General features: G+C 38.2%; 1 protein-coding gene across 1 annotated transcript; it reads left to right on the forward strand.

Moving 5' to 3' along the window:
- Window positions 1–12,944: 12,944 nt before the first annotated feature.
- On the forward strand, window positions 12,945–36,041 carry LOC139725324 (GDP-L-fucose synthase-like). The gene is made up of 8 exons (XM_071636411.1): window positions 12,945–13,073; window positions 15,371–15,530; window positions 22,146–22,260; window positions 24,498–24,700; window positions 25,277–25,410; window positions 31,770–31,981; window positions 33,731–33,830; window positions 35,831–36,041. The coding sequence occupies exons 2-8, from the start codon at window positions 15,379–15,381 to the stop codon at window positions 35,884–35,886; spliced, it is 972 nt and encodes a 323-aa protein (XP_071492512.1). The 5' UTR covers window positions 12,945–13,073; window positions 15,371–15,378; the 3' UTR covers window positions 35,887–36,041.
- The last annotated feature ends 16,543 nt before the right edge of the window (window positions 36,042–52,584 follow it).

The raw sequence follows: 52,584 nt of genomic DNA on the forward strand, positions 1-52,584 counted from the left end.
TTCTTCTTCCTGTACTGTGCAGAACATCTCGAGAAGATATACTCACTCACACTGTTAGCCTCAATCAGAAAGATAAGGGAAAGAAATTAAGATGTTACCCTGGATGCATTCTAAACCAAGTTAGAATTAGAGCAAATTCTATAGACTTGCTCCGGGACTAACAAACATTGAATTACCATAATATATTTTTAAGATACACATATTTCACTTATACCTGTATTCATGCATTGTATCTCTGTGGTTACTCTGATTAAAATGTTCTCCTTATAAAGTCTACCCCCTTCTGGTTGACTGTGTCATGCTTGTCATTACTTGTGTATACAGTTTGTCAATTCTTTTCGGATGTTTCTTAAGACACCAAGACACTAATGGTCCTAACGATTTAATCACCCGAAAACCCAATGGAAATGACTCACACACTGAATTAATTATACTCACTTAAAAAACTGTAATTTAGCACAATAATAGCTCCCCTTCTGTATATATATATATATATATATATATGATATATATATATAATGGATTACAGTATATCTGCATATACCTCTTTATATCGATAAAATATCCAATAATTGTGATGGTCACAGAAATATGGCAAAATCTTTCGAGAGGAAATTGCATTAGTATGCAGTAGCATACTATATAATGTCATAACAAACGATTATCATTATTTTCCTCTTTTCACAAGATTTTTATTTCGTTCTGATCGAAGTCCTGGTAGACTCTTTGATTTGAATTTAGACCTTGATATTGTGAAGTAATGAAAGTCGACGAGATGAATGACTTTAGTATCAACAAAATATGCCTAGGTACTGTTCCGAGATATTTTGCAAAGAACGGGCACCAGCCAACTGCTATATCATTGCATAAATAATTACAGAGTCCTCGGGACCGGCACTTTTTCTTTCGTTACATCGAAGTTGTACAGTGACGGGGCGATAGTTAACGGGCGATAATTAACGATCTTCCCGTCATTGTACAGGCTTGCTAACCTGGAAACATTAAACTGTACATTACTTGAATAGGAGACCATTCTGAAGCAAATAATTTTCACACACCAATAGATATATAATGTACTCTTAAATGAATCCCCACAAGGATTGGAACAGTCATCCCCCAGCATTCCCACTCATTCCCATGATCAGTTACTAGCCATCCCCTTTAATGTTATGCGATATAACTTCAAACTAATGATATGTCAGATCGTAACTGACGTTTCAACAAAAACAAAGGACATTTCAAGATATGTATGCAACTACACAACGGGCATCAGCCAACTGCTATCATTATCGTCTGAAAAAAAAAAATAATAATTACAGTGGACTCCCGCTATGGCGGAGACCTCGGGAACGGCAATGTTCTTTCGTTGTTTCGTTATAACCGAACAATTAAACATAAAAAATAGCAGATAATGTTACAGCCTGAATTTTTACATCGTTGTAACCGAAATTTCGTTATAACCGTGTTCGTTATAACGGGAGTGCACTGTATTTTGGGTTTCTTCCCTGAGAATGTGCTCTCTACGTTTTCGTTAAAGCTGTTATGAAATCGAATTCACAATCACTATACACCGTTACCCAAAACATGTTTGACAGTTTAGTTTGTGATTATTTGAGTTTGTATTTATCGTTCTCCTCACGTGAAAGGAATTAAAAATCCCGAGTGATTACTTTAATTAACAGCAAAATATTAAGATTAAGATTATTATGACGAAATGCAACACAGTCTGTTCTAACAGCAGCAATCCCGATCCATCATAATATGCATAAAAACTTTTGGTAAATTATGTTCTGCTGAAGGTAACTTTACAAGATAAGCAAAAACGAAAATTCATTATGAATACTACACTTTCTTTAAGGTCTAATCAAACAAATAGTAGAGACATTTTAGAATCAATGATATTAATGATATCAATGGCATCAATGATAGTACATGTAATAACACTAATTAATGTTTCAATTACATTATAACATCAATTACACTATATTAGTTTGCTTATTCGCAGCATTGTCATTTATAAGAGCCATTTCATGGAAAGAGTATAGTTTTATGACAGCTCCTATATGATCTGTATGTATCATTTTTATTTCAAATAAGTGGAAGCCGTGTTAGGTCAATTACGTCATCAGCTCAAAATAATTTACACAATGCAGCTGAGACCCACAAACTCCGTTTCCATGAGAAACTAGATTTACATATATTTTTCACTTTGTGCTTTCCCGATTCTCGTTAAACTCTCTTTTCTTTCCTTTTGTCTGAGTTGGAGTCTTCATCATTTGGACACTGCGTTTCATTGCAATCATAAGCAGAGAGAGAAGCACAGAATTGATGAAGATGATAATTATGATACACTTTTACACCACACCAAGATGTATTCAAATATTAATTTCCATAAGCAATTTTTAAGGGATTTTTTCTATTCTTTTAATCCCTTTGTCTATTTCTACACAAGAGAAAAATGAATGTCTTAATTTGTTTGTTTGTTTGTTTGTTACATTCAATTGGCATCGAATGGTTTTCTTTCAAAATACTTCTCTACTGTGTTTAGTAGAAATGGTATCCTTTAATTCAATGTCTTGCGTAGTCTAGTCATTTGGTGTAATTGTCCTCGTACCATTAGCAGAATTGAATGTATACCTCCATTTCAATTTCTACTGCCACAAAGCAGCAATTGGATTCATTCAACGACAGATCTTAGAACGTTGTGTCGCTTTTCATGGCAGAGAAGCGCCTATATGAAAATGGCCTTCTAAGGATGATGACCTTACAATAGGCAAGAAATTATGAAAGGAGAAAAATTACCAAGGATGTGAAAAAGAGGCACCTCCCTGGAATTACCCTCCACTTTGCAACTATATATTCCATGGATCTGACCTTACTTTATTCTAATTTTCTTTTGAAAGCAGGCATTTTGAGCAGGTCTTTTCTTTTTCGTTTTACACTATGTGAGGTGAAATTTCTGTTTTAAGTCATCGAGTCTCTTTGTTTGTTTGTTTGTTTGTTTTTGTGCTTGCGTGTGTGCTTGTGAGTATGTCCGCATTAAGCACAGACGTATTTAATTTGTCGTAGAAATTCTCTCTTCTATATTTCATCATCCGATAGCTGTGAAGCATAGGTCAGCAGCTGCAGTGGCGAATCCAGAAGGGGCGCACCGGGCACCCCCGTTTAGTTTTTTTTGTTGAAACAAAAGGAATAAAAAGAAAAGAAATGGAGATGGACGCGTGCGCTCCCACTTAATTTTGTAAAGCCCCCTCCCCCCCCCCCCCCCCCTTTACGGAATTCCTGGATCTGCCCCTGAGCGGATTTTGTATTTTTTTTCCAAATGTGACCAAATGTTCAGAAGTTGCCATGGGAAAGATTTCACCAACATTTAGCTTTTTCGTGTCACTATATGCACGGTCGTATTTCTGAAAAATGCGTCAGTTTTTCTTTTCATTGGTGAGATTGAAGAGAAAAGATAAATCTATTCAGTTGTTGTGAAACTTTCATTTCTATCTTTCATTACACTCTTTGAGTAGCGGATTTTCCAAGTAAGGCAAAGAAATTTCTAGCAAAGTGAATAATCTGACCAGCACCTTCACCAGCATTCTCTTTCATTGTTTGAAAATATCTTTAAAACCTTTTGAAAATATCTTCAGTTTTCATGTTAAATTAACTCACATAGCAGTAGACTCCACTTTTTGTTTCCACCAGCTATAAAATTAATGTTCTGAATCTTAAAGAAAACTGAGACTGTTATACGACGAGCTACATTAATTGACCATGGTAACGCAGAATTTCGGAGAGGGAGAGATACACAAGAAAAGAGATTTAAGACGGAGAAACATAACGAAATAACATTCACTGAATGCAATAAGGCTAGATGAAATAAAAACTTAATTAAAAACGACTTTTTATTTTCTGGAGACTAGTCTAGATTGCAGTACTTACTAGAAGCTAAACGTGTCTTGGACGTAAACAAAATATATCATATATATCACATTACTTTGATTTGCATTTGCTTAGTCCTCGTAACTGAAAGATGAAATAACATACCTATCGTCGTACACATTGCCTTTGACAAGAATTGATTTGGCAGAGATTACCGTGTTAATGCACTATATTATGTCTTGCCTTTATTTCGTCACATATCACCAGAAATCTATTCATCCCCTGTTATTATGGATAATTATGTAATCAGAATTTGTTGGTGCATACGAATAAAATGTTAGGAGGGAGGGACTTTTAGGGGGAATTTCCCGAACAAGTCTTCATTGGGCTTTCACTTTTTTTAAAAACTGTGTGTGTCTTGAATAATACTGAGTCGAAAAGAAAGAACGACACTTTCAAGGACCTTAAAGCTATAAATGTGCAACATCTAATGTGTCACAGTGGATGGTTCCGTCGACGGGGACAGACCGGAATCACTGATGCTACAAGGTGAGCGGATCTGCAGGAATTTTACAGGCATCGGTGTCTTTTAAACAATTCTCTCTCGTTTTACAGATCACGTTGCTATGCGACTAGAGAGAAGAAGGATGTTGATTCCATGTTTACACTCTGATATCCTTAATTTTTAAGTAAAACGCTGTTTTTAGATGTACCGAGCTCATCCATAACAGGAGTCATCACCTTACGCTGTAAGAGTCCAGCAATGTTTTTGTCCGAAACGAAGGGTTTGAATAGGTCCCTTCACCCTTTGGAAGCTTGTCAGTGTACAATATCAAAAACACTATGAGATGATGATTGGGTGGCATCCGAGAAAATAGCATCATTATGCTTATAGGCAGCATGTGGAAGTCAGATTCGTTGTATCATATCGGTCACACCGGCAAAAGATCGATATTTTAACTTTGCGATCTTTTGGTAGTGTGACCGCGGCTGATCATTTGATCAGTTATTATTCCATGAGGTGCAAAATGAAAACTGTTGAAAATGTGTTTGGTCAGGGTTTTTTTTTTAATCTATAAAAGGCAAACTCCAGTCGTCATTAATCATGCTAATGAAGACAGTTGTGTGCAGCTACTGATGTCGAGGATACATCCAATATGCCTTCCAGACGTGAAGAGCGTAAATATCAACCAAAGAAACAACAAAGTTACCGTCCCGGCACTTTGCGCCTGGCAGTCAAACCTTGACATGTTAGAACCGCACAGTATACTGGGATAGTTTTTAAAGATTCTTTGAACCGCAAATTTCCTATGTACACACGTCAATTATTGTTACAGTGAAGACTAATTTCATCTCCTCTCCCCATCAAAATTGCAAAGTTAGACTAAAGGATCTGAGCAACATTATGCCCGTGCTGCTCTTTTCACTATATAGACATTGAAAGAGATGATTTCAGGAATTTTATGACCGATATCTGAACGTGCACTCAACATAACTGAATGCGTTAACGCATGTAACATAGTATATATCACATTTGAAACGTGAGCAGCATAATAAGACACAGAAAATTATTGCCTTTAGTGAAGTTAAAATCTTGAGCGGAATATCAGGCTGGTGACTCTCTTCTGTATGAATTATTTGCTTTAACATACCTTTTATTCACTGGACGAACGCAAAGAAAAACGTATTCATTAGTACCATGACACAATCTGACTGTAATATAGGGAGTGTCGAGTCATGTGAAACCTATGCTCCATTGGTAGCAGAGGATTTTTCCATTTTCTTTTCAACAACCAATCAGCTGCTCTTATTGATGCATATTCAGTATTTTATTTTACGTATAGAACCCCATTAATGTATAGATTCTGCGAGTCCACAGTGCTTCTAACAAAATTACTGAAACCACGCCGGTGTCGTCGCATACTATATAATTCTTCAATTTTTACTATGGATCGTGGAAGGTAAAACACAGCGGGTGGAAGTTGTATCTTGAAACTAATTTGCCTATTAAGACGTCCTTCTCAGTGAGAATATTCTTCGACATGCCAATTTATATGTAATTGCTCAAGTCCAATTTTTACTGTTTGTCAGGTATCAAGACAGTATAATGCATCGATACGTTCGTCTCGTGGTCGGAATCGCATCACCACTCATCGGCGTCCTAGGAAATATTCTGATTTGCCTTGTGTTCGCTCGTCGTCGACCCAAAAATGCCGGAGACATCGCCATCATAGCTCTCGCGATCGTCGATCTTATCTCGTCATCATTTAACGTCCTGAAGGTGGTCGTCTTCTTTTCGGGAGTCAGCGATGTCCACTGCGTCATCGAGATGGTTAGCCTTCGCTCCGGCGTACTGGCCGCGGCGTTGCTGACTGTTACCATAGCTGTCTACCGCTTTAGGGCCATCGTAACACCATTCTCTCGTCCCATCTCTCCCCAGACAGCAACATGGGTGTCCCTGGGGTGTTTTGTGTTGGCTTTTGCATACAGCTTGCCCTTCATCTACGTTACTCGAGCTCACGAGGAGGGAGGAAAAGTCATATGTTTGATGTTCGGCGACGTAGTCTGGGTCGGCACCATCTACTCGTGGTCGCAGACGGCCATTTTCTCTCTCTCATCTCTTTTATCGTCAGTCCTGTACTTCAAGATCTTCCGAGTCCTACGGGTACAGCAAGCGGTTCGGCTTGAGCTCACCGGCCAGCACGTGACGAGAAACACACAGCCTGCCGCCTACGTGGTGTCGGCCAACGTATCCCCTGATGACAACTGCGTCCGGGGAAACTTCGATTTACCATCTCACGACACCAATGAAGAGACCATCGGCCAGTTGGGAACTTTTATCAAAGCACAAGACAGTATGAAGGGTGCATATGTTAAAGTCCTCTACAGAACCAGCGATCCAAAGGGCACGACCACGAACACAAAGAAAACTCCTGGTGTAGCTGCGGGGCAGTCAACTACTCCTGTTCATCCGTCATCGTTGCCGACAGATACTGCAAAGATGACCAGTACAAAGAAGGAGAACAACGACCATCGAACAACTGTCATGCTGTTCATCGTCAGCATCATTTTCTTCGTATCCTGGCTGCCGAGTGTGGCAAATGACGTCATTGCATCAAGAGAGGTGAGACGTCACAGCACGTTTCTAGTTTTGATTTCATACTAAAGAAAGCGTGTCAAATCCATATATCTACCGCTCCTAACATGCACGGTAATGAACCCACTTCTACTTCATTTTCAAGTAGACTTTGAAAAAGAGAATAAAGAGGCAAATACTGAAGTAGTAGAGCAGATGCTTTATCATAATTGTATAGAAAGTGTGGGCACTGCATGTCGCATATGTTGATACCAAGGCAAGACTCATGACTTTAAATCGGAGGACCCGAGTTCGAATTGCCGTCCGGTGCTTACGTCCTTGGACAAGAGGTTCAAGAACTCACCATGTTCCTCTCGACACATGTGTAGAAATTGGTACCTGGCAACGCTATAGGGTGATTTTAATGACAAGGCCCTCTGGTAGAGTAGTGGCAATACTGAAGAGCTATACTCTGGATGGAGGAGACCGTATCACTATTATTATCATTATTATTATTATGAACATTATCATTATCATCATTTGATTGATTTGATTTATTGGTTCCTGCATTATATCATTGCACATGCAGATACATATACACATGATACATTGTTGGTGCCATACATATACATAAACATTAGTTGTTTACGAGATTAGCTTATTCATTGCCTTTACAATGTACAGCAATACAGTTTCTTCATTGTTTTCACAATGTACACCAAAACATAATTATCAGCGATGCAATGAATAATACAGAAGGGCTACAGCTTGATAAGCATTGCTTGATTTGCATGCAGCCCTCGTACATAATACATATCATATAGGAAAATAGGGGATGGGGTGACTTGCACAGAGATAGGACAGGAGAAAGGAGGGGAGAGGTGTGTCTGCTTTCTCTAAAGGTTTACACAGAGTTAGATCATTACTGTTATTATTGTTATTATAAAGTAACAAAGTTATAGGACTTTGACGCATCATGGGTTCAAGAATGATATTATCACTCGCAACCACATAGTAATAATATATAAGGTGACAGAGATAATACCATCACTAAACAAGCCTCCCACTGACCATGTTGACCTCGACACAAACCTTCGCGAAATTGCCTGAAATTCAAGATAACACACTGGTATTCTTTGCATATACTTCACATCGCTTCTCGGCCTTTTGGCTTAGAGCATGTGTAGCATCGTATAAGGACACTGTTACGTTTGGTAAGCGAGCAATTTATTTAAGTACAATACAAGGAAATATTATGTAGATGATTAGTATCAATCAAATTTATAGATCAAAAAAGCATAACGGTATATCATACTATTTTGTATTATAAACTATGAGGAGAGTGGTACGGTGATGATATCATGGCCCTCATACAACTTTTTAAAGTATATAGGTAATAGCTGCTACTGCTACCAGTGGCGAAACTTTACAATTTTCAAGCTATCATATTTTAAAGTTGGTAGGCCATACGTTCTTATGCCATTTATTGCTGCATTCCGTTAGTTTGATTTTACGATATTTATTATATGTTGATTTGAACGTAGAGTGGATTTGCACATTAATGGATTCCATCTGTGCATCACAAACATTGTGGTATATACACAGATTTGTTGTTTTCTTTGGTGACAGCTGCACCACCATTACACTGTATTCTCTTGGGATTTTCCCTTTTTCAATTTATTTGGTCTAAGGTTGAATACACGGCTGAAATGTCGTATTGATATTGCTGGACATATTGACGTAATTTTCTCTTTTGTTCCGTGTTTGATGGATTAATATGAGATTATAGCAAGCGATTAAGATCTATTATATTTTAAGGTACACCGAATGATGTAGACCGATTCTTTCATTCATTCGTGAATATACCATGTAACGGTATATAAATGTACAATAATAAAGCATCCATGATAACTGCTGACGGAAATGTCTATCTCTTTTCATTCATGGAGAATACATCCATAACGTAAATTGAAAGTCTATATATGGGGGTGTTGCAATTAATCGCAAATATCTATTGCATACTTTGCAATACGTCAGTAGATATTTCAATTTCAACTTGCATTCAAACGCAAGTTTCCGTTGCAAGAAGGGAGCTTGCAATAAAATTGAAACTTTTTTTGGGCAAAACCTCATAATGTCTGATATCATTTACCATTTTTAACATAGGAATTGCAAATTGAAGGATAAAACTTCATTTTTCCCTGCAAAGAATTCTGAATGTTTTTGTTCTTAATTGATTTCTGACAAAATAAAATGTAAGAATATTTCCTTATTCATTTTGTGTGTTTCTGCAATTATTCGCGTCTCAAAAGTTGGGTACGTTTATCTGTCATGATTGTGCTCCCCGTTATTTTTTTTCCTGATTTGTCTCCTTCATAACGTCCAGGGAAGAGGCGTCATATTCTTGCACGATGAAAAGCCCCTTCTGACCTTGTTGGTGTATGCGGTCACTCAGCTCAAGTACATCAACCACATCATCAACGTGTTCGTCTACGCTGCCGTCAACCGACGATTCCGACAGGACTGTGTACAAGTATTGTCGTGGCAGTGATATCGTGATTTCTACAAGTCACAAAATCAAATGAGGGCATTCCGTCAAGCACGTTCTGACTTTCGTATGATGATAGCAGTAATAATGTAATATGTATTTACATAATAAATACTTACATGTTATCTACAAATGATAATAATAATAGTAATAGTAAAAATAATGATGATAAAAATCAATGATATTACAGGGTACTTGCACCAATTTAGAATGGCTATAATGCGCTAAAGGCGCATTGGAAAATAATGAATTAAGAAGTACAAAAATCATTACAAACACATGCATATAAGTAAAAGAATGGATCCACATAATTATGTCCAGATATAGTTCATAGCAAATTGCCGTCGTCTTAATACTCGATTGCTTACGGGACAGTTGTCATTCTATAAAGGTGTTCGTGTTTCACAAAGTTCAGTTGAACTTATTCGGTCATTGAAAATTTTACCTGAATTTGTTCCCTCTATTCTGGTGCTAAATGAAGGTAATATTGTTCGAAATCAACCGCAAAATTAATGTATATTGTGATCTACCATTTAACTTCCCTCTAAAATCCGTATCAATTTCTGTGTCACCGTCCGGTGGGTCACTTAATTGGTTCTTTGAGAACATAATTTTTATGTCCTGCATGCAGGAAAGAACAGTGTCCCACAGTGTGCAGCACTGTGTGAACACAGTGTGAATACAGTGTGAAATATCCTAACACTGTTCCATTCGAGTGTTTTGTGAACACATTGTGACTCATCCAATACACAGTGTGAACGGAATGATTGTGCCTATGTGACATCGCAGTGTGAAATCTTCACATACTATAATGTAGCTGAATATGCAATTATGAACACATTGTGAACACACTGTGGGACACTGTATTCTTTCTAGTGAGGATGGGCCTTTAGGCCTAACTGATATGAATTATATGCATATACGTGTACTTGTATACATATATAATGTTATCAACAAAAACGAAACTGAACCAAAGTTTATGCTGTATTCACCGACAGGTTATTTCTGCACACAAACTTTCGAGCCATTCGCTCTTTCTCAAGACAGTGTTGATACTGAGAGAACAATAACAAATTTGTGTACAGCATGAACTTTGTTTCAGTTTTGTTTTTGATGATAATATCACGCCAACACGTGGACAACTCTCTCTCTCTCTTTCTCTCCCTCTCTCTCTCTACATATATATATATATATATATATATATATATATATATATATATATATATATATATATATATATATACTCCTTTGATGATACTTAATCTTTCTCATCAGCTGGACGGGATAATCCAGGTCAGTACAATATCTGCAAGAAGATGTGAGAAATTCTTCATGCCCATATTCCTATATAGTGCGATAATGAGAAGCAAGTAAACGTGTGTAATATAATGAGTGGATGAATCTCTGGATGTTGTTTAGAGACGAGTTTGCTCCTATAAACTTTCAACTGCATGGCAATAAAACATAAAAAGTGAGAGAGAAAAAAAAAAGAAAGTCTTGTATTATGCCTATGGGAATATTGATTTGACATTGCCATTTATAACCCTATAGCATTGCCCGTCAAAATGAACCGTAGATAAAGTTCAATCATGATACATTGTTCATGTCGGAGTCCTCGTAAAAACTCGCTATCCAATCTAAATACCGTTAAATGTCTGCTTACCAAACACTTTGCTGAAATATACCAACTTATGGAAAACAGGTGCATTGATGGACATATATTCCTATTATATTCATACAAATAGGCCTATATTTGTATGAATATCAATATGCAAATATATCGTTGATATACGAATATTGATTTCAAACAAATCTAGTATGTACATCTATAAGTATGCGGTTTGGTTCTTGCCGTCGTCGTCGTTGTTAATTTTGTTGTTTTATTTTGTTTTATTTTGTTTGAACAAACAGAATAAATGTCTGAGCTATTCATTTCGATATCGATTACACAAGCGTACCTACATCACATCACGACGCTAGCCAGTTCACCTTACAGTAGAGCAGTTTGCATAGCTATATACTTTCTTATTGAGGTTAATTGAATCTACGAAGTTACGTGTCGGTAATATTCAATTCAGTTCAAATAAAATATATCCAATAAGACATGTTTGCCGTCGATAACGATTTAAAGAGAATAAAGTGTACAATGTATTACAACAAAACTATGCATATATATTTTCAGAAATTATTGCATTAATGGAAAAGAGGTAAACACGTAAAAGAATGATGAACCACGACTGCCAGGGTACATAGTGCCTGTGACTCGGACGGGGGCGGGGGGGGGGGGGGGGGAGAAGGGGCAACATTGCTATACTCTATTGTACAGTTTTCAGTTGGTTGAAATATAGGGTTCAGCTGGTTTCCAACTTTTTTTGTGAGATGATGAGACACCTCAAATGGCATATTATGAAAGAGCATAATTTCAAGAGGGATTTAAAATTCACTTGATGAGAATGGGTTTTGAAATGGTTGAGTTTTAAGCTAGCTCCTTATAAAAGGTGGGACTCACATTTTATTAGGATCGTTTTGTTTTACTTTATCTCAGCCATTTCAAAGCCGGTATCATCATAAATTTGTATGCTCTCTGCATTTAGAGTGGTTTTAAGTTTGTTTTAAGTACATTGTATCTTGCAAAAAGTTAGAAGCTGAATCCTATCAGCAATAGGCCTACGAAACCAAACATGTCTCTGTTCACGACATGCGAGGATCATACGCGACATAATCATGAGGCGTTTTCACATCAGCCCGATAAAAATCCAAGCTCGAGATATTTTTCGCAGAAAATACTAGTAGTCAGCAAAATAGCGCGCTATTTCGAAACATCGGGCTGATGTGAAAACGCCTATTGATTCAATTACCTCGGAATTTGATCGTCTTTGGCGAAATTAAATGACTTAAAACAGTAAGAGAATGGCAAAAAGGTGATGAAAACAATTTGATTTAACAAAACAAACAAACAAAAAAACAAGAGAGAGAGAAAAAAATGACCCCTGCGTGGTCATGGCATGCATTATAATTATGAAAGGGGTTTTCTTGTGATGAGGATCAGAGAAGAAAACTGCCATCCTGAAGGTAGAAACCGCAAACGCGATTGTCGGGCAATGCCTTTCAGAGTCAGTACAAAGGGTGTGGTCATTTCACCGGTCGAGAACCAACGCCCACCTATAGCAAGATTGCATAATCCTGTGTTGAATGAAATTAGGCCCAAAGAGAGCTCGATGAACCGTATCGCTGACAAGGGTTCCGTGCTTCTCATTTCGCTTTTGAAAGACGCCGTACCTGTTTCGTCGACGAGATCTCGCCGGTCGGGTAGAGTTCTGTGGGTTCAACACATCAACGGTCGCACATGGTCTTTGTAATCGCCGCTATTATATACCGCACGGGCTTGTATTCTCTAGACGACGCGACGGTGTACAACAAGTCACTGACTGTGCCGTAACATTGTCAACTTGTGTGCATGTGATTTATCGTTGAAGCCGCAGACTTAGCTTCCCAAGCACTCAGTCTCGCCTCTCCCGTCCGGAAGACTTCTGGTTGAATCTGCATTCGTTATCTTGATTCAGGACAGCAACAGCAATTGTAAGTTAGCCAAAAACTTAATGATATTACCTCCACTGCCTCTCTGTTGACTGTAAATCATGCAAATGGGTTCCATAACTAGCCACAACGAGCACCTCACACCACTCTCTGCGCGAGGCCTAACCGCAGCAGCGACCCCATACGGACAAATACGCTGTTACTGTGTTACAGCGCCCCGCGACGGGGTTACGCGAGGCCGAGCTGCTGGCTGGCAGCCGGTCAGCCTTAGCTCCGCTTCGCTCCTCCGTATGTGTATGTAAATTATGGACTGTTATCAAGCTTGGCTAGATTTTCTAACGTTAACTGTTAACGTTAGATCTACCACTGCTGACAGCACTGACTGCATCTAAAATTCAGCTTTTTCAGCTGTGGTAATGTTAAGCTAAGAATATCGACATTGCTATTGACACAATGGCATCGGATTCAAATTTAGTTATAGACGGTTCTACTTGTGTGGTGTACTACTACTTTTACTAGTAGTTCCCACTATGTTTCATGAAGATCATCATAAATAAACGACACGTGTGCAGTGAGCCGTTTGCGTTACTTGCTACGACACCAATGCCCAGAAGGGTTATCGGGGATATGTCCTCCTTTATTGTTTTTGACTCTGTATCTACACCCTGTAGATTGACAGCTCATTCAAATTGACATTGGCAGAACTATGCCAGTTATGTAATTGCCAGTATTGCTTTCCATGATTCGTGTTGATATTAAGGATTAAGGTTTGCATTGATTGAATAACCAGTTGAAGCATTGCATTGGCATGTCTAAAGTAACTTTTGCTGCTAATCAGTGCTATTTGGATAGTATGGTAACTGCGACCAGCGCAAATGCGAAAGCATTCGTATTTCGCACTGTAGGATTTGGGATCTTGTAGTTGTAGAATTGTAACGTTGTACAGCCAATACAGGGTAGTATCGCAGCAATATTTCTACTTGAATACTAAAAGATGCCTCAATTTGAATACGTACCGATGTAGTTCAAGAATTATTGACAACAGGATAGCTCTTTAGTATACAAATGATGCACAGGATAGAGTGCGTTAGTTTGAGTGAGCTGCATCTCCACTAATGCCGCGAAATAATCCTGTGCATCATTTGTTTTATAAAATGGGTCAAAAACTTTATGAACAGCATTTTTCACGTACCTTTGTGGGTCAATACCAGTCAGCTACATGTAGCACTCGCTCAAGAGTCGAGATGTCCGAAGATGTTTGTCCTAAACATTTACGCACGTCGCACTCGGAAATCCCGCACATACGTACGCCACACATGTTATGCACACAAGAAAGGCCGGCCGGCAGCGCGAACTAGAAGTTGTTTACAGGATTGACAGCGCGTATAGTAGCGAGCGATGCACTTGTAACGCGCGACGCACTTGTAACAACTGATTGAGTGCACACTGCTAGTGTAAACATCGTGACGTCAGGCCGTACATGTTAGTGAGAAATTAATGCACGCACACATGACTCATTTCAGCGCTTCCAATAGGCTACATTCTTGAACCCATTTTATAAATTATCAATAGTCAATTTACAAAACGCTGGTATGAACCATGATCGGATACATTTTTAGATTGCAATACTGTTGCCATATCTCCTTGGCTAATATAATATTTCACATTTTAGTCAAATTCCAAACTGAACTGTGATATTGCAGTGCCATTTCGCACGTTTCATTTGACCAAAAGATCGGTTTGTATCTTGTTGGGGATATGTTTAATTCTGCGGAGACTGCATCTGGCTTCACAGAATCCCATCTATGGAGGAGGGCCATGAAAGCCAAAAACTCCTTCATACATATAGATTTTTCTGTGTAAATTTACATGAGCATGTGTCCATTTTAAAAGCAAATACCGGTACTGACATTTTTTGCGGGCGAATGGAAACCAGTTTTACTTGTAGACTTCAGTCAATCAGGCGTAACTTCAGTAGCACACGTAACTTTTAATCCTGTTTCACAAAGCTCCTATTGTAGTTGAGCAAAGTCCTGCATAAGTGTAAGCCTCATTCTTCATAGGTTACTTGATGCTCGTAAAACCACATGTGTTAAGTTTTTTAGTTACGCTTAAGCTACTTTAGTGCAAGTCCACTAGAAGTGTAGAGACTATAGTTCAACTGCCAAGGCAAAATTGCCTTGTCATTTGCAGAAAGGGCAGATCAGCACGTTTGATGTTGATCTATATGTGACTATATAGCGCACAAACTGTAGGTGTCAGATTGACAGTTTTACACATTTTTAGCTGTGATTTGATACCCTAAATTTTTTTAACAGTATGTTTCTCGCTCTGTTCAGAAAGCACCATGTCTGAAGAAAAGAAAGCTCGTGCAGAGAAGGTCATCCTCGTCACAGGAGGCTCAGGACTGGTAGGAAAAGCGATTGAGAGAGTGGCAAACGAGCAGAAAATGCCAGATGAGGAGTGGATCTTTGTATCATCAAAGGATGCTGACCTTAGGTAAATGTTTTATTATTACATGTTTTTGAAGAGTGGATCAAGAAAATTCTGCTATCATATATTGGCAGGGCTGCACACTAACCCATTTTTTCTACTGGTCCGACCTGTCTGACGGACCAGTAGGTACCCAGTTTTTCCATCTTTTAATTGGTCCATTCCTGAAAAAGTTACTGGTCCAACAGTGATTTTTACTGGTCGGGGACAGTCAGACCGGTGCCAGTGTGCAAAGTTGAATATGGCGATCAGGAACTGTGTTGAAATTGTCTGAAATAATGCTGAGTTGTTCCCTATTCCAAGTTAGCCTGGATCCCTCCATGGAATAAAAATTGCTACCAGTATACCAACTTTTATTATTCTATGCTTTTTTATCTCAATATACTCCAAAACTTCTCATCGTCAGTGTCATCAGACACAAATTGGGTGCAAGACAGGTTCTCAAACCATTACCGGAACTATGTGTTACAGTACCTTATACAGTACTCTCCGCGTAATCGGGTATCGCTTAAACGGGTACTCTGTTTAATTGGGTAGTAATGTCAGAGTCATTTCCAATGCACATTAAAATTACCTGATATTCGGGTTGCCTCTCCGCATAAGCGGGTAAATAATATTCTTCTAATCTAATTTCTACCCACATTTTATCGCATATAAAACTTTAAGAAATCATGCATGTCAAATTTTCCACGGCTAATCGCCTTCTCTACTTAATTTACACAGAAAACCAATCATTTGGGGAGTGATTAGACATGAAAACACATGTACACGTACCGACTTGCCACCCGTAAACGAACATTACACATGTAGCTGGCACTCACAATTGCATAGACAGACAGGAGTCGAACACACTTGCGCTCCTCCCTTGCTCCGCAACAACATTGACAATACGAAAAGTCTGCAACAAAAATCAGGCCATGCACCAGCTCCATAATTTTGCTTTTCCCCAGTCAATTCTCAAAAAGTAACCCAACATTCTATGTTACTAGTGCACGCAAAGAGACGTGTTCATTTCGGGAAACCCCTGCGTGTTAGCGAGGAGTCTATAGTCAAACGACAAAGTTTTCTGAAGACATATTTGTCCATAAAAAGAGTGTAAATTATTACTCGTGACTGAGCAAGTGTAAGGTATGTATAATGTGCAATGTAAGCACGCGTGTTGAGCATACGGTGTAGGTGTTTGGTGCAGTGTACAATGCACATTTACACATTGTTTGTGTCCATTGTGAATGAGACGCATGTTCTTCTGTTAATCGGGTACTCCGCTTAATCTGGTAAGAAACGCTCTGCCCGAGCCTACCCGATTATGCGGAGAGTATTGTATTTTGACTACCATCTTCTACCCATTGCTTCAACCGAACCAGAGCTACTAGCGGGAGTTCAGCTGCAAGACACCATTTCTATCCAGATTTCAGTGACATTTGACTGCTCTTAAGAGGGGTTTTGTTTGTTTTGTTTTTTTGCCCCCCCCCCCTCAATCTACCGGTAATCAGCTTATTTACACCTCATTTCACACCCCTTGGCCATGTACTGAGAAATTTCTGCTAACGATGTTAAAAATTGTCAAAACAAAACATGGGGAAGAAAGACAGACAGAAAACCCCATATTTCAATTCCTATAGCACCCTTCTGGACCAAATTTATTAATAAAGACTGCATTTGGAATCCAAGGAATGCCTAGTCCCATCTATTACCTTACTTGAGGAATTGCCTGTTGCACACAGCAGTTTGAATGCATACATTGTATACACACAAATTAATGATAAAACTGTATTATAGAATGGGTAGCGAGAATCCTGCGATCTGATTGGTCGAGAGCTATGTGTTGATTTTTACTGGCCGCACGCTACGTACGCTGAGTCACAGTGGTAAACATGTTATCGCGCACTTGTAGCAAGAGTACGCGTACTTGTAACAAAGGTTTGCGCACTAAGCAAGCGTTCGCGCACTCAGGTTGGCCATGCGTCCAGTAAATACTGATGCATGGCTGGCCGTGCGTCCAGTAAAAACTGATGCATGCTCGTTTACGGCAAGCCAAAAGGAAATGCATCCAGTAATTTTGTCATCGGGTAACACGATAGAAAAATGGGTTTTTGACAAGAAAATTACCCATTCTATAAATCAGATGACGCACATGTCTTTTCGTGCGTCAGTCGGAATATAGTGTGCATGCGGTAACTATGGAGTTTAGCCTACACCCACTCGGCTTCGCCTCGTGGGTTAAGCATTCCATAGTTACCTTATGCACACAATTCCGACTGACGCACTCAGACCTGTGCGTCATTTGTATATCATCCTCTCCCTCTGCAGTTCACATTTTATGACAGATCTGTCACTACCCGTACACTATTCAAGTTAACAATGGGCCTAATCACTCTCCAAGGTTGGAAGGTGCAGCTCTTAAATTCCTATGGTCTTACCAGCCAAAATTTTCCTCCCTGCTTAGTTTTCTTCCCTCATTCTATCTGAAGGAACAAGCAGTTTATTGGCTGAATGCTGCAGGACGGCACAAATCTTTTCTGGAAAATTAGCTACCCTGCTGAATTGAAGACCTTGTCAGCAGAATGGAGATCACTAAATTGTCAAGAAAAGGCCACCACCACTGTTATTACTATGTAGAAAGGAGTATTCCTTAGATTTTATGTGTACATGCACAAAAATACCGTAGGCCTACTTCTACTCGTCTTTGAAGTTACTCAGCAGTCTCATCCCCGCGCGGGAAAGGGAAAGCCCCTAAAACTGCGTATGAAGCAAGCAACTAGTAAGATGTTTGTGCGCTGGTGAATTGTATCAAAATTTCACACGCTAGTACACTGTAGCAAGCATTTGTGTGCTTGGCAAGAGCTCATGCAACTGATGAGACAAAATATGGTGTATTATTGAACAGCCAGTAAAAACAACAGTAGCCTATGGAGAATTGATACATTGGCGTAGATGCTTTTGTTTCAATATGCTGTCAATCAAGTGTCATGTTAACGGTAAAAATTAAGAGGATGACAATACACAATTTTAATACGCCGCTATCAACGTCCTATATAGATGATAATTAGAGTGGCTATCATCAGTGTGGCAATGTGCAGCCAGTAAAAATCAGCACACTGTTCTTGACCAATAATTTAGCAAGTATTAAGTTTTTTTTTTCAATTCCTATCTTACATAATGCTGCATCATAAGCTGATTCACAAAATAATCTATACCGGTACGGCATTTTGAGCTGGTATGAATGTACTGCTCTCATCGCACCTAAATTCATAGTTCCCATGATAAGACCTTGTATACATACAACAGACTGCCATGAGGTACATTGTACAATGCCTCTTATTCCCATGTCTGAGGGATATCAACTCCCATTTTATGGCCTTTGGAGCTTGCTCCGAAGGTGGGGTCTACACTCATATTCTAGTGTATCATATTATTGACCAAGCTTTCAGGTAATCTCATCATCTTTATGCATCTAATACAACAAAGTCAGTCTCTTAAAGTATTGTTGGAAGTTTTAGTTATTGCTGCATGCTTTCCCATATTTCCAAATATTTCACATAGTTTTGCCATTTTGTTTTGTTGTTTGCTGTAGATAATTTGTTTTTCGATAGCTCAGAAGTCATTGCTTAGAGGTCATGAGTTGAAGATTCCATATCATATTATTCTATGATACACTTCACTCATGATTAGATACGATAAGAATGAAGTGAAGCCTGGGATATGTATTCATATTTGTTGGCTTTTTCTGTGATTTATCATCAAGTGGAAACTTACAATTGTATAAAGTTGTGCTTGAGGTAAATATTGTTCACCCTTGTGTTCTTTGTTCAATTCAGCTTTGTCATGCACCAACGTTTTCTTCATTGAGGCATCCTCTCTGTACAAAGGGATTGATATATAAATCATCAACTGCGAGGGCAATGGTTACAATCTAACACCACCTAGGTGATCCGTGAGGTGTCTATCAGGCTGAGCTGAAGGCAAGGGCTGATAGACCGTAGACACCTCACGGATCACCGAAGTGATGTTAGATTGTATCCATTGCCAGAGAAATAGGAGATGATTATTTGCTTTATATCCCACATCGATTTACAAACTTTAGATTGATAAAAATGTACTCCATCATCCACACGGATTTTTATTTTATAATCCTTCTGAATGTTTACAACACAGGTGGTTGTACTGTAGAACCACGGTCCGCAGCACAGCGGCATTCAAATGAACGAGAGTAACATTTATATGTAAGACGATAACGGGCGATAATGATGTATTGATAATTGTGCGATGTGTCCCACTAGAACTTGCTAGCTACCCGCATGGCCGATAGATGCGAGCAATACCTTTATCGATTCCAATCGCGGGTACATGTAAAAAGTGCCAACAAAAAAGATTGTCACATTACTACAAGTGATAGTCCCAAGACATGGATGTTGGGAGAAAAACATAGATCTCTTATTTCATACCAACCAGCTCATAAATGTGTGAATTTGAATTTTACATATTACCTCTTTTCATTTCTATGAGGATCCTTTTTTCCTCTTTTTCGGTTCTTTTTTTAAAGGGGGTTTGGATGAGGCTAATACTTGATACATTTATAATACAATTTGGTCCTCTCATCACTGGCCCTCTTTAATTATGTGGAAGAACAAATTTCAGAAGAGATGTTTATAAGTACAAGCCAGTGTGACTGCAGTAAGCAAATTTCCTGGACTCCTGTTGAGAAAGATAAGAGTGAGATTTCTGAACAGATTGTCACCCATTTGTTAAGGGCTGTAGATACTCCTGCTGCATGTGCTAGATCTTGTTCGTTTTTTGAACCCCAGTGTGCATAAAGTCTGTGATGTTTGTCTAATAGCCCATGTCCTTTAGAGATGGCCACCGAATTTTGTTGCAAAAGGATGGTGTGCATTTGCGCAAATCTGTTGTCCACATACGGAAAACAAGGGTGGCATTTGAGCAAGTCTTTCAGCAAACAACCATTGTCTAGAAATTTGTGTGAAACTAAACCCAGGTTGAAGTGGTGCAGAAGCTGACTTTACCTTCTATGGAAGACCCATTTTAAATCTAGAGCAAATACGTCATACAGTCAATAAGGTTTGTCAAGCATCTTATCCATAGGACTGCTTTCAAAGGACATTGTTTGAGAGGCATAGGATGCTCTGTAAGTACAGGGAAAGTGCTGTTGCAGTGTGGTCAACATCTAGAAAACACAGGTTTATTGAGCCATTGTGGCCTACTTTTTGTCTGGCCATGGGACAGCAATGTTGCCTCTGTGGCAGCTTGCATGCAGCTCAAAGACTTTCAGAAAGATTTGAGTAAAAGCCCCACATGTGCAGCTTTAGGAGAGCTTGGAATTTCAAGCTGCATGGTGATTTCCACCCCAGGCCCCCACCCCTTCCCCCCACCCATCCAGGTTTCCATAGTAGCCAGTGCATTGTTGGCTGATAATCGAGTGTTACGGTAGACCAATGGGATTGTGCTGACACTACACACACACTTGTACACCTCACAAACTTACTTTTACAGAGCTCTCTAGAGGAAATATGAGTGATCAAAATTGAGAGATCTATGTTAATATACAGACACTGAAGACAAAGTATGTATTTTTTAAGTAACAAGCAAATTACAGAATATATATAGTTTTTAAAGTAACACACAAGTTCACTGGAAAGTGCCAAACTTGAAATATTATGAAAAAGTATTGTTCTCTGCTAGAGTACTATACCATAGGTGGATACAGTGCTCATCCGTTAATCGGGAACCGCTTTAGCGGGAACCCGCATCGGGAACAAGCTTAAAGGGGATGGCTAGTAACTGATCAGTGGGAATCCCTGGGGATGATTGTTCCAATCCTTGTGGGACTCATTTAAGAGTACATTATATATCTGTTGTTGTGTGAAAATTATTTGCTTCAGAATGGTCTCATATTCAAGTAATGTGCAATTCAATGTTTCCAGGTTAGCATGCCTGTACAGTGACGGGACATTAAGCTGCACATTACTTGAATATGAGATCGTTCTGAAGCAAATGATTTTCACACAACACTAGTATAATATAATGTACTCTTAAATCAATCCCACAAGAATTGGAACAATCATCCCCCAGCATTCCCACTGATTCCCACTGATCAGTCACTAGCCATCCCCTTAAGTGCAACAAAACTTGATGTAACAAATTTTTCACGTGTTATTTCCACCGCTTAATCGGAGCCATGAACTGCGTTATCAGGACAAATCTGGCTGAAACACTTCCATTGTCTGTGTATTAATGTGTAAAACTAAGTAAATCTTTGAAAATAATTGCAGGGATTTCATTTCCTTACCAGAAGGATTATTTTCTAACCAGTTCCTGATAGATTATGCAGATTGCAGTGTGAACATTTGCCGTTAGACAGTGAGATATAGCGCAGAGGCAGTCTTATCGAGCATCACCTTACATCAGCTTCTATTCTAACTTGTTTTGCATTTTTAAAAATGAAACTAGCTCTTCTTGTATTTTTCTTTTCCAGTGATCTACAAACTTTTACACAGTTTAAAACTTCACATCAGACAGAGCTTTCTCTCAAGTTGTTGAGATATATATTTTTCTGTAATTATCTCACCTTGGTTTCTCACTGTTTTTACTGTAATATCTGACCAGGTCAGAAGAGGAAACTGCTGCCCTCTTTGCCAAACACAAGCCCACGCATGTGATCCATCTTGCTGCAATGGTGGGCGGTCTCTTCTACAATCTCAAGCAGAACCTGGACTTCTGGGTAAGTCCTATAATTTGTGGTCATCAAATGCCCGTGTTTTGATTAGGATTGTGAAGTTTGGATACAATGTAGTCAAGGAATAATAGGTGATGCATGATTTTTCTGTCTTTAAAATCATGTCATAGTAAAAAAGGACTGCCCCCTCCCATAGACTACATTTCAAAACATGGCGTATGCAGTGTTCATTTTGGAAATTGCAATTAGGATTGCAAAGCAAATCTGTTACACAAGCAGGAAGTAAAACAAACACATACACTATACCATGTATAGAGTACAAATAGTTGAAAGACAAGCATGGACACAAAAGTGAGCAGGTAAACAGTCTAACTTTGGAACAAATTTTGCAGAAAAAAATTTTGAGACTTCATCCTCAAATAGGCAAGGCACACTTATCTTATTTACAATTGAAATAAAGACTTCATGGAAAATTGTACAATGTTGAATTCAAAGGAATCATTTTGTATTGTGTATCAGTGAGAGCGCACTGTCAGACTGTTTTGTCCTCAGTTTAGCAGTCCACATAAATTAATCTGCCCTAGTGCTGGAAAGTTGCCTACAACATAAACAATGCGAGAGGAATGGGGCCCATGTTATGGGCTTGTAATTGGGAATGAGAAGACTTGAGATTTTGCATAATTCACTCTTATTCAGGTAGTTATACAGGTAGTCTGACACATTGTGTTGTGTGGATATATTGCCCTTCAACTTTAAGCGACGTCATTGTAAGAAGTGGAACGGAAAGAAATGCTTTTGACAAGTAAGACAGCCCAGTCTTCGTAGACTGGTACTGGTGCATGCATGTGGATAAAACCCATAAAGAGGTGTAGAGCTTGAACAAAGATGAATCAAACAAGTGTTCTGTATTTAGATTCCTCAAATGTCCCTCCTAAAATATGTGAGAAAACCGTTGATTGTTATAAAGCCAAAAGTTGTTGTCAAAGCCAAAAAGAAAATCACAAAGCTGGCACTGAAATTATTCTTAGCAAATGTGATGCCAAGACTTGATTTGTTTGTTTTTATATAATATATGTATGCTCTTCGCAAGTCTTCAAGAATCTTGATTTGCTGTTTAGTTAGCAATACATGTAAACTTTGCACAGTATATAACACATTGGAAAGAGTAAATATAGCAGTGCCATTGAGTAAGAAAGCTGCAAATATCAGAGGAGTGTGTAGAGTTAGAAGTAAAGACTGTTTGTTGGAACAATGCCCTTTGAAGGCACAGTGCACACAATGTACCAGTCACCAAATCAAGAACTGCATTTGATACCCCACAATCTGAAAATCCTCAAATAACTATTGGGATTTCCAATAAGAGGAATGTTTGACCAGTTATGCTAAATCTTTCATGACAAAACACCATAAACTGCATACTAAAGAGTATACAGTGTGCACATATACCAGTATGTATTTTTGCTACTGTCCAAAGGCATACTAAATACTAAATAAAAAGCAGAAGAGCATCGTGAACATTTGTCACTTGCTGCAATATCCACATTTTTCAGTGCTGAAATGTCCTTTTCTTTGGGTGTTAAACTGCAGTCTCCAACCAGTTAAAGTCAGTCTGAAAAGATAGAATAAAATTTGTTGAGGACATCAATAAAACTTTAATCAAAATCTGGTAGAAATATCAAAGGGAAGTTTTGACATGCTGGATTTGGCTCATTTTTGCTAAACAGTTCTCTCAAACAGTTGATGCAAGTGAATGAGCTGATGATGTCATCACACAATTTTATATTGATCATGAACAGTACATTGTTTCAAAAACTCAACAACATTTAATTTTTCTCCTATAAAAGTGAAAAGCATAATGTTGCTGAATAACTTCAGAATAATGATCAATGAGTTAAATAGGTATTGGGATTCAAGACCAAAGCATAATTGTGTTTGAACAAAAGACTGGAAATTTGAAGATTTCATGTATGAGCTATGATGGCAATTGTGAGAGGATGACATCATTATCTCACCCATATGTTCGTATTGACCATTCGAGAATTGACGTGTAAATATTATTGAAATTTTACAATAATATAACTTCCATAATTTTATCTACATGTAATTTGTACCAGATTTTCACTGTTGTGCTTACCAAATTTGACTCTTTCTCTTCAGACTAACTTTCATCTGGTCCAAAGTTGGCCTTTAATTATGAACAATATCTGCACACTAGTAGCCTCACACCTTAATGGTATTGTAGCAGACGTAATCATTTGTATTCCCTGCACTTTTGCATACAGAGAGTGAACATCAAGATCAATGACAATGTTCTGCACAGTGCCTACAAGAACGGCGTCAAGAAAGTTGTTTCCTGCCTCTCCACATGCATCTTCCCAGACAAGACGACGTACCCCATCGACGAGACCATGATTCACAACGGACCCCCGCACAACTCCAACTTTGGCTACTCCTACTCGAAGCGGATGATCGATGTCCAGAACAAGTAGGACGTTCGAAGGAGTGCCACAGAGACCAAAATCATGATCCATGAATCATGTTGATAATGATCATAATACACTGTATACACAGTACATTTTCCATGTACACTGAACATATATTCAAATGCAAGTGTTGAATGCCAAGTGTGCAATGAAGTTTGTCATATGTGCATTCATCCTTATCTATCCAAACTGTTCAATTTCAGTTATTTGTACAGTGTATGTTGTGACTGTTTTTGTTTGTTTCTGTTATTATATTATTATTTCATTTTTATGAGTTGTCATGGAGCGGAACATTATTGATGTCATCGTTGATGTTTATTAGATATGTCCCAGGTGATCGAATTTGTTTTTCTATGAAAATATTCAGTTCATTTTTAATAGTAGATAATCAGGAAGACTCAAACAGCACGCATTCTTAGGAAAGTATTACACAGAGCGATCATGCCCTATCAGTCAGATCAAATGAAAGCTGAATGAGCTTATACACTACATATGTACACTGGAAAAAGTGGTGGGTATTTTATTGATGAAGTCTGCTTCATTGTAAAATTTTTTTTCATTTGTCTGTCTTCTTTCAGAGCCTACCACAACCAGCATGGCTGCCGATTTACCGCTGTCATTCCCACCAATGTATTCGGGCAGTGGGACAACTTTAACCTGGAACATGGCCATGTGATCCCGGGACTTATGCATAAAGTCTACGTCGCCAAGCGTAAGCTCACTGAAACAAAGAAGAATTTAATTTTTATTGCCATCTTCAAGGCCTGTGGTTTGGCATTGTTTTGCAGGCCTCGAAATAGGATTTTGGAGGGGCAAGGCCATTTAGAAAAGGGCACTTTTTCCAAGAGGCCAGCCATTAAAGGGCACTTAGGTCAGTCAGAGGAGCACCAAGGCCACATTGGAAAGGGCATGTTGGGTGTTTATACATGATGTGAATGCCCCATAGAGCTGTATGCTATCGACCGTGCTGCTACACTCCAGCAGCGCACGCACGCATAAGATCTCTCCGCAGCAGACGACGTTAGGCAGTAGGCCATACGCAATGCGATGTACGTTCTCAACGCATACCAGGGCTTGCCCTTAACTTTTTTTTAGGTGGCCAGCCGGGCCACTTTACCATGATTTTGAGTGGCCAAATGCAATTTTAAGTGGCCCGGATGCTTTGTCAGTTTTTCATGTTGCAATCGAAGGGCGTGTATTATTGCATAATACAACAAAAATTAGAAGCTTACACTGCAGACATATGCTTTATTGTTATGATTTAAAGATTGCTACATAACTTTTTTTTAATCACTTGCCCGGATTTGCAAATTATTACAAAACATTTGCCTGAACAGGAATTTCATTTGCCCCCCAAAAAAATCAGGAAATATAAATAATGCAAAAAAAAATCAGGAAATATAGATAAAGCAAAAAAAAAAATCATTTGCATGTCAAGGTTTTGATGGAAAAAAAAGAAAGAAAGTGAAGTTGATAAAGAGTTGATAAAAAGAAAGAAATAGGCTATTTAAGGCCAATTACTAGTATCAGGTCTTCATATTTTAGGAGGACTAGTACCGCGGCACTCTTCAGCACTCCTTATCCCCCCCATCAGTAGCCTACATAAACCACCTGCGTAGCGTAGGGCCCAAGACTCCGCCTGCACCTGGAGAAATAATCTAATTAATCACAGAGCCTGTTACTGAGACCAAGATCTTTTTCTTCTTTTTGATATAATGGTAGGGTTAAAATGTTTCTTCTTTTTGATATAATGGTAGGGTTAAAATGCTTCTAATTGGTTATTCCACTTCCCCTCCACCTGACTCCTTTCATTAGTACTCATTTCACTCTGATCTTTCCCCACCCTGGCCTCGATCCTATATGAAAAAAGAAAGAAGAAAAAAAAACAAGAAAAACAAACAAACACACACACACACACACGCACACACAAAGTGCAACACACAACAAAAACCTCTTCCCTACAGCTGTAACACATTCCCGATTTCCGTGTTTCTATCAGGTGAAACGACATTTTTTAAAACAGGAATAAAACAACAGTAAGTATTGATTGAAACTCGACACCCATTTAGGCCAGCCAGGCCAGGCTGCCATGTAACTTCAAAGCACATTCCAACAGCTGGCTGGCAAAACCACATGGCAAAGGAATTTGCGTGCGCGTGTGAATTTCTCGATGGAGGGCCTGGGAGCATGGGTGATTAGTCTGTGAGCTATCAAAAGCAGACCTTTTGAACAACTGCAAACGTCATGATACTATTTTGTCTTCCTTTTGGCCTCAGAGAAAAACATCAAAAAGACGAGTTGAGTATCACGAGTTTGTACATCGCCATGCAAAAAGATTACTACACTCATGTCATGACACGAAATGAATAAATGTTCCAAGACAAAAACAAAGCAGCCTCGGGTATCTATAGACGGTGACATCGAGACGCCATGCATTCACATCATGCACGTTGGGGAGCAACGTGTTGGAGTTGGTGCATTCACATCATGCACATTGGGGAGCAACGTGTTGGAGTTGGCAGGGAGGGGTGATCCAGGATTTTGTGAGAACTTCCCGAGTTACAATCTCAAAGCAAAGCTGAAGCTTCTTGTGGTCTCACGCCCAGCAAATCTGCGTGCTCGTTCTCAATTCGAAGGAAGTTTATCTCTGATATGTTGAGTTATTTTTGCTGAATCTTAGGAGCTTATCATGCCTGAAGTTCAAATGGAAGGTTGCCAAAAATTTCATACTCACAAAGCTTCAGAATTTTCTGACACATTGCCTACTATATTCATTTGAAATGGCAAATTTAGAGGGTACAAATCAATGTGGATGGTGATCATCCACATCCGATGATTATCCACATATTTGCATCCTCAAAATTTGACATTTCAAATGCATTAAAAATCTTCCAGTAATTTATTTTAGGCTGTTGACGCAGCAGTAAAGTCGTCAGAAATTTCATATGAACTTGAATATTAGTCAGGATAAAGACAAAAAAAAAAAAATCTGCACAAAAAAATACAATTCTTTCATTGTCACTGGTAGTCAAATTTGTGTTTTCACGAAAAATTTGACACTCTACTAACACCTCAAAATCGCAGGAGAGTGATCAGAAATAAAGAATCATTACGTTTGTAATCCTGGGTCTTCGCCCTGGGGCTTCGACTTTAGCTATCTTTGATAATTAAACATTTTTTTCCCTGTTCATCTCCAAGACCCCAAACAGTTCATGACCTCCAAGAATGCGCCAGTACGCACGGTTTCTTCTGTTGATTGGTCTCTCTCTCTCTCCACCCCTCCCCATTCCCCAGTAGTCTGGCACCTTGGCATCGTGGGATTTTTCTTTTTTCTGGGTGAACTTGGTGTTCACTCTTTACTACTCTATCTGAATATGTGCTGCCTATGCTAGTAACTCCATGGCCGCTGCGCTGCGGAGGCAGTCGGGACGGTAAAAGCCGGTCAGGCGTACATGTATGTACACGTCGTCTCGTATCTCGGAAAGATACTTTGAGTTTGAATCAGATATATTGGGACACGAGTGAACTGAAGGTATGATATTTGAGATCAGGAAAGTTGTTCAAGCTTATTAAAGTGTAGACTTTGAGAAAGGGCATATTATACGTCATAAATAATAACTTTCATTCTAAAAGGGCACCACGGCCTCAAGAAAAAGGGCACATTTCTTTTTGGCCGTAACTTTGATCAAGGAAAAAAAGGCATTGCGGCCAACGAGAGGGGCACTGACGGCCATGGCCGTCGGTGGCCGTCGGTTAATTCGAGGCCTGGTTTTGTGGCTACACAGAATTGATAAACTGGGTGTTTTTTATTTGCCATCTTCAAGACCTGTGGTTTTGCATTGTTTAGTGTCTATGCAGAATTGATTTGCTGGTTATTTGCTGTTGTAGTATTGTGGGATATATTAATTTTATGTGTGTACTATACCTCGTGCACAGAAGAACTCTGAATAGAATTTAATGCATAGCAACCCTTTTTGTCAAACATTCGGCTCATAACTTGTAATCTTTTGTATGCCCAGGTATTTACCTTAACTTGCCAAGCAACAGCATTCAGTATTGACTGTGTTGTAAATTTAGCAAGCCCACTCAGGTGTGGCAGTTTGCCTGAAGTCCAAAAGAAAGGCCATGGGAGTACCATAGGAGTTTAATAGGTCATCTCTGTTCATTGACAGAAACTTTCCAAACATCTGTGCCAATTGGTGAAGTAAGCACCATAAAAATCAATTGGACAGAGGTGAACCTCTTTCAACTTTGTCAATATGGCAGGATGCTACACAACTTTATTTCACCACTTGTCCAGTCGGGCAAGCAGGTTTTCAAATTTGCTGCAAAACACTTGCCCAAACATTAATTTTACCAGCCTGAAAAGAAAGTAAGAGATACAAGGAAATAATATACAGTGTGTCTCTAAAAAAAGTAAACCCAACTTCAACGGCAAATTTCAGAAAATTATAAAATATTTACACATTATTTTTTCATGGTTACATAGTCCAGTAAGTCCTCTGTCCAATGATACCACGTAGGTTATGTAACTCTCATGCATGACTGAGCATGATTCAACTTAGTGAATGGGTGTGAAATCATCACTGTGGCAAGTTCTGTGATCAGCATACTTTCTCACATTGTACCAGATGGCTCTTTTTGTTGGAGGCTGCCTGTCGGGGGAACTGCACCCGAAAAGCCTCTTGAACTTCCACGAAACTTCTTGTTTCCTGGTATCGAGTTACCAGGAATACTCTCTGCTCAATTGTCAACTGTACCATGTTTGGAAAGCATGTGAAGTGTGCCTGTGTCAGGAACAACCTTTGCTGAAGTTGTTATGTAATCATAGGCCTAACATGTGACAAAAATTTAACTTCAAATATGGCCTGAATGCATGACAATAGCAAGAAATAACTTGCCACAGTGATGATTTCACACCCATTCACTAAGTTGAATCATGCTCGGTCATGCATGAGAATTACATAACCTACGTGGTATCATTGGATAGAGGACTTATTGGACTATCTGACCATGAAAAAATAATGTGCAAATATTTTATAGTTTTCTGAAAATTTGCTGTTGAAGTTGGGTTTACTTTTTTTAGAGACACACTGTATAAGATCGTGTGTAAGTCAAGGGCTTATAGAACACAGTCTTTTGAATAAACAGCACACATTGATTCACAAGCTTGAACACATTCGAGTAACAAACTCAGTTTGATCAAGTGTTGTCGTTGCATTGCATTGCATTGCATTGCATTGCATTGGAGCTTCTTCATGTAAGTGTTTGGAAGTTGCTGAATTGAAAAATAAAGTGCGTTGCATCACTAAACAGTCATTGCCTTTGGGCTCCTGTGTGGTTGACTTCTTTGGGTTCATTGGGGGGAGGGGGATAAAGGGAAAAAAGGAGGCTTCAAGATTGTTTGCTTGCCCAATTTGGGCAAGCAGTTGTTCTCATTGTTCAAAAACACTTGCTCAAATTTGATTTTCACTTGCCCCAGGCAATCAGGCAAGTGCTTATGATGTAGCACCCTGATGGAACATCATTTGATTACTCCCAACTTTTCCTATCAAAGCACTGTCTACGTACTTCCTTTTCACCATATTGACTGATGCGAGACCTTGACAACGTCTTTTCCCTTGCTCATGAGAATATGTACGACACTTTTATGTTTAAATTACCAGTGTCGTGCGATTGCGACGAAATTTGGCACACGACATGTGACACCCATGTTGTAATCTGCAAGATTCTGTCCTAAGATTTTTTGAAATTATCAGTTTCTAATTCTAATTAATTGATTATGTGAATTAAGCCCAAATTCTTATCTTAACTTAATTTGGGGCATTGAAAGTGTGCTTCTTTGTTTGTATCTCTGTTTTAAGATATTCAACAATTCTACATAAAAAACTTCCAAAAGTCATATCAAATTGTATGTATTTTATCATTTTCAGAATTTCTAATGTATTTCCTTTTTTTGGCCATTGTTTTTTCTTTGGTTTTTATTGGAAATTATCATTGATCACTTTTCTACCATAATTAGCATGAAACTAATCAATCAAAATGATACATAGTCAGGTCTTTATGAATTTCATGACAGAGCACTGTTTTCCATAGGAAATGTACACAAAATCAAAAAAAATTGTGCCCGTTTTGGGGTGACATGCAGTTACAAAAGTGGGCGTGGCTTTGTAATAGTACACATGGACATTGCAAATTTGGTCTCAAAAGTTGGGTGAGACTTTAACAAACAGGGTCAAGAAGCCTCATGACAAGGCCTTTTTGCATTGCAGAATTATTGCACGAAACATCAAAGGGGAGGGTGGAGTCCCCCCCCCCCCCCCCCCCCCCCCCCATCCATTTAGGGTTGAAGCACTTTTTGGGCTCTATTAGCTTGTGGGCTATCAGCAATGTCAAGTGGAAAGGCAGTTTCAAAGCTTCTATTGTTAAGACTACAATGAGTTTCCAGGTGACTGGATTATCCATGCACGAGGGATTGTGTCTTCCTTTTCCTCCTTTAGTGAGGTTGAGGGATTACCTGTAATCAGGCTCCTTGACAAATCTCTTTCAAACCAGGGACAGTTTTGTCATGGATGGATGCAATCTCCTTCTTTGAAATAAAATGGACTGATTTTACTTTATAACAATATTTCCCACTTACCCCAGCCCAAGATTACTTGGGATTAGTATTAAACACCATGTTTCCACCTGGCATTGTTGATGGCCTGGCAGTTAGTGGAGCGAGGGAAGAATTTGGATGAGTCCTAACTCTACTCTCAAGAGCAATCTGAACCAGTCCAGTGGGCAAGATTGGGAATTTAGTGATTATCTCCATTCCTGGGTGAATCAAACTTTTCATCACTTTCCAGGTCAGGGTGTATTAGATTTACGCCCTTACCTACATGTTTTGGTATGCTGAGTATCATATAGTTTTTGCAGCTCATGATATTAGTCCTATATCACTGAATGCAACAATGGGAGATACTAAAGTCAGATAGTATTGCAGCCCATTGATACTTGTTGACAGTGTCGCATTTTGAAGTTCTGATAAAATTTGAAGCAGTGACATCTGCTTTACGCTTTTCATTTCAGGTGATGGGACGCCACTCGTTATCTGGGGCACGGGCAAGCCTCTACGTCAGTTTATCTACTCCTATGACCTGGCACGCCTCTTTGTGTGGGTGCTGCGAGACTACAAAGAGGTGGATCCCATCATCCTGTCGGTAGGCGAGGAAGATGAGGTGTCCATCAAGGAGTGCGCAGAACATGTCATCAAGGCTTTCGACTTCAAGGGAGAGGTGGTCGTATCCTTAACATAAAACTCCCAACTTATATCAATAAAGACCTGGTAGCAAGGGGGAGAAATGGGTGGTTCGATTGAATAAATCTTCATTGACCGCCAACTGGGGTACATTAAGAAACCATGATTAGCACCTGTCTGCCACTTGTCAGCGTTTATGTCCACCACATTATATGCATATCTAAGATAACAATCTAATCCAGTAGAGATCAATGATAGAGCTGTACACAATTTGTTAGGAGGATTCATGATTATAGCTGTGCTTGCACACTTATTGTGCTTTATTTACCGAGTGGGCGCATTAACTGTAATGCTCTCCTTACCAATTGGCACAGATGAATGGACATGAAGTGTCAATGGATGAAGATTACCTAATCCCCCCGATCCTTTCTACATTGTAGGTCACTGTGGCCCTTTCTGTTGAATGAAGACATTGTTTCGCCTGAGTGGACTGTCCTGCTGACAATAATAGGAAGTTTGTTGGTATTTAACTACATGTGAATGCAGTTACAGCTAAGGATTAAACTTCTTGTGAGCTGTGAGCTTTGTATACCAAATCTATCATTCTCCATGTCCACCTGCACACTCAGATATCCAATAGGTACTGTCAATTCTCCCTATTGCATATAGCCAATGTCAACGATATCACCTCGTGATACCGATATCTGATCGATCGCTCTTGGGATGTAAACTTCCGGTTTTGCGGTTTACCCCACTATTCACCCATGTCACGTCCTTCATCTAGGACATTTTCCGTAATTTTGTTGTTTTGCATCATCGGCCTGGCATATGGCCACTTTGCAAAAGAATCCCATTCATCAATTGTAGAGTTACAGATTAGAAAATAACCATTAGTCAAGAGATTCTAAGACAGAATTTGATACGATCTGTGAATACTAGTACTTCGGCGTTCAATGTGCGTAAAAGCGTACATTTACACATCGCGTGTTCATAACTGGAAGTTTGTATCCCAAGAACTAAAGGTAAAAAAATTAGAGAGCCACAAGCATTCAGATTCAGAGAGCTATATGCAATAGGGAGAATTGGGATCATGTACTTTAATTGACTTCCAGTAGACCACAATGGTCTCTTCATGTCAGTGTTCCACAGTGCCACACCCAAGTTGGTTTGTCTGATCTACATTTCTGCCGATGAAAAGCTTTGCAAGTCAGGGCTGGGTGCACGGGAAGGTAAAGGGTTTCAGTACATGAATGAGGAGTCACACTCCAGCAGATGCCAATTATAATGCATAGACTAAATTGAGCTTGCTGTGTAAGCAATTAAGTAAATATCATTGTTTGCTTGTTGTTGTTTTTTCTCAGTTTTTATAGGGTTCAGAGAAAGCAGTACTTGTCTTGGTGATTCAGTGTTCAGAAAGAGACTGTTGAATGCCATTGACCAGAATGTGATGCACAGTGTTATTCATGAAAAAAAAAAAGAGTAGGTCAAATTTATGTGTGTCAACAATTATTCTCAAAAGTAATCTCATTCTGTACGTACTTTCACTGAAATAATGTGTCTTATAAATGGGATTAAATGTTATTTAGCAAGTATTATTTGCCCTGAACTGCAGTTCAGTGTCAAGGGCAAGTAGAACTAACTGCAGTTGGATATCAAGAGCAAATAACGTAGACAGTCTGCAAACTAATTTTAAAGATAATACTGTAGTGGTATCAGGTGAAGCAGTTTCAATGGTAACAAGCACCTGTCCAGTGGTTTGCTTGCCTTAACTACAACCGATCACCACTCCCAGTATGACACATCCAAGTCAGATGGCCAATTCAAGAAGACAGCCAGTAATGCCAAGCTGCGGAAATACCTACCAGACTTCAAGTTTACTCCTATAGATGAAGGTGAGCAATGCAAATCCATCCTCGTTTAGACCATGGGTTAAAAAAACAAAAACAAAAAACACACACATAACCAAACCTGATGCCATAGTTACATACTATCTGTGGATTATGGCCAGTCGTCATGACCGCAGAACATTATGTTAGCATATGTCAGTTGGGTCATTCACTTATCAGTTATGTATATTCTACGTAAGAATTTGTGCGATCAATTTATTTGTGTGTGTATGTGTGTATGCATCATCTCAATTGATAGATATTCTCCCAAAACGTTTTAAAAAAGGAATAAAAGGAAAGGAATCTCTGTGCATCTGAAAACTCTTGAGTTTGTGCATGAGCACAGTTAACATGAACCATCAGTAGAGAATGTAGACAGTGTTATTAATACCAGATAAAAGTCTATTTTGCTCTCAGAAGTTTTTGTGACTCATACTTTAAAATGGTTGTACCCCTTTTGCAAACATCACAAAATTTTGCATGGTATAAGAATAGTGTCTCCAGGCATCGTGTGTGAAATATTGTGGTTACGCACCTGAAGAGTTTTTACAAAAGAAATTGATACTGTATATGCTGTTATTTTCACGTACAAATATTTTTGCAAATGCAGAGATCACGCGAGATGATGTTTTCACAATTTTGACACCAAGGCTATCATAAATGCACTAATGCCTGTCAGTTCGAGATATTTTCGCGTGTTGTTACATGTGCAGTCCAACAGTGATTTGCAAAATTCGTGAAAGTCAAACCCTCACGAAAATAACACTTTTTATACAGTAATTAACCCCATGGCACTTGAGTATATGCTCCAGTTTGTACCAAGAATTACGGTGGAATTTAACAAGGTCTGAATATATTCACTGGGTATCTATAGCTATCCATTCCCCCTCCATCCTAAAGAAATTGTTGTTTTATTATTCTGAGCGAAGGTCTAACTTACCTACCTGTACAAGATACCAGCTTATGAAAGGAATGTAATTTTCAGGTTTTGCAAAAGAGACTCAAATTTTAAGACACTGCATTTGTGAGGAACAGATTCAATCGAAATATGTTTTTTTTCTTTCTCCCCCTGCCCCCTTTTCTTCTGAAATATAGACTTTTTAGCACATAATGGCCTGAATTCACAAAAGTGGTGCAATTGAAACCATGGTTTAAACCATGGTTTCGATTGTACCACCTTTGTGGATTCGGGCCAAAATATCGGTTGATTCTATGAGTAGACTTCTGATACTTAGACCCCGTTTACAGTGCGGGGCTGGGCCGAGCCGCGGCCGAGCCGTGGCCGAGCCCAGCCTCAATTGCGAGGCCGGGCCCCGCAATTTTGTCCGTTTACACTGCCGGGCTCGGCCGCGCTTTTGATTCAAACCTTTCAATATTTTGTCGTAGTGGCGCTCTGCTTGTAAATAAACGCAATTTGGTATTGTCTGGTTTTCAGACCCTTTGCCAAATGAATTCCTTGGCGACTTCAGTCGCCGTTCGGGCAAAGGCCTTTACCGAAGGAAAAAATCCTTTGCAGGACAAAACCACCTTAAACTATACTAGTTTTCGACGTTGAGGGGGTTAATATCCTGCACAGCGAAATAGTACAGGCAGAGGGTTTGGAAGCCAGACTAAAATTGGCCGCGCATTTGGCCCAGTTTACGTTTACACTGAGAAAAGGCCGGGCTCAGCCGCGGCTCGGCCACGGCCGAGACCACCTCGAGAGCGAGGCCAAATGTGAGGCCAATTTTGGCCCCGCATTTGGCCTTTTGCGCGTTCACACTGAAGCGGGGCTGGGCACAGCCGCTGCCGAGCCGCGGCTGAGTCTCGCACTGTAAACGGGGTCCAATTGATCTTACTGATGTTATCCAAAGAAATATACTGTTGTGGATATCCATCCTTTGTCTTTTTTATGCTCCTGTGCTCCTTTAACCTAATGTTGTTATCTTAAGTCCAGCTGCCATGCCTAAATCAACATACATTTCACTATGTTCTTTTCTTTCCTTTTCTGTTTTTTTCTTTTCCAGCATTGAAAGAAACGGTCGACTGGTTTGTGGAAAATTATGACATTGCTCGCAAGTAGGAATCCCACCATTGTTTTCACCATCGCCTGCTTCCATGGATTAATGTATAGAAGATAACCAGAGTTCTCTGATTCTATGAATCATTTTCTATTTCAAATTCTTTATCTGTAGTAAAAGAATATTTTTGTTCTCATTGATTAGATAGTTTTTACTTACTTAATGTTAATTCAATAGATATATTCTTTAGATTTCACTTTGATTTCTCACCTTTTTGATATATATATATTTTGTCTGGCCCTATTTATTCCACAAGTGTTCCCCACATAAAAATTGATTTGAGATTTTTGTTATTTGGTTATTTTTTTCATCAGTAGGATGATTACAGTGTGGCGCTGTATGAACAGAGGAAGTTGTTATACTAAAACCAGACAGTTCTGTGTGCTTGAAACTTCTGCGAATTTTGTAAGGAGGTAAGATTCGCTCATGTTAAATGCACTCGGAAGTTATTGTCTACACAATGCATTGAATGCCAGTGGTAATTTGTGAAAGTTTCATGCCATGAGAAAGGCGGCCATCAACTCCAGTTCACAAAAGTTTGATGCTGCAAAAACAGCCGTAGACTCAAATTTGCAAAAAAAAAATTCGTGCCATGAGAAAGGCGGCTGTCAGCTCCAGTTCACAAAAGTTTGATGCTGCAAAAAAAGACGTAGACTCCAATTCGAAAAAAAAAAAAAATTTCATGCCATGAGAAAAAGGCTGTCAGCTCCAGTTCACAAAAGTTTGATGCTGCAAAAAAAGACGTAGACTCCAATTCGAAAAAAAATAAGTTCATACAGCAAATGTTACTGGTTGAACAGTATGTTTGTGTCGGTCAGTGACCTCAATAAGTTTGTGACCAGTTTAATTGGTGTGTGTTCATTTCCGATTGATTAATACAGGCCAGTGTGTGATGTTCCTAGTGGACAGTGTCAGTTTACAAGTTTTTTCAACCTTTTGAGTAGTTTCATTTAATTTGGAGTGCCTCCTGTGTGGAATGTAAGGAATGCAGTGGTTTCCCAGACATGACTCTGTCACTCTGAAAAATGTTTGCAATGAGGAAACAAGGATGTTACATTAACATCCAGTTTATTGCTAGCAGAAATACACACTGTAAAACCAGAAACACTTGCGACATGGAAAATTTTGCAAATAGGAGCAGAAGGCCTTTACTGCGGCATGGAGTTTTTCACAAATTGCCATCAGCATTCAATGCATTGTGTAGGCACAGAAACTTTCGCATGCATTTTACTTTTTTGAATCTTGGCTCCTTGCAAAATTTGCAAAAGTTTCATGCACACAAAAATGTCTGCTTTTGCAGTATGTGATTTCAATTTCAGCTTGGTGCCGAAATCTCCACATGGCAAAAAAATCATGGGGTAGTGTCACTGGACATGGCCAAATGTTCCTTCAAAAATGGTGCATAATACCAAATGAAATATCCCAGGTAATCAGACTGTTACAGTACTCCTGCAGTATCTGAGCATTTGTTGGAACAATGGATGGTCCTCACTATGTTACACTCTTTTGAAGCCTTTTTGATGGAAGTTTTGCTTCAGCTCGAAATCTGTTTTAGTGATGGCACATTATTAATCGCTGCAATGTGCTGGCGTTATGACAAGTTATAAGAATTCAGCTGCCCAGTGCCAGTCGGAGAATTATTTTAGTCAGGACACGTTACAAACAGTTGCGATGTGCTATCATATTACAATTTATAAGAATTTGATAGCCATGTGTCAACTATTGAATGCAGATTGAACACCCAAGAGTATCCCTTGTGTGTAGAGTGTAGGTTTGACAACGTAGATGGGTGTGATCAGATATATTGTAATATACCCCTTGGCATGAAAACAAGTTCATATTTTTCTCGTATTTATCTCCACCAGGGCAAGTAGGTTAAGCGTGCAATTTTAGGCAGGCTGTCGTGATTGCAGTGATTCTTTTCTTTGATGTAGCCCAACATTCCAGGTTGATACTGTTCGTCAACTTTCCCCATCTTTTTCTGGTTATTTAAGGCAAACTGGATATGGTGGGTAGTATTAATGAGTACAGTTTTGGGAAAGACTCTCTCCCTCCTTTGAATCAAGGGAAATAGTCTTAGGATACATTGATCCCTTCAAACTACAGTCAAACCTGTCATAGTGGCCACCTGTCTATAGTGGCCACCTGTCTATTGCGGCCACCTGCCATATACTACCACTAAACTCAACCCACCCAATAACAAAAGTCATGTCAAAGACCCAGTATATGGCGGCCGCCTGTCTACAGTGGCCACTTTTTCCATCTCCCTTGGGTGGCCACTGTAGACATGTTTCACTGTAACAGCTTACTAAAGAATAAAAGATTGGAAGATGGTCTCTGTAATGTATAGACCAACACATGTGCATAATGTCAAACATTTTGATGGTCACAATTAAACTACTTTTGTATTCTCCGCAGCAGTTATTACATTCTGTCGGTGTTATTGTTCTAGGTTTATCTGCATTTTCATCGCAAATGTGTAATATGTTATTTAATGTGTGCAGAAGCTGTATTCTCTGTCTGTATCGAGGCGATAATGCATCAGCATAGTGCTAACTTGGGTTGTAATGCTAATCTAAACACTGCACATGAACCACACCATGGTAGAATTTAGTTTTTACTTCACGGGCATGCACAGACGCTCAAGAGTTCGAGAGAATGCTGACAAGTCTAAATCCATTGCAGAGTATTGATGTTTCACAGTGAGTTAGCATTCCATTAACTCTTCATCTAGAACACTCTAATCGCTTTAGGAATGTACAGTCCTAGAGGCCATTTGCTGTGCAGATCAACATATTCTCATGAAATTGTTAGGTAATTAAAGTGGTTTGAAATATGCCTGGAAGCACTGGAAAAGGTTTTTAATGAAAACATGAAACATGGAGATTTCTTTTATGAGATAATTCATCCTCTGCAAGTGGAATAGGTGTATACATTGTAATTGTAGAATTCTGAGTATGCAGCTGTGAAAATGTTGGTTATAGGTTATGTTTGTTCTTTTTTTTATTCCAAATTCTTGTATTCCTTTAGTTGTAGGACAATGTTTCATAGGTTTGGAATAGCAGTTTCAGGGTGAGTTCTCTTCATATATTATTTTAGAGCTGACATGTGTAGATTTTGTGTTTCCCATTTATTTCTATCCTGTATTGTCTGCATCACTAAAGGTTACTTTTAAAATTCACTTACTCATCCCAACATATCGGTGATGTAGTTTGGTACAGTCGAGAATAATGAAGTACAAACAAATGGGACATGAATGAATGAGTGTAATTTAATTAGTATTAACCCCACAATGTTGCTTTCCTTTTTTTTCACTTTCTGTCTCATTTCATACTCTGTTGACAATTGATGTTTCATATGAATCATTTTTTTATTATTCTTTTTCTGTTAAAGATGTGATGATACACAATTATGAGTACTTCCTTAATCATTATAAGCATCATTTAGGTATCATGCCTGTAATCAATTGAAAATACATAGGAGGCACTGACATGTTAGGGAATCTCCTTGCATATATTTTGTCAATAAGCTGTTACGATGTGACCATGTGCAGATGAGAGGTTAGTGCATGCCATCTCTTGGAATTAACTTGCAATTGAGGTATTCTAGAAACTGAATGGGTCTTTTCTTCATGAAAAGTGTATACAGTGTAATTGTGAATATCCGTGTGAATGTGTATGTGTGTGTGTGTGTGTTTTTCCCCAACCAAATTAACAAAAGCTGTTCATGCAGCACTTAACATGTATTAAAATAACCATTTTCTGCACAGCTATTGTCAAGTGCTCTTCTAGTCAGGAGAGTAATCCCCATTTGATGGTTCAAAAGTTATTGCAGACCATTGCTAAGTGTGAACAAGCTTACTGGGCAATTTATTTCCCACATCCACCCCCCGCAGTAAAACAGGCTGCTTCTTAGCTTCATGTCAAAGGCATGATATTTTCCTTTCCACAAATTTCCACCTTGATAGAGAAATGAACAAGATACAGTGATTATGGTTAGTATAGGTCTGCTGTTGTATGCAGATACTTATTATTTATACATAGGCTGAACAGAATACATCTATTTAATGTTCTAATTTATCTAAGAGTACAGTCAAGAATCTGTTTGTTCTTTGTGTAAAAGATATTCTGTGATTATCAAACGTCTGCCAATTGTGCAAAATACAAAATTCACAAAAAATACCATGCTGTTATTCATTATGTGTATATTCTAGCTATGTGCCTTTTGAAATATCAACCAAGTTGTATGATTTCTCTGTCAATGATTAAAAATTTTCCTACAAAAAATCCTATTTTTTAACCATGTCTTTGGTATGTGTGAAATGTGTGCATGTACTCGAGCCTATAGCACCCAGCATTTGCTGAATATTGTGCAAGTCTCCTGCAGAACATAAAATCATATTTTGTGCACAGGCATGCTAAATCAAATTCCAGAAAAAAAAATTTATACACTGTGTATACATGTGTATATATATATATATATATATATATATATATATATATATGAGTATGAGATATGAGAAAGGAAGGAGAAATTGATGCGTAGCTTTGAAATTATTATTCCTTGTACTGTTCATCCTTTTCGGAAAAGCGCAAGAGTTGAAAAATTGGTCTCCGCCAGGACTCGAACCCGGGTCTTTGGCATGGAAAGCCAACGGCTTAACCGCTCGGCCATGAAGACGTCATAGTGGTTCAGGCAGACCCAAGCTCGAATACCCGACGGACCAACCCTTCAATTCTTTATGCGCATTTTCCTTTTTGGGGCAGAGAGTTATGAATATATATATATATATATTTTTTTTTTTTTTTTTGAAACAAGGAAGGACTGACCAGAAACAACTGTAATAATAAATAGCGAATATATATATATATATATATATATATACGTTCTCATAGACTCTCTCTCTCTCTCTCTAGTCACGTAGCATACAAATATGCAGGTGTGGTTCGGATGAGAGAGCGCCATTGTCTGCGGTCAGCGGCAGCTCTGGTAGCCTCTGTAATGCTTGCTCCAGTCACCTGTGTGATATCAAGCCAGCTTGCTGCAGGTCTTCCTCTTTTACGTTTTCCCTCAAAAATGGTGTTTTATATACCATGTTAAAGGTAATTTAATTAGCTATCAACCTAGTAGGTCAATGAAAAGGTTAACTTTACGCATGAGTGAGCACATTCGTTTTTCTCTTCCAAGGCACAAAAGTAAAAATTGCAAAATGGACAAGTTGTTATTCAAGCGTATTTGCTCTTCCATATAATGAGATTATTCAACACAACGATGAGATAATTCAGCACAATAGAAATTCAAATTAATTTGCAAAAATCAGCCTATGATCTATATATCTCTGTAACCCTCCAAAGATAAAGAAAGTAAAAAAATAAGAGGAAAATGAAGAATCTTCTGTCAAATCCGCAGTCAAAAGACATAAGAGAAAAAATTATGGTAACAAAGAAAGTTAAATTTGAAACATTCCAAATTAAGAAAATTTGAAATGATATTTGGTTCTTGACTTTGCCTCATGCATTCTTATATCCCTTAATCAAAAGGTTAGATAAAGAAATTCCGTTGATTTTATCACCTTTACAGCTTACTCCCTACGTCATTAAAGTTTGAATTGATGGAAAATGCTTATGTTCCACCTTTAGTTTCCCCACTATGTTTTTGTTCTGAATATAAAGGGAAACAAAGGAATGGAAACTTATTTCTGCTGTTTCATTCATGTCTCTCATTGCGTTAAATTGGTCTTTTGTTATCATTGCTATCTTGGAGGGCATTTGCAGATGAATTTCAATATGTCTATTCTGCAATTTTTACTTTTCTGCCTTGGAGGACAAATCGATTGTGTTCACTCATGCGTAAAATTTCCCTTTGTGTAAACTTACCAGGTTGATAGCCAATTAAATAATCTTTGATATGGTATATGACACATTGATTTTTATCAAAATCTTCTATGAAAAATATTAACTGGAAAGAGTGTTTACTTTCTTTTTTTGCTGAGTGTATATATATAAACCTAAAGTCTACCTTAGGTGGACTTGCCTTTAACAAGCACGTTACATGGACTTCGTTTTTAAGTCGTCTTGTATTAAATTCTGCATCAATGTAAATTGGTCTATGTTGTAAAAAAAAATATGTGTATATATATATATATATATATATATATATATATATATATATACATACAGTGTATAATTATATTTATCAATTTATACTTGTATAGTTGAACTGAATTTGGACTGGTTAAGCTGATTTGCCAAAGGAGGAAAATAGCCATAATTAAATGAAATGACTTGGAGGCCACCATCTTCTCACATGATTCTACACATGTACCATACTTTATCATACATACTGTATGTATGGCCCACCTCTTTCAAAGAAATGAACTTCATTGTAAATCTTAAACCTGTTTTGGGGGTTTTGTTTTGTTTTTGTTTTTGTTACAAAACTTTGATTTCCTTTCTCTTGGCCAAACTGTTAAAATGAATTCGATACATGGACTAACATCAATGTTTTGTCTACCAAACGATGAACATGCCCAAGGGTTATTACAGAATTGTAGTTGAAATGACTCTCCAATAGTCTACAAATGACACCATGATTCATAACTAGCATTCATATTCCCTTCATTCAACTAATCCTTAGGAATGTCCATTTATCTGGAGCTTTGAATAAAAACAAACAAACAAACAAACCGAAACTCATACACAAAGCAACACAAGACCAAGAGACACACATGTAATTTCTTTGTTATCAATCATATACATTTATATTGTGAATCTGCTCATATGACTTGATACATGGCACATACACACATGAAAAGGTTGGAAAGATAGAATCAGTGAAAAAAGTTGATTAGTCACATGTAATATGGTACAGGCTGCTTCAGGGCCTATATCACCTCACAAAAACTACAATTTGTATTGTGCTCACACGGTAACGAGAAAGTTTGGGCACAACTGAAGTGTCATGGTACAGCAGATGTAGACTTTGTGACAGATCTATCTTTTTTAGCTGGGCTTTCCAAATAAACACCACTAAATTTGGACAGACACAGACTATTTCCTCGCAGCTCTCTGTACACGCCTTCTAGATGATCCCATTGATATCATTTGTTTGCCAATTATGGTGCAGAATTCACTTTGGTAGACAAAGAGGCACTGTAAATCACATATATCAGATTAACATACAGAATACATGTAAATGAAAAAACTCCTCACAACTCCAGGATATTTCTAACACACGTGTAAGTACTTTTGTGAATGCTTCCGAGTCATCATACATTGTCACACTTCCAATCATTCAATCAATCAATCAAGGTGCAAAGTTTTTGTTTATCAAAGATTCTTTTTTTCTTTAAAAGAACAAAAATTCAAGGTTCGTGATTTCAAGTACACCATCAAGGCTAATGCACAATAATCACAATTGAGATATAATGGTACACACGTCTACAAAGCTTGGCCACTTTTCCCTGCAGAATAAAAATAAATTGGTGCTCCAAATACTACCACTCATTTATAAGCTCCTGGCTGAAATAACAAGGTACAGTTTCAAACCCACTCTGAACTTTGCTGTAGACTAAAAACACATACCACCTCGTATACTTCAAGGATATCATTGCATCTACTGAGATCTAAGCAATTGATATCACAGAAAGAAATTGTATGCAATAGACACCACGCAATTCAGCCTTATTTGAAGTGACCATAAAAATACAAGTACATGAAATGATATCTGGAGACTCGTTTCAGTCAAGCAAATTGCCATCAGTGAATACAAACACAATGAATAACCTCACTGGCCTAAGCTCTCTACAGCTAATACAGCTACAAGCAATTGCAGCAGAAACTTGTAGGCTACATAGCTTGTATGTACTTGACAAAGCTATCACACTCCAGCACTGGTTTTTTTTTTCTCACCTTGTAGGTGTCCTGAAACTGAAATCAACAGGGCAACCTTGCTTCATCACTGCGATCAGAGATAAATTGCGCAAAATGTTTCACATGGGCAACTGCTCATGGCATTGAAATCCAGATTTGATGCTATAAAGACAACCTCTATTGGTATAAAAGATGCAACATTGGGCTAGTGGGAACGCCTGGTGTGCCTGCTTCATAAAGGATCTACAGTCTGTACTCATGAATCCATTATATGCTGTTGCTCTGATTTAGTTCTTGATAGTACCGACATCTGCTGACTTGGCATAAGTTTTGGCAAAACATACATTATAATTCTTTCTTTTTGTGTGTGTATGTTGTTGAAATGCAGGACAATTTGTTTCAACACTGCACACTTTCTGTTTAGCTGCTAAACTTCTTTCTTTATACGTATGAATATCTAAATTCTGTCTTTTACTGGTAACCAAAGATTATAATGAAACAATGTCAGAAAGTGAATGAACTGTGGCACTCAAAAAATATTGGTGTTGTAGAATTGCATATACATGTATGTTAGCTAACAAGGAATACAAATGTAAAATGCAAATAGCATACCGGAGCATACAATGGTGTAAGAAATCATCTTACAAGACATTTGATGAATTAAATGACTAGGAGTATCTCAGTCGTAATTTCATGTAGCAATTCAATATCACTTACATAAAAATATCTTAATAAGTACATGGTGTACTGCTGATGTGATTATAACTGAACATGCCACAGTATATTCTATACATATGAGTGAAAAAAAAAAGAAACACTCGGATATAACACAATTATGGCATTTCTTTTGAGTTAAATCCCTGTGGCGAAACAAAGTACAATATATATTAGTAAGCACAAGCGTTGTTATAAATTTATAGAATAAAAAAATTGATTCAAAATATAGTAGGGAGATTTACAGATGCTAAATACACGGATCTTTATAATACAGCTATCTGTATGTGCCTCACTGCATTTTATTCAGATTGCAGCTGTACCTCGTGTCAAAACAAAATCTGCATGACTTCATTGAGCAAGAAATGTTATCGCTAACACATCTGTGATCAATTCTATACTGCACGGGAGGAGCAGTATTTGCATATTATTTCGTAGTCCTCGAAATGCTAAGCATTAGAAGAGAAAATAACTTGTGCATGCACATGCTGATAATATAACAGTCATTGGCAAACTTGGGAGGACAAAAATTTCAAACATTGAGTGGATGAGTGTGATATGCAGGGCATAGATTCTCCTGAATTCATTTGAAAAAAGTTTATGGCTAAGATGTTCTGAAAAAGAAAAGTCAAAAGCATGAACTTGCCAAAATCAAGTAACTGACATACAGTTTGCCAACAGAAAAATTCAAATCATTTCAGTAAAGTGTGGTAGTAATTTTACATGTCTGTTTGTTGTTAGGTTATTTTTTTATTTTTTTTGCAAGCTGGTTTAATTTTTTTTCTCGGTTCGCTCATCGCTGGCCTCTAAATCTCATACTCTAAACTGATTCGTGCATATATGACTTGATTTTAGAAGCTTTTTCAGTTCCCCCTATCACATATAACTGTTTGAACTCAAACAGCGGTGGCGCTATTTAATTTCCATATCAATGTGTTGACAACACTGTGCCACTGCACAGTGCGAGCTCTACCTGATCGTACATAGAAAACATGGAGCACTATCTCTATCGACAAATTACCATAGTTATGTAGATTTTCACAACAACTTATGTTTGGGGAAAAGAAATATCAAGTTATAGGCCCTGAAAATGTATTTCTTTCATGACATGGAAAAGGATATAATTCAAGATTACCATATACAGTATATTCTCTGCCCATTCCTACTGCACAGTAACTCATTACTGTAAGTACACGATCAAAACCCAAAAGTGTGACCCCGTTTGTCACCTCATTCATTTGCACATAACATACGGCCAGGGTGCTGACCCAAACGGCAGTGACAAAAGGTTTACAGTAATCTGTGATAGGGAGGATTCCTCAACTACTTTCCAGAACAGATACTGATATAGAACACTACTAAAATCATAATAAAAAAAGAATAGTATTCTGCTCAACACAAATACCTATGTCACAAATACCTATGGCATGCACTTAACTCTCTACTGTGATGTGTACTACTCCCAAACTGAATGCTACATTCTCCCTATCTGTAATTCTCCATGTCCTGTTCTTTCAACAATTAAAGGGATAGTACAGTTTTGGTTGAGATGAGAATTAGGCTTTTAAATTTTGGCAAGATACCAAGAAAACACTTATGATATAGTACAGAGCCTACCGTTTTAAGAGGAATTCAAAGTTTATTTGGTGAAAATCGGGTTTGGAATAACTGAAACATCCAAAAACAAAGTAAAACAAAGCGATCGTTACAAAGTGTGGGTCCCACACTTGACTAGAATCGTTCTTTTTTGGATATCTCAGCCATTTCAAAACCAATTTTTATCAAATAAACATTGAATTCCTCATAAAATTGCATGCTCTTTCATATTTCATATGAGATTTCTCATTATCTCACCTAAAAATGTTAGAAATCTGAAATTAGGTCTCAACCAGAACTGTACGATCCCTTTAAGTTGTGTTCACACAAACATTCTCAGTTCATAAATCAAGGTGCAGTAGTGAGACATCATTTATTTTTTCTTTCCCTCTATAATGCAGTGAGCATCTATGGTTTGAAATACCTAAAGAAAGCACACAAGTTTGAACATGACCTTAAAATCCCTATCCCCCCAAGTCCTGATACCCACCTAAGCATCTGATCTAAACCAAAGGGCATAAACTCACAAAAATAGTTTACATAAAGTATGTGGTTTATGCAAATATCAAATGGGCAAATTGCGCATGACCTATTGTGTAAGCCAACACACATGCACAAGATACACCTTGTTTTGGTCCATAGACTAAATTCAAACCATGGACTTAATTTGCACCACCTTTGTAAATTTGGGCCGATATCAATTTTCTTGTATACTTTTAAAACAAACCAACAAAACAGAACCATGACAATGATTCCTTCCAGTAGCCTTTTTTAAAGGAATATCATGTCTGTATTACAGTAAAGGTTAGTGTGATAAGAACAGTTTAGAAAGCAGGCATATCATTCAGATAAGAGTTCCGACAGTTAGGAAACTGCCAAACTAGTGACTGTATTTACATACCTGGCCTGTAATCTGTTTAAAGGGTAAGACTTAATTTCTTCCTTGCATATTGTAATATTTCCATGTATGTATTACGGAATTCCTGGGGCAGAGCGAATCTAAAATAAAGATACACAGGCCAGAATGTGAATTGAGTGTATTCAACAGCAAATTATTCCTTAACTGTTAATCATATACAGTTTATTTCCACATGATTCCATGCACTGAGACAGCCATTCACTGCTGGACCACATGGGTTATCCAGCACTTACTAGGCTGTTGACAGAAATGACCGAATGCTGGTAAAGTGCCTTACAATATTTGCATAACTAGTACAAATGAAAGATTAACTATGATATGACTAGTAGGGAAAAAAAAAAATCACAGAGATCAAATCTTTCCTTTATCATCATATGGCCAGGGTAGTAGTGGTACACAAGTTACAAAGCAGGTTAAAATTAATTAATAAACAAAACAAATATACATACGATAAACAAACCATTCGTGCTACCACCACTGGATGGCAGAGTGAGCATGAGGTAATGCCCAAACATAACTTTACCAAAATAAGTAACTTGTACGACTTGACTGCAATACTCGAAGTGAATAATCATCAAGGTAATTTCTCTTCTGTGAATACAGAGATAACTTGGCTAAGAGAGACAAGTGGACGGTTATTATCAAAGGAACTTGCAAAAAAAGTACTTTTGTCAAGTTTTTTTCACACAACTTAAAAAAGAAATCATATAACATGTCATACATCCCCGCTAATCAATATGTATCTGCAAATGTATTCATAATAAAAACAAGAGCAAAAAATGAATACACTCCTCTTGGCAGAGTTTCTGAATACTAATAAGTAAAAGACTTCACGCTGGATTTTTTTTTCTTTCTGAGCATCGGATTGACAGAAGATACACCCCTATAAGATTGTATTAACAGAGAGTAACTTCAACTGCAACGTATCGATCACTGAATTCCATGCAAGGCCACACCGTTAGGTCTTACATGGGATTCATGCCAGAATTTCAGATGGATGAGATACGACTGCCAAGGCTACTTAGAAATGTTGGAGGGTGAATCAAAGCCGAATTATAGAGCCTGTCTCAAACTTCATCACTCTATTCCATGTTGGCACAATTCAAACATGGAAAAGTACCTTTATACTTAACCAGAATACCACTTTAATGATGGCTAAATCTTGATTATTATCATCACTCTGATGTAGGAAGGTACTCAAGATATTAAACTCCGAACTGAACTGACAATGAAACAGGACAAAACAATACCTAAATGACACACTGTGTAACACTAGACCTACATCCCAATGCGCCTTTTGTCAAACAGCAGGTCTATTGTAAAGTTGTTTTTATAAAAATCATTTATTTCATTTCTGCTCTTCCACATACTTTTTTTTTTGTTTCACTGGTCATTATTTCACGGATCCAGTGAATCGGGAGTATCTCTTGGTTGCAGAGTATCAAATTCAATGTGAACTCCCAAAAATGTGCATATGAACTGGATCATGGTCAAATGTTGTCACCAGTATGCCACATTTTCTTTTTGCATTTGATTTGATTTGATTTAATTTGATTTGATTTGGCATTGACTGCATTAAAGTCTTGATTTAGAACATTTCACAACAAAATCCTGTGCAGATTTCAGCCCCAAATCATGTGATTGGTTTAGTTTTTCCTTTCTTTTTTCATCTGTTCTGCATCTTTGGACATGAATTACTTGTAACTTTTGGAGCTGACTATGCCTGCAGTTCAAAAACTACAAGTGCCTGCAGGACGAATACAAAGTAAAAAACACAAAGAGATGTGTGTCTATTCCTTGTTTTTACTGGAGCCAAGCTTGGTCATGTGACAATTACCCTTCCCAACAAATTCTGTGATTCCTTGCAGAAATGGCCATTTCCCATCCACCTTTCAAATACTACAAAACTCATGAGAGAAATACCTCCAGCTTCTTTCATACAATCAAAAAAGCAGTAAAAACCACAATCAACAAAGAGAGAGAGAAAAAAAATCAAATCCAGGTAAAATCAGGTAGTATCTTCATCTTACACATAACTACAGAAAGACATCCACTTTTACAAAATGCTATAAGCAGATGCCAAGCTTTAAAAAAAAGAATTAAAAATATAAAATCTGGAAATTTACTGGAGCACATCCACTTTACAAAACAAGCAAAAAGACAAAACACAAATACACACACAAAAAGAGTAGGTCATGATGCAACTTAACCTCACATTGCTAGTCACTAGAGGTGTGCATGCTCCAGACAACAGCCATTCAAACCTATAACAACGGCCGCTCGAAAACTCATTACACGGATCTGATGCATTAAAAAAACAATAGCATTTATCTGCTGCCAACACAGTGCCAAATCCAAGGTAAGATGCATCCATTCCACCTTGACATTTCTTCAGTAAAAGTAACGTTTTTAAAAGGCGAGCAATCCCAGCTGGTACCGTGACATACTTTATTATATTTCTTCTATACACATCCTCATATAAGTTGCTCTCTTTAACTTTACTCTGTTACTGTATCCAAGTGTCAAAATAGAGATTTGATATTACAATGTACAACACATACACACACACACACACACACACATATTATTCTGCACAGTAAGTTTCCTCATGCTTGATTTTCATGTTTTGTTTTTTCTTCCAAACAAATAACATAATTCAAGTAACACAATTTCTGTACATATCATTTGTAACTTAGCGCAGTGGCAACCCTAGTATAGTACTGGGAAAATAACATGAAAGAGAGTGACACAATGTCCATCCAATAAATGTAAGACTGAGATTTGTATCATTGATTTTCCCCTTCGAAATAAAAGCATCAAATAAACTCTTGCCACTATAACTGTTCAATATAGCTTTGATATACTACAAGATAAAACCTTTTCAATTGCTTGTTTTCTCCAAAGTTTCTTCCCCTTGCTGCCTTGCCTTTGGAAAGTTCCTGACAACATTAGCTATTTGTTCTTTATGAAAGATTTGAAACACATTTATACTCTACATGCATAACACCAGATTTCCTTTCACAACTAGCAAGAAGTCATACTCGTAACTAAACTACATGACAAACAAACACATCATCTGATTCAGTTCATAGGATTCAGTGCTTGCTGCTTTCTGGAATAGATTTCCACTCAAAAGCTACAACGATGCAATCGATACTGTCAAAGCTGTTATCTTCGCGAAGGTTTAAATTTTCGCAAATTTCTTGAGTACAAAGTGTAACTATTGGGCCGCAAATTGAACAAACACTTGAAAATACCGCCACCTGATATTGGTTGCATAAAGTGGCGGAGTAAACAGAGTGGCATCAGTACACTGACTACAGCCTTGGTGTCACATTGTGAAAACAACATCTTGCGAAAAAGTCTGTAACCTGCTCATTTGTGAAAATATCTATACGCAAAAATAACAGCTTTTTACAATAAGTCAGAGGATATTTACTTGACACTAGCCACCGGTATCGGAATAGGTCCATTTTGAACACGAGGAGAAATGGTGTTTGTATGGCTGATATTCTTCTCCCCCGTTTTCATCAAAAGAATCTATCCAGGCCTTCAAAAGGCTATACAGTGACATTTTAGGAGAAATACATCTTTTTTTCCCAGTCACATTCGCGACAAAAGTCAAGAAATATTCTTATACGTGTTGCATCATCACATAATCCATATATAGCCAGAGATAACAAAAAGGAAGAAAAACGCACATAAAGTTGACTTTGGCAATATATCCTTTTACAGTTTTCTAACTTTCACTTCTTTTGTTTTCAAAGATATTTGGGGTGTAATGAAGCAGGCCAAATTATATATCAATGTAAAGCTTTAATAGCATCTAACAAATTCAGATCTGTCAAAACCAAAAAAAATCATTTTCCCCGACATTATATGGCTTTTGTGACGACGCATTACATACATTATCCTCAGTCAAAAGGGCAGCCTTATCATTCATTTCTTCCATGTGCATTGTAATTTTTTTCCTATCTGACGGTATAATAACTATAGACCTGTTTGTAAAACCAGAAAACAAAGCTGTTCTGTCAAGTCATTGCATCTGTCATGCCATTTATTTTCATGCATATGAACATAAGTTAATCTTTCTCTGACCAGCCTACAAAGAAAAGAAAGAAGACTGAGACCAGATTCATCAAGACCAGGGTCTTTAGCCATCAAAGAGATCTGGAAACTTGCCATGACGGCGGTCAAAACAAACTGAAGCCCATTCAACATAATTCAAACCTGCATGACAAGGTATTTTGTAATCACGGCGAGAAATCACGAGAAGCTTGTTGCGGTTGCCATGGCGATTTTTCCTCCAAAGGGACAGGCAGCGGGCGGAGCAAGTGTGCGTGAGTGGTGACTATTCACAGGCAAGTTTGTTGTCGAAGCTGCTTAGGGCAATGGCGAAGGCCTGCACGGCGCAGAGCGGATAGCTGTAGTCCATGGTGAAGACTTCCTCTGCCACGCGGCCAAACTGCATGATGATGTAATCCACTGGGGAGAAACGGGTGTGTTGGGGGGGTTAGAGGGGACAACCAAAGCGATACCATGAATACATCGACACAAGAGTGGAGACAGGCCAAAGTCTCACAAAAAGGCTATTATTGTCAAACTCTGACTTCCATGGCGTGCAAGGATTCATTCCCCTGAGGATCTCACACGCCAACTTCTCCAATCAATCGTGCATATATCTAACATTCTGTCACAAAATGATATACATTGTACACAAGCAAACGATCACATTTACAAATCTCTACAAAATCAATTTTTTTTTCTGGGCAGACAAGACGGGTAATGCAAAGATGATAGCGAGCTAAAAGCCAAGCCAGCCTTGGAAATCAGGTTTCAGTTGGTTCCTATCACTGACTATATTACCCTAATATCGCCAGTCCCCTATCACAAGTTAAAATATATCAGATTTCTCTTTACCTTAGTGTGATTTGTACCAATGAAATAAGAAAACTTTCCTCTTTGTCATTAGATAATATATCAGAATTACTGCTGGTGTATTGCATTAGCATAAAGCTCATTACCGAAGTTGATGGAAGAACTTAGAAATATTACTCCATGCCTTCTACAATTGGAGGTATACAGACATATCTGCTTACAGAATTGACTCCATTTAGGTTAGGACTCCATGGCAAAGAAAAAAAAAGGCTCAAAACAAATAGGGTTTGAAAGAAACAAATAAATAGGTGTGAAAGTGAAACATCTGTTGCATTTTGCCATTCCCAACAGCATTCAAAACATACTTATAAAGAGGGAGATTAGAGGAAAATTGTGAAGATGATAGTTGGCTCAGTAGCAGAGGATGAAACACAAAAAGGCCTCATGGGAACCTCACAGAGTGGCCATACTTACAGTCATTGTCATGCACAATCTGAAAGTTCTTGACAGAGGCCTGTGTCACCCTTCCATGGAAATTGAGTACATAGGATTGGGTATCTGTGGGTGAGAAGGGCAAAATTCAAAAACCATTAGTCCAAAATCAGGCCAGTGCATACGTTCTCACAAAGGCCAAAGAGGCCAGCCACTTCTCCAAATGAATGCATTAAAATCAACAGCACTCTCTCTCAAAAAAATAATAAAAAATAAAAACATGGACAAGC

The sequence above is a fragment of the Diadema antillarum genome, unplaced genomic scaffold, assembly GCF_040938485.1.
Source record: "Diadema antillarum isolate AM-2024a unplaced genomic scaffold, OU_Dant_1.0 seq00000035_RagTag, whole genome shotgun sequence".
NCBI lineage: Eukaryota > Metazoa > Echinodermata > Echinoidea > Diadematoida > Diadematidae > Diadema > Diadema antillarum.

Bases quoted from the DNA above. Each gene is read 5' to 3' on its own strand.
- LOC139725324 (XM_071636411.1), top strand. From the start codon at position 15,379: ATGTCTGAAGAAAAGAAAGCTCGTGCAGAGAAGGTCATCCTCGTCACA. The intron at 22,261-24,497 runs GTAAGTCCTATA...TTTTGCATACAG, and splicing joins AGCAGAACCTGGACTTCTGG to AGAGTGAACATCAAGATCAA. The intron at 31,982-33,730 runs GTATCCTTAACA...CACCACTCCCAG, and splicing joins ACTTCAAGGGAGAGGTGGTC to TATGACACATCCAAGTCAGA.